This window comes from Convolutriloba macropyga, chromosome 15 (assembly GCF_964194025.1).
Source record: "Convolutriloba macropyga chromosome 15, txConMacr16.3, whole genome shotgun sequence".
NCBI classification, from domain to species: domain Eukaryota; kingdom Metazoa; phylum Xenacoelomorpha; order Acoela; family Convolutidae; genus Convolutriloba; species Convolutriloba macropyga.
The window spans coordinates 12,452,868-12,512,344 of NC_134482.1; the positions used below are offsets into that span (position 1 = coordinate 12,452,868).

Here is a 59,477-nt window from a genome sequence, read left to right on the forward strand (position 1 = left end):
ATTACCCCCTCACTCTTACACCATTTTACTCCTCTTGGCAGTCCAACTCTTAACTCATTTTACCCCCTCTGGACAAATTACCTCCTCACTCTTACACCATTTTACCCCCCTTGGCTGCCCAACTCTTACGTCATTTTGCACCCCCCTGAACAAATCATCCCCTCGCTCTTAAACCGTTTTACCCAACTTGGCAGCCCAGCTCTTTTATCAATTTACCGCCTCTGAGCAATTTACCCCCTCACTCTTACACCATTTCACACATTGCAGCCTACTCTTACATGGCAATTTCAGTCGGGGGGAGGAGGGAATTCCTGAAAAGTCCTCCCATTGCAGCCCACTTTTACATGGCAATTGCAACTTTAGTCGGGGGGTAATTTCTCAACAGTCCTCCATTTGCAGCCCATTGCAGCCCACTCTTACATGGCAATTTCAGTCAGGGGGTAATTCCTGAAAAGTCCTCCCATTGCAGCCCATTGCAGCCCACTCTTACATGGCAATTTCAGTCAGGGGGGTAATTCCTTAAAAGTCCTCCCATTGCAGCCCAACTCTTACATCATTTTACCCCCTCTGAACAAATTACCCCCACACTCTTACATCAATTTACCCCCATAGACGAATTACCCCCCCCCCCACTCTTACAACAAAATGGGAGGATTTTAGGGAGGAAGTTTGACCCGGGAACACACACGCACAGACACACACACGCACAAACACGCACACACACATACACACACATGCACACACACACACACGCGCGCACGCACACACAGGCGCAGACACGCAAACTCACACACACCAACACAGACACCAACACGCGCACACACACAGTCGCACAAATACACCTACACACTCACACACACCCTAAACACACAAACGCAAATACACACACGCACATGCACACATACACGCTCACGCATACACAAGAACACACACGCATGCACCCCCATGCACACACAAGCACACGAAGAGACAAACGCGCACACGCACTCAGGCACACATAGTGAAACAAACGCACTTAAACACAGAGACGCATACATAAACAAACACGCTTACACCAAAACACATTGATACACATAAACACACAAGCACAAACAAATACGAACACACACATGCACCACACGAACACTCTCACCCACACACACACGCACACACACAGAGACAGAGACAAACGTACACACAGCCAGACACGCATACAAACACGTACACCTTTAGAAGCACATACAAAAAAGACACAAACACACACATATATATATATATATATATACATAAATTTTTATAGAAAAAGTTGCCCCTATAGAGTTTGATGGGATGAGCAATTCTCTATGCCATATCGTTTAGATTATCCATATGTCTAGACCAGTGAATTAATGTTTAAGAAGATTCTAGTCTGAGAGATAATTTTGTTTAGTAAAACATTTCTTTGAAATTTGCGGTAAGAAATTGATCAAAAACCGTGAAGCAGAGTATTTTCAACTTTTTGTTTATTTTTTTATGCTTAAAAATCTGTTGGAAATTGCTCATGATTATTGTTTTGAATGACTTCCACGAAAAATTTTGGCTGACATTTATCCTGAATTGTAACTACTTTCTTTTCTCTGAGTATAAAAATTTTTGCTTTTGGTGGAAAAAATATATACTTGACATCGTTTACGTCTAAGTGCTTTGCTTTTTGGGCACCTGTTTAGTCAGATTGCAACCATTTTCTGGTTCTCAAAACTGAGCACAGCTTCAAAAAACTGACGCCCTACAAAATGGTAATGTCAATCCTTTCATCAAGTCTGTCATAATTTACCAACAACGCAAATGAGTTACGTTGAATGTTCCCTTCATCGTTGTAAATGTAAAACCGTTTTTTCATCTTTTCAGGCTATTTACTTGAACTGATTTGAAATATGTTAAACCACTGATTAAAACCAAAAATATAGGCTAGGTTCGAGTAGATTGTGATCATAGAATATGCTTTTCATTTTGTATTATAAATTGGAAAAAACCGCAATTATCCTTAAATGATGTTATTTTTGTTAAATTTTGCTAAAACATAGTGAAATAAAGTTTTACGTTTTTGCAAAAATTTTGAAAATAGCATAAAATTTTTTCAAGTCGTTAATTGATGTTACAAAAAAGGGAATTTGAAACATTTTTGGGTCACGTCGATTTTTTTTCATCAGTTAACCTTCTGATAGAGTTTTTAAAAAAACTGAAGCCTTGCAAGGTTCTTGAAAGATTTTCTTAATAGTCTCGCAATCTTACAAACCAATCATCCCTTTTGAGAGTTGTCTGAACGATATCTGGTTCTGCAGACGCCTTAGCCTCTGTTTCAATTCTTTTCCATGCTAGAAAGACTGCTTCCCAGAGTTTAGGAATTCAATAACTTTTCAGGATTTTAAGATTCCACTAGGAGATGTCTGAGCAAGGACACCTGTATTAAAGTCACAACCTGGGTGAATTGAATCAAAGATAAGAACAATAAACTGTTTTTTAACGTTTTAGCCAAATTCCATTTCTTACAAGTTGTTCACAAAAATCTTGCAAGTTTTGAATCATTTTGCTATATTCTCGCAGATTTTAAATTCAATCAGCACTAGAGTTTTTTATTTGGTTTTAATGTGAAGAAGTGTATTTGAGAAAATTGTTTAAGCTGTTTCAGATTATTTTTGGCAACAATGACCGCAATTTATGTTCCTATAGAAAACTAGGGAAGAAATATACACTATACATTGTTTCCAGATGAGCATTAAAAAATATGAAATTAATCTTTTTGCATTTTTCTAAGGAATAAAACATCAGTTGTCATCTCTTGAAAATATTGCTTGATGATGTTGCAAACTTAATTTGCATAGGTGAAAATTGGAGAAAAGTTTTGAGGCGTTACCATAGACGAAACAAGATTTGTTACGAAATGCTGTGGATTCCAAATACTGTAAGACATCAGCCAGAACGTTTTTCTCGACTTCTGTCCTGCCTTTTCCATAAGTAGCAGTTGGATGGTCCTCGTAGCCTTTTTAACAAGCACACATACACACACAAGCACAGAAATACAGACAGAGAAACAAATACACACAGACAAACAAAAAACATAACACACAGAGAAGCACAGAGACAGATACATACACAAACAGACAAACATACAAACACAAACAAATACGCATATACAGGCGCACATAAAAAATATATTTCGGAAAAGATGCCCCTGTAGAGTTCGATGGGATTGGCAACTCTGTATTCCACATTGTTAAGATTATCCACATGATTAATTCAGGTATTATGTTTTAGGAGAAGCTAGCCGCAGAGATGTTTTGGTTTAGTTGAAGCATGTCTTTAAAATTTGGGGTAGGAAAATGATCGAAAACACTAACGCAAAATATTTTCAATTTTGTTAATTAATATGCTTTAAACTGTGCTTTAAAATGCTTTCAAATCTTGTTCTGAATGACTTCAAAAAAAAAACTTTTGGCTGACATTCATCCTGCATTGTAACTACTTCTTCTTTCTCCGTTTAAAAAAACACTTTGTTTTTTTTCGAACAAATATTTACTTGACATCGTTTACGTTTAAATGCTTTGTTTTTTTGGGCACCTGTTTAGTCAGATTGCAAAGATAAACCATTTTCTGGTTCTCAAAACTGAGCACAGTTTCAAGAAATTGACGTTCTGCAAACTGGCAATGTGAATCTTTTCATCAAGATTTTTAGCACAGTAAATTACGATAAAATTACGGTGGTAAAAGTCCTTTCATCGTAATTTACCACCAACCGCAATTAAGTTACAGTGAATGTTCCTTTCATCGTAATAAATCTCGAACCGTTTTTTCATCTTTTCAGGCTATTTACTTGAACTGATTTGAAATATGTTAAACCACTGACTAAAACCAAAAATATAGGCTAGGTTCGAGTAGATTGTGATCATAGAATATGCTTTTCATTTTGTATTATAAATTGGAAAAAGCCGCTATTATCCTTAAATGATGTTATTTTTGTTAAATTTTGCTAAAACATAGTGAAATAAAGTTTTACGTTTTTGCAAAAATTTTGAAAATAGCATAAAATTTTTTCAAGTCGTTAATTGATGTTACAAAAAAGGGAATTTGAAACATTTTTGGGTCACGTTGATTTTTTTTCATCAGTTAACCTTCTGATAGAGTTTTTTAAAAAAACGGAAGCCTTGCAAGTTTCTTGAAAGATTTTCTTAATAGTCTCGCAAACTTACAAACCAATCAACCCTTTTGAGAGTCGTCTGAACGATATCTGGTTCTGCAGACGCCTTAGCCTCTGTTTCAATTCTTTTCATTATCTTTCATGCTGGAAAATACTGCTTTCCCGATTTTAGGAACCCAAAAATTTTTCAGGATTTAAAAACTCCACTAGGAAATCTCTGAGCAATGAAACCTGTATTAAAGTCATAACCTGGATCATTACGACGCAGAGGTATGCCCAAATCGTCACAGGCAGATATGACCGATGCGTGTATCTCTTGTTTGTTTTTACTATGTTACGACATTGAAAGTGGAAAAATATTGCGGAAAATAGCTACTTTAGCAGAAGCCGGCAAAAAGGAAGGGAAATTATTATCCCGTGTTCGCAAAAGTTTCCTAGTCCTAGCCGCGAAATACAAGTACAAATTTTATAACCTATTTTTCGCACGGCTTGTAGCACGCATCTGCTCCATTTATATATCGATTTTTTGCACGCAATGCAGCTCGATTTCGCATATAATCCGCAATTAAGCCTAACTTAATTACTACTTATTTAATTAAGCTAACTTATTACTACTAGTAGTACTTTATTACTACTTTATTACTACTTATAGTACTTTATTACTACTTATTACTACTTATTAGTACTATTTATTAATACTTATTTAAATCGGCCAGTCCCACATTTACATACAAAGCTTTTGATGTGCGAGGGATTTTTCGGAAAAAAAATCAGTTTTTGTGGTTGCATGTATTTAAAGCAATTTAAAGCTTTGAAGCTTTGAAGCATTTTTAAGCTTCAATTAATTCTTTATTAATGTGCTCTTTGCATGCTCAAAATTCGCGCGAATAATAGATAACTAAATTGAGCAGAAACGTGCTACAAGACTTGTAACCTAATTTTCGTTCCGATTGTTCTTCTATTTCGCAAAATTGGCGGAACCCCTTTTGCGAAAAGTAAGATATAAAGGATGTCTCCTAATTTCGTTCATTGTATGCATCTAATTTTTGAGCCAATTTTACTAAGGCGGAAATTTTGGGGTATAACTCTGCGTCGTAATCATTAATTGATTCAAATGTCAGAGCAATAAACTGTTTTTTAACGTTTTAGCCGAAATCCATTTCTTACAAGTTCTTCACGAAAACCGTTTAAGTTTTGAGTCATCTTGTAATCTGCTTGCAAATCTTGAATTCACTCATCAGTAGGGTTATTTTTTGATTTTTTTGATCACTTTGACTTTTTTAATGAGAAAAACTGTTTTTGAGAAAATTGTTTGAACAGTTTCAAACAATTTTTGGCAACAGTTTCCGCCATTTATGTTGCTGTAGAAAACTCGGGAAGAAGTTATATACTATATATTGTTTCCAATTGAGCATTAAAAAAGTATGAATTTAATCTTTTTTGCATTTTCCTAAGGACTATAAAAATCAGTTGTCATCTCGTGAAAATATTCAACAATTATGTTGCAAACTTAAGCTGCATAGCTGAAAATTGGAGAAAAATTTTGACGCGTTACCATAGACGAAGCAAGACTTGTTACGAAATTCTGTGGACTGCAATTCCTGTAAGACATCAGCCAGAACGTTTTCCTCTTTTTATATCCTTCCTGTTCCACAAGTACCAATTGTATGGTCCTCGTAGCCTTTTTCACAAAGAGGAAGATAGGATTTGCGTTCCACCGGTTGCTTCAACTTGATAAGGACAATGTCATTTTCCACCTAAAAAGGTACAGCTTTCTATAATTTTGAATAATAATTTAGAAAAATTCTGACTAAGCACTGGTTACATTTTTGTAAAACGAACTTAAATTCCATGCAAAATGTTGCCTTTTCAGCAATATCGTTGGATAGACTCGAATAAAAGTTCCACCTATAATGAAAAAAATGCTTGAAAATTGAAAAATGAAAAGAAAAATCTACCAATGTTAAGGAAAAACTGTTTATAAGACAAAATTTTAATCCAGTGGTTAAAGATAATTGGTAAGGATTTGCAAAAACAAATTTCACAAAGTAGCATCTATCAAACTACGCAAGAAGGCCAAGAAACCTAAAATGCCTAAAGATAGTTTTTTCAAGATCTGGAGCAACTTGGATTCTGGCTGGTTCCGACAAAATTGGCGGGAATTGGCGGGAATTTAATAAGACATATAATTTCTTCAAGTTCTTTTTTCCTTATTATATGTTTTTGTAAATCACAGGAGAATTTTGCGGATCATATAAAAAATATATTGTTTATTTTAGTTTCGATTTCTTCGTCTTCTCATTTTTTGACAACTTATTACGTTATGCACCCCCAAATACGACAATTAGTTTATAACATATCAAACAAATATGTACTAATGTGTATTGCGTTTGGGTTTGAGGGGGCTTGCAGAAAAAAATACAACCCCTAACCATGGGGCCAACAAGGTAGAAGATTCACATCCATAAGAAAATGTTAGTGAATCTTCTTATTTGTTGTCAAAGCTTTTTTGTTGATGGGTACATAAAATTATCAAAAACTAAAGAATTTTTGTATAGGTAGCATAAATGGTGCAAATTTCTACGAAAAATTTTAATGGCGCAGATGAAATGTCCTGAGAAACCAGTTTCTACAAAGAATTTTTTTCAGAGACTCAAAATTTACTGAAGTTTTATTAAAAAGCCAATGTCACTAGCTCATGTTAATAATGCGCTGAGACATTGTATAATTACTAATTAGTATAATCGATATTTTGTTCATAAGTTATATCTTGATTTAACATTTAATAGCATCGTGGTTTCAATTCTTTACGCAAACAGTAAAAACATCAGGACATTAGCAAAGAAGCTTTTTCTGTTCAATTTTTCCCAGGATAATTTTTATATTATTTAGAGACGAAACAATCTGCTAACGCTGGAATCTGAAAGCAGAGACTAGAAAATGAAGACTTGATTCTTTTGGAATTACAGTGTCAAATTGCGATGCTGAAAGTAAGCAGATTTTTGCAATCTAATTAGAAACACAGAATCCTGCACAGAAATTATAATTGCAGCTCCAGTTGATCAATGCAGCTCCAGTTGATCAAATCAATGCAGCGCAGAGGACTAACCCCTATTAAGGTAGGAGTTGTGTTTCATTATTATTGATATGTTGATAAGCTGTAAAAAATTTTTAGATTTTTTAGATTTTCAATTTGTCAAAACTCTGCCACCACCAATTATATCTTTTTTTTTCAATTCTGCTAATGACATTCTTACAGCATTAGCAATCCATGTTTTACATGATGCAGGCAGTGGAAAATTTCAGTCATCACTGAAAATATTAAATCCATTTTTAAACAAAGAGTTTCGATTTGCCTGTCTGTGTCTTGCAAAATAGCTTTCAATGATTCGTTGTTACTGAAAATTATTTTGCTTGTGCTCACAGATCCTTATGTGCGTTTTTCTATGCTTCCAAGAAAAATGTTTCAATAGAGAGAACACGTTTTGGAAGCCAAAATTTTTTCCAGCGAAACAATTTAAGTTAGGGCTGAATCATAGTATGTCTAAGTCGCTTTCTGTTTTTCACTATAGTCAAATTATGATCATGTTTCTTTTCACCCTGTTCAGTTTTAAAATTGCTATGATACAAACTTTGTAGAAGATAGCTTTATGACTTGTTCCCCAAAATTGCGAACAAATTTTCGGTTCTCACACCTATGCACTTCTGCTTTAATACATCGTTAGGATCATTTCGGCTGGCTGGTGTCCCGGCCAGTACAATGTGCTCCCTTGAAGTACCCTGCTTGAAGTCCCTGAGAACTTCTGGTGTTTATCGAGAACTGCGATGTGTTTCGAGATATTAAGTCAGCAATTCGGACCCGCTACCGAACTCCAACTATAAATCAGTACTAGGCAAGTCTGGATGCAAGTCTTTCACCTTTTTTCAGTAATGGACAAGTCTTGATACAAGTCTTGAAAGTCTGACAATTCTTGTCCCAGATTTGGGTAACACATGCAAATAGTTTCCCAAGTCAAGATCATCTTTCCAGAAATGTTGATTGAAAGTTTCCATTTTCTAAAATTTTCGAAACGTGCCACGCTTTCGAGGTTCATTTCCACCCATTTTCCCTGGGTCTTAAAAATTGATGCCAATTTGGTACCAAATGATAAGAAACAGGAGAGTAGGACCCCGAAAGTTCACACGTGGTCGTTCCAAGTAGTTATGGACCAAAACCGATTTCAGACGTTTTAGCCGCCCGTTTTTCTTACATAATTTCAGCAATTTTCAACACATTAAGCGGATAAATAAGTAAAATTTTTTCCGCAAAAAAATACTTTTTTGTCAGTGACTGTCATCGCATTTTCTACATAATTTTCGCAAAACTCAGCACATTCTTTACATAATTTCAGCACTCTTAAGCCCGTTCTGGCACATTTTCCGCACCATTCAATACTTTTCTTACACACTTGCCGCACTTTTCCACGTTTCTTGCACAATTTTCGTACCAAATAGCACCTTTCTCAAATAATGTCCTCATACTCTACCTTTTTATTTCATAGTTTCAGCACTTTTGGAACATTTTGCGCAGTTCTCACAATTTCCGCACATCGCAGCAAATTTCTTGCATAATTTTATCACTTTCAGAAAATTTTGAGCCCGAAAAAGCATTCAAGTTTTAGTCTTGCATTATAACACTCTGACGTTGGCTTTCGTTTCAGTTGAACAAGTCCTTGAGAATGTTGATAAACACTTATTCATTTCAGAAATTGAAAAACTCCTGAGCGCAAAAATTGACAACAGGTTAAATTCACGCTTCGGTTAATAGCCAAAAAACGCACTCCAGATCTAGAAACCACTTGCATGATGACTTTCCTGTGTTGGCCCTTGTATCAATTGAACAAGTCCTTGAGAAGGTTAGTAACCACGTTTTTTAATTTCGAAATAGAGACAAGGATTTCGATAAGGTCTGTCATGCGAAAATTTCAAAGAACCTGGATATCACTTGCCAAGTCTTTGCAATTATTGAGAGCCTACTGCTGTTCATTATTTCACAATAATTCGGTATTTGTAAACATTTCACAAAGATGCCGAGAAGCTGGTGAAATTTTGTAAGAAAAGCGTTGAAATTTTGTACGAAAGACGCTAAGTCCACTGATTTTGAAAATTGCACTAGTGCTGAGACTACGTAAGAAAACTGCTGAATCAATTGCTGATTTTATGTAAGAATTTTGCTGAATTGAGATGAATTTTTTTCAGCAGATTCGGCATCTATTTTTCAATTTTCAGCGCAATCAGCACAAATCTTACGTAATTTCCGCAGATTCAGCGGATTTCTTACAAAATATCCGCTTACAGCTGCTGACCCCTCGACCCGGGAATGCAACAACGCAGTTTTAGTTCGCTGCTTTGATAAATTTCTAAAGAACCCTAGATACTATGCGGTACATATCTAGTAAGTATAGTTATTGTGAACCGAACAATGGGGGGGGGGGGTCATATAGACTAACCGATGTTGCATTGTAGTCCGCGTGTTTGTTGAATTCACCTTCAATTTTTTCCAAATCTTCGTCTTTTTTTGTAAAGTCACCAACCATTACGTAGACAGTCGTGCAGCATTTTGAGGCTGAATAATAAATAATCGGATCTTTTCTGTAGGTGACCCCCAGTACGTTATGCTTACCCCAGTTACAGAGCACGTGTCATTACATGGTAAATCATTATGTAAAAATATGGCACGTGCGTCTGTGGGTTGCAATTAATATATGCTGGGTAGGGGGGGGGCATAAACGGAAAAGATCTAGAGAATCATTATCAAAAGTCGTTCAAATCAGAAATAATGGGACAACCCGGCTCAAGATATCAGCGGTAAACATATCAACCGGGGTTACCTTAATTCGAGGAACGTCATTTACGTGGTCTGGGCCTTAAGTTTTGTGTCTGAATTCGAACCATAGTCACGCACGCTTTTTCGAAAAATGATTTCTGAGCCAAAGTTTCGCGCTATCGAACCTTGGCCAACTTTTTGTTTCAGTTGTCTGACCATGGTAAATTTAAGTCTGGACATCATGGTAAATATCGTTAACATTTCATTCCACTAAAAACAAATCGAATCTTGGGAGTGTAATAAAAATTGCGATTGTTACTGATGAATGAGCCAAACAAATTTACAACTAAAGGCAGCAATACTTGCAAAAAAATTTCGTGGGCAGAATGTAAAGATTTTTCGTTGGTTATAAGGTTCATTCCATCAGCACTATTTTGATCCCAAACAACGTTTTACTTAAACTTCAAAGCTTCTGTCGTTTCCAGTTCAAAAAACAAACAGTTGTTGTCGCATTTGCACAAAAAATCAGGACCCCAATCATCCACATTTCGACTTAATTATTTTCTTATTGCACTATTTTTTTGCAATTCATTGATACCACGCATAAGCCGACAGATGAATTAGGGAATAAAAATATTCTACTTTAGAAAAAAAAAAATTGAATGGTTAAGACAGTTCATCTTTTAATGAAATAAGTATTTCAAATTTAAGAAGAGGCCTTATTTCAGAAACTGAATTTCGTAGGCAAATTTTTTTCCAAGGGTTAATATTCTGCAGAGCAGAACAACTAATCATATTAAAAGCAAGCAACCAATCTCTACAACAAAAAATGCATTTTGAAATGGAATAAATTTCTTCTTCAAATATGGAAAATTGAATCTCAAAACAAATTATAAAGAATGCAAAAACAACGTCTGATCCATCAATTTATTTTTGCACCATTCGAAAGAAACATCAGCTACTTGAGAGAATATTTCAATGTTTAGCAGAATACGCAACCCTTAAAATTGATTTAAATCATCGCATTGGAGGAATAGCATGTCTGTATTGTACCTGCCTTGTAAACTTTAACTGAATGGTTATAGAAAATAGTTTGCTTGACAATTTGGAGAACAAAACATTTGAGTTTAATAAGCAATATATGGAGAACTTACAGAATTCATATTTTTGGAAAATAACTGATATACGAAAAAATTCAAACTCAAATTAAACGATTTAAATAATATTTAACAATAATTGTTTACTAATTCGTTTACTAATTAGCAAACATTGCTCACTGGTGCGCTCGATATGGTCTGGTCAGAGGTCACTTCGGTCTGGACACCTCAACATGATTAATGTAGAAAAGCTTTCAATTTATTCAGTCCATTAAAACGCGACGATTTTCCCAAATCTAGTCACCTTAATAGTCAGTGTCCTCACTTTAAAATTGAATTGATGTAAATGATAATATTAGCAGCTTGATCTTGATTGTTAAGGCCTAGCTACTTAATTTAACCGAAATTACTTGAAAACTACCCTAGTCTATTACTGACTGCTATTTTGCAATATCTTGCAAGAATCTTGCAAGATGGCCTCAGGATATGTAAGAATCTTGCAAGGTGAGCGTCGATCTGGTAAGATTCTTGCAAGATAAGCGTAGAACTCTAGCAAGATTCTGAAATTTTTTTCTGGAAATAGTTTTTCAAATACGTTATTGAAGGCAGAAATTATATAAAAATTTCTGTTTTAAACCGAGAGCTCCCTTCGATGGACTGAACTCATAAGAGAACATGATCTGGTTAATCATGATCATAAGAGAACATGATGAGTTAATAGTTCTTTAAAATTGCACTTTTTTCTTTAAGATTTTTTTACGCCTATCTTGCAAAATGTTGTAAGCTTATTGCAAGGTATGCGTCCAAATCTTGCATCCAGCAAGATGAGCCTCATTTGCAGGAATCTTTCAAGATCTTGCAAGATAAGCGTCGGAGTTCGTCTAGGGTAACTCGTCTAGGGTAACGTTTGATGGAAACGTTAGGGTAAATATTCTTTATCCGAAATAATTTTATTTTAACTTCTGCCTTTTTTATTACTTTTCTAATCGATTTGATTTTCAAAAATTACCGGGCAGTTATTTATGAAGTTAAAACTTACCGAATTCAAAAATATGGGCAGCTGTAATTACAAAATCCTTGTTGATTAATGCACCACCAAAATTTTCCACTGCAGGGGTTCTGCTTGTGTCCTCGATTGTGATACGGACATAGAATGGCCTCGTAGGCGAATCAGTACCATTGATAATTCTCCTATCAACTTCTGTCTCAACCGAGCATCGTCCAATTTCTTGGAAGGTCAGAAAAGAGCAGCTCAGCAAAAGAAACACCCTCATGACGTGTTTTCTGAAGATTCCGTTAGAAGAAATTTCATTTATATTTAATACCGGATTTGTTGACTTGTTTACTCCAAACTTTTAGCCACCCGGGTTGAGGTGCCAACTCTAAAAATTGCTTAAGTTTTGTAAAAGTTGTTATTTATGCCGTAAATGATTGTACGAATATGTATTTTGTTTACTGCTCGAGCGTTGGAAACAAAGTTTTCAACAATTGCGTTGAACTACAATAATTCAGCGCATGCAGTTCACCGTCTGATTGGAATCTGATTGGAATCTGAAAAATGGTGGATCAGTGGAAGAATATGTCACTGGGTTGATCATTGGGTTGGTCTGGAGTGACTAGGCTGCATAACAAAACTAAAACCACATCGTACTGAGTATATATACTAAGCATGCTTGCTGGTTTCCCGCACACGTTTATTAAGATCAGGAAAATAAGCGAGTATGAAAAACGGTGACACGCTTAAACGCTGATATTTCTGTCGGCTGTTTTCGCATTTTAAGTGTGCACAAAATAGTGAAAATTTGTCGATTCTAATCCTTTGATCTCATCGCCGACTCTAATCTTAGTCCTTTGATTTGGCGGGGATTAGTCGCCAATTTATGCATTTATTATGTCACCACAATTCGCATTGAGGATATAGCCAATTTTGTTTCGATTTATTTACGTTTTGTTTACAAGGTTCGCTTTGTCAGAGATTTCAGCAACTGTGGTTTTCAAAACGTAAGGTTTTTTTTTCTGTGAATCAAAATCACAGCACAACAGAGACAGAGCACCTGATTGCTTTCTTTAACAAGATAAAATTAATGAATTTTCGACGAACTTTTTTCATGTTACAACATTACATAAAAAAGGAAAGTTTAACTTTATCTTGTCCGAAAAAACACATTCTTACAATTCAAGTAAAATAAACAAAAAAGGTCGAATAAAGGTTCGCCTAACAGTTTAAGAAGTTATGAACTATTGCATTCAGTTAAGAGATTGGATGCATTCCACAAAAATGGTCAAGGAGAGTTATCCAAAATTTTAGAAATTTTTGAATTAACGTGATAATCAATTAACTACTTAGGCTCTAACGCTACACAAAATGACAAGATAGTAGCCAAAGTTTTAAGGTATACATTTTTGAAGAATCAATCACCCGCTTTATAGTATTTCTAATTAAATTTGCCGGGAATAATTTTAGTCTATAAATTTGCAACATTTCTTTTAGTGGTTCTGTAGTGTCAAAATAAGAAATATGCATTGGAATTCGACATGGAATTTAAATGAAAGATAAAAAAGTTGAGTTCAAATACAACAAAGAACTCCCATTAAAAAGTATTTTTTGAAATTCTGAGTAAGTTTATTGAATCTGAACTAATCTAATCTTAGAAAGTGGCCTCATATCATCTACAATTTAAAAAATTATTAGATGAAAAAAAAATTCCCCAGCAGTGATCACTGGTTTGTGAAATGTCAAGGCCAAATTTTTAATGCAATGGCGCTGAGGAACTTTTATTTTGCAAATTTGTTTGAGTATATTTATAATGCTTGAAATGCAAACGAATATAAAATAATTCGAATACCTGAAACAGCGTCTGTAGACCAATCAAAAAACAAACGTGTCAATTATTTTTCCAAGTTCGAAAACATCGTAAAAAAGGCATAGTACGTCTTCTAAGCTGATTTAAATTCTTGCAAGTATTCAGGGATTTTTAATCTTTGAATTTAATAGTTGGCATTGTTCGATCAGACTTAGAAATCTTAAAGTTTTCCGAGGTTTCATCATTGCTCAAAATTTTCAAACAGTTTTCTTGATTTTCCTTCAATGTGGCTTAATGGAGCTTGGAATATGGAAAAATTATCACAAAGACACAACAAGAAACTTCTTTTTGATTAATTCCTTACTAGTGTTGAAATTGATGATTGTTGTTTTAGTTTCATATGAATCGTCAGCTTGTCAAAAACCAGCTGGATTAAAGTTCAGGATAGGTTCTAAATCTTTTGGGAACAATTCTTATTATGTAGATTAACGTCAATTATGTTCTGGTTTTCATTTTACATGAGAAGTTATTGAACCAACGCAATACTAACTAACTGGGCTATATTCATTCAACTCGTCTGTATTTCAGTTTTTAAAATATTTTTCTTTGATTCAGTCTTAACAGAAACACAAGAAAATAATCGATATCAATGAAAATTGTCGGACAATTAACGAGCGATTGCTCTGAATTCCATCTCGGAATAAAAGATTTTCAAGGCCAATTTGAGTCATGCTGACCAGACTGTCACATAGACCTCAGACCATCTATGATCAGACTGTGGCCCTTTGGAGTTCAGTAATAATTAGAATTTGACTCGCTCAAGCTGTTTCAGGTCATATTTTGGCTGACTAAAGTGGATGACTTGGTGTAGCAGATGAAATGTTGAATGTCCACCTCCCGCCAAACGGAGACTGAGAAGACTCTAATCTCTTTTATAGAGCGCTTGTACGACTGACTTCAGTTATAGTTGACTTCAGTTCTAGTTGATTTCAGTTATTGTTGACTTTAGTTATAGTTGAGCACGCCTTGTGTATTCTTAATACCTTGGCTCCGGTGTTAACTATTGTATACGCCGCTATAATTGAAGTATTCCTTCAATGTTATACTGAGTGTAACAGTATGAGAGAACTAGTTAGTCTGAGAGTGGGTTAGTCTGAGAGAACTAGTTAAGTCTACTTCGTGCGTAGAAATAAGTAGCCCTAACTCTTCTTTATCCCTAACTCTTAAGGCTGTAAAAGGAGCCCTCATAAGATCTGTTTTATGGTAAGCGTTTTATTCTTCCAATTTGGTCAATATAAGACATAAGGCAGAATTTAACTAGTTCCACCATGAAATTTGTTTTAACGAACATAAGAAGAGATTGTATTTGATTGGTATTTTTAGGAACAATCGGTCAAAGCTTTTATGTTTTTTTAACAAGGCCTGAGCGTTTTTCATTGTTTTTCGACATTGGAAGTGATTGTTTTTGAGCGTTTTTAATGGGAGATGGCCGTTTTGGAGCGTTTTTGAACTAAGAAATTGTCGTTTCTGACTTTACTTTCAGAAAACCCGTTTTTTAGCGTTTTTAAACCGAAGAATTGAAAGTTTTTAATTACTTTTTGAGAGAACGAAGTCCTTAACCGTTATTTTTTAAAGAGATAACTGTTTTTAACCTTTATTTTTTGAGCGCTATTTTTAGGAGAAAACTGTTTTTAACTGTTATTTTTAAGTGGTTGCCGTTTTTATTCAGCGGGGTCAAAAGGGGTTTACTCAACCATGTTTTCCAAAACGCACACGCCCCGCATCTTTTGTGCTTTCTTGGCCTTCTGTCTGCTTGAAAGCAATTTTGACGACAGAATTCAATATCATGGTTCAAAAAACCGCAGTAAAAAAATTGGTACGATTTTAGAAATTGCTAATTCTCATTGATATAGCTTTACTGAGCAAAAAACGGCAATATATTTATTTGTGCCCAAGATAATAAAGAATAGAAAAATTTTCGTTCAAGATATTAAGCAGTTCAAAAAAATTAATCAAACAATTCAGCAAAGCAAAAAAAATCAACTGGTCAACTGGTCTAACCAAACTGTGATGTGAATAAAAGACCAAACAAAAGTGAAAACAAGGATCTGGTTTGTCCTAAATAGACAGATGAAAAATTGAAAACTGGCAGTTTTTTTCACTGGGAACTGGATGCTTTGAAGCAGCCAAGAAACAGAGTCCTGCAAAATTTTGTCCCTACATTGACCTCTTTCACCGTGAGGCAAATTTCAGTAATTCGGTTTATGTAAAACTGATTTTGAGTTTGCGGCAGTGAAAGATCAAAATGTGAAGATCAAAGTGCTCATTGAACAATATTTGAGTTGGTTACCTTTTTTATCAGAAAACTGAATAATTTGAACTTTCAGGAGCTGATGTTGATGATTAGAAGTAGCGAATCTTGATATCCACAGTTCAGTTCAATCAACTACGTGCATGCGCGAATTTGTTACCTAAAAAGTATTGACTCTGATCTTTTTAAGCTGGGCGAAAGGACTACAGCAGGAAAATGTTTTTTTAGATCAGCATAAATAAACGGGAAAACAATTACCTTTGATGAGAATTTGGCAGATTTGTCTATAGGTTAAAAAAAATTGCGGAAAAACAATTTGATTTTATAAACTGAAAATTTTGACAAAGAATTTTTGTGACAAGATCTTGAAAGAGCGAGTTATCCTGCAGACTTTTCCGAAAACGTTTTTATGCGTTACCCATAGTTTGATGTTGTTATTTCATTAATTATATTTTTGGATATTAAATTTTATAATAGATTTTATTATGGTTTCTGTCGTAAATAATATTTGTTGCTTGATTTTTATTTTTGTCCTTTCTAGTAGTCCTATTGTCAGCAACTTTCATCGGCCCTCTAGCGTGGCATTATCGTATTTCATTAGTTGCTTTTTGAACGATGTGTATGCTTTTGAATGTGTTTGATCTCTTCACCATTTGGTAGCCAATTCGGTCACGAGTGTGGCTGAGCGGGTGCGGAACATTATGTGCGTCCGCAAATTACCGAGCCTCCTTGTTGTTGCTTTATTTTCATAAAAATAATCAGCTTTTCAAAATTCAGCTTTAAAATGCTGGATAGGTTCTAATCTTCTGAGAACAATTTGTATTATTTCGATTAACGTCAATTATCTTCTGGTTTCCATTTTTCGTAAGAACTTAATGAATCAATGCAATGCTGCGAAAAGTATGTTTTTGACAGTATCATTACGCTCGGCTATTTTTCAGGTTATCTAAACAAGTTATTTGAATTAATTCACAACATTAAAATGATAGGTCATACTGATAATGCCTCGAGAAATGTGAAAAAAAACCGGAGTCCTCTTTCTTTAATTTAGTCTCGGCAAGAACATAAAAAAGAATCGATATCAATTGTAAATTGGCGGAAAATTGACGTGCCATTGCTTCGAATTCTATCTCGGAATATAAGATTTTCAAGGCCAACTGGAGTCATGCTGATCAGACTGTCGCATAAAACGCAGAGGATCTATAATCAAACTGTGGCCTTTTGGAGTTCAGTAAAAATTAGACTACCACTCGCTCAAGCTGTTTAGGATCATATTTTGGCTGACTAAATTGGCTTACTTGGTGTAACAGATGAAATGTTGAAAGTCCACCTCTCGCCCAATGGAGACTGAGAAGACTCTATTCTCTTTTATAGAGCGCTGGTACGACTGTCCTCAGTTGTAGTTGACTTCAGTTCTAGTTGATTTCAGTTATTGTTGACTTTAGTTATAGTTGAGCACGCCTTGTGTATTCTTAATACCTTGACTCCGGTGTTAACTATTGTATACGCCGCTATATTTGTAGTATTCCTTCAATGTTATACTAAGTGGGTTAGTCTGAGAGAACTAGGTAAGTCTACTTCGCGCGAAGAAATAAGTAGCCCTAACTCTTCATTCTCCCTAACTCTTAGGGCTGTAAAAGGTGGCCTCATAGGGTCTGCTATATTGGTATTTGTTTATTTTTTTCCAACTTGGTTATTATAAGACATAAAGCAGAATTTAATTAATTCCCCGATGAAACTTTATTTAACGAACAGAAGAAATGTTTGTCTTTGATTGTTTTTGTTGGGAAGAATCGGTCAAAGCCTTTATGTTTTTTAAACAAAGCTTGAGCGTTTTGCATCGTTTTTCTGACATTGGAAGTGATTGTTTTTGAGCGTTTTTAATGGGAGATGGCCATTTTGAAAACTTTGAGCTAAAAAATTGCCGTTTTTGACCTTTACTCTGAGGAAAAAGCCTTTTTTAGCGTTTTTAAACTGAAGAATTGAACGTTTTTAACGAGAGATCGAAGTCCTTAACCGATTTTTTAATAGATAAATATTTTTAACCGTTACTTATTTTAAATAGCTGTTTTTAACCGTTTTTTAATGAGCCGACATATTTTAGGAGATAATTGTTTTTAGTCTTTATTTTTCTAAGGAGATAACTGTTTTTAACCGTTATTATTCAAGAAATAACTGTTTTTAACCCTTATTTTTTCGGGGATAACTGTTTTTAACCCTTTTTTTAAATGCTTGCCGCTTTCGTTCAACAGAGTCAACAGGGGTATACTCAACCGTGTTTCTCAAAACGCACACACCCCGCATCATTTGTGCTTTCTTGGTATTCTGTCTGATTGCAAGCAATTTTGACGACAGAAATCAATATCGTGGTTCAAAGAACTGCAGTCGAAAACTTAGCATGGCATTACAAGTTGCTAATTTTTCTTTGATAGGGCTGGACTGTGAAAAAGACAACAATTATTGATTCGACCCCACTTGTGGGGGGAGGAACTAGGTACCCAAATGGTTGTTTTTTGTTCAGACAATTTTGGCCGATCGATATATTGATCGTTGAGAAATGTGAGTGCTATCATTAAAAAGTTCGCCCACCGTAGAATTTGAAAATTAAAAAAAAATTCAAATTGCGTTTTTTTCGAGGAGTTATCGAGAATTGTGAATTTACGAAATTTTGTGTGAACACGGGATATTTGGCATAATTTGTTCACTTTTGTAAATTTTCTTCAAAATAAGATTTTTTTAAAAGAAAATAGTTATTCAAAATTTCATTTCACGCCACAAAAAAAACAATTTTGTGTTCATAATAGACGAAAGGCGATAGATAGACTAGTTCTGGTCTCATAGGAAAGCTTACTATAAAAAAAATTGAATTCCATTTGAGAGCTCTTTTTTTTAGAAATTTTTTCAATATTTTTTGTTTTTATAAGTTATCTAGGGACTAGTCACTTTTCATATTGAGCTTCCGTTAATGACAAGCCTCATTTACTGTCAAATGAAGCCCTATGAACAAAAAAATCCTTTTCATGGAATCGCTCTAGATTTTTTTTTTCGACTTTCAGGTTTTCGTAATTTTTACTGCAATTTTGACTCACTTTTTAAAATTTTGCTGATTTTTGTAGTCCTATTGCATAGACTCGTTGACTAAAAATGCAAGGGTTTCCTAATGAGCATTAAGTGAAACTATCTAGTGCTTTGAGGGGAGAGCTAATGGCTGTTCAGACTTTAAAAACAATTTTTCGGAAAGTTCTTTGAACGTTAAGATCTAAGACCTAATTTTGTGAACTGTAAGTCAGATTCAGTAATGACAGGATCCCCTTCCCTTCTACTGCAGCCAAAAATATTCTGGTTGTTGGTTTTATCTTCTAACTATTATATATATCACTTGAATGCCACAAATTTTTATGTATTTTTTTTAATTTTGGTTATTTTTTCCGTAACTCTGGATCCTTTTGAAATCTTATCACATTATCCTAATATTGCCAGTCCAACTGGCAAAAAGAAGATGTTCAATAGATCATAGATAAAGTTTTCAAAGAAAAACTTATGGTTTAAATGGCTTCGACATTTTCTTCTCCCACTTTTCTACAGAATTACTGGTTTTTGCCTGTGTTTGTTGTTGTTTTCATAGTGACATAATGTGACGTCCTATTGATTAGCTGTGCATAGCAAACATTTTTTTTCTCCTATTGCGACATAACTAGGCGTATTTATTGAACTTTGTCAGAAGCTATTGAATATAATGCCTGTTAAGATTTTAAAAATAATATTTGAATTTTTTTTGAACATTAATCAATCTTTAACTTATTTCCGTGAATAATATGTCAGTGTCAGTAGTGACAGGATTTCCTTCCTCTCTAATTCAGTAAAAATTGATCTGGTTTGTGGTTTTTTCTTCTTACTATTTGTTATACGACTTCGATGCACGAATTTTCATACTTTTTGGACATTTTTTTTTCGACAATTTGGTTCCTTTTGAATTCTTATCACAATATCCTCATATTGATAGTTCGCATTGGCTTAGAGAAGATTTTCAATGGCTCATAGATAAAATTTTCAGAGAAAAGCTCTTGGTTTTATGACTTCGAAACTTTTCTACTGATTTTTTTATTTTGCCTGTATTTGTTGTTGTTTTCATAGTCAATGACTTGTCGTAATATGTGATTGATAACTTATGAATGACAAACATCCTTGTCGTTTTATCGAGACGATTTCGCGTATTTATTGGCTGCTGTTGAAAGCTGTTTAATCTGATGGCGTTTGTTTTACGGGTTTTCTAAAAAATTCGTGATTTTAATGTATTTGTTCATATTTGTTGATTTTTTGAGATCATATTATTAAAAAATTAAAAAAGATAAAAAACCCATTGCTGTTAAAAAAACAGTTGAAAATAAAAAAAGTTTTTACCAAAAGGCTCACTTTCTAATGGCTTCGACGCTCCTCGCTCATTTGTTTTTTTTGAATTTGCTGTTTTTGCCTCTTTTTTATTCTTTATGTAGCCTTAAAATGCTGACCGGTCTCACGAGCAAGCTTGTAGTCGAGGATGGATTGAACGAATGATGTTACTCGAAGCACAACTTTAGCTGAATTAGCATAAATAAAAACTGAAAAAAACAATAGTCAGATAATAGCTAATTATTTTAATGCCTTCAATAACTTGTGATTTCGCAAATTGTTTTTAAATTTTTGAGTTTTTCTGCATCTTTAGTCCGTTCCAATGGCTTATTCTGACCATTCTGACCCATTAGTTTCATAATGACATTTTAGTAAAGTTATTGAGATTAATTTCGTTATAAGCTCTTGATTTTTAAGACTTCTGAAATTGTTTAGCTTAAAAATTTTTGATTGATTTTTGAATTTCGTTCAATTTTTTTTCCCTTTGTCGACTTGTTACCTAGTCTCATTAAGGAAAAATTTCCATCAAATAAGTAAATTTGTGTAATTAAGATTTTTATCCGATTGCATTTTGAAGTTGTTACTATGTGCTTAAAAATTTGGATATTGAGTTTTTGCCGCGAAATTTTTGTTTTGCTTATTTTTTGTTTGTTTTTTCTTGTAGTCTTTTTAATGGCAGATCTGGTGAGCGCTGTAATGAGGCATGGCATTGTGTAATTCAATTAGTAGTTAGGTTTTGTAACAATTTTTTGAAACTCAAGCATCTATTTTTGTTCTCTTCATTTGGTTGACATTTATGTCAAAATGTAGATGAGCGCGGGTCGGAACATCATGTGCGAACACACATTAACGGGCCTTCTTGTTTTATTTGTTCTCAAGATAATACAAAATAGAAAAAGTTGCGTTCAAGATACTGAGCAGTTTCAAAATATGCAATTAAACAAGTCAACAAAGGGTAAAATCCACTGGAATGTCCAAACTGTGATGTGAATAAAAGCCCAACGAAAAGTAGAAGCAATGATCTGTTTTGTCCTAATTTGACAGATGAAAAATTGAAACGCAGCCGCTTTTCACCCGAAACCGGATGCTTTGAAGAAGCTAAGAAACAAAGTACCGCAAAATTTTGTCGCTACATTGACCCCTTCATCGTGAGGCGAATTTCAGTAATTCGGTTTATGTAAACCTGATTTTGAGTTTGCGGCACTTTTTTGCAGCCGTGAAAGATGAAAATGTGAAGATCAAAGTGCTCATTGAATGATATTTGAATCGGTTACCTTTTTAAAATCAGAATACCGAATCTTTTGAACTTTCAGGAGCTGATGTTGATGATATGAAATAACGAATCTTGATATCCACAGTTCAGTTCAATCAACTATGTGCATGCGCGAACTTGTTACCTAAAAAGTATTGACTCTGATCTTTTTAAGCTGGGCGAAAAAACTACAGCAGGAAAATATTTTTTTTTAGATCAGCATAAATAAACGGGAAAACAATTACTTTTGATGAGAATATGGCAGATTTGTCTATAGGTTAAAAAAAAATTGCGGAAAAACAATTTGATTTTATAAAGTAAAAATTTTGACAAAGAATTTCTGTGACAACATCTTGAATGAACGAGTTTTCCGACAACCTTTTCTGAAAACGTTTTTATGCGTACATAGTTTGAGATCTTAAAGTACAAATAATTTGTATACTTACGAAAGCATAAGTTGTTATCTGCTTGGCCACAATACGTACGCTAGACTTAACTTTTGTTCCCTTCCCGATCATCATTAATCTTGATTACCGACATCAGTTCTATCCTTATTCTCCGTAATGGCCTAATTGGATTCACTGAAAATTGTTTAACACTTTACATCACAAAAGTACAGTTTTTTGGTGAAAGAAACGAGTCAATTTTTAGATACACGGGTTTTTTGCTGTCAATTAAATACCCTTACCATCAAAATACACACAAAACCAAATTATTTAATTGAACCAACTATCGATTATAAAATGAAGAGCAAAATGCAAAAAAATTAAAATCTCATTTTAAATTTGTATTATCGAAAATTAAAATAATTCAAATTTGAAACAAATTTTAATTAGGTAATTAAAATTAGGAAATTAGGGAAAGTTTGGAAGTGTACATTTTAAACAAATTTCTCATAAAAAGATGAAAGATGCAAAGTTCTAAGAGTTCTCCTTCTGGAACATACAGAACTTTACCAAAATTGTTGTAATTAAAATCAAAGTTGATTTGAGCTGAACTTTACAACCAAATGCGTTTTTCAAAAAGCAAAGAACTACTTGATTACTACTCCAAACAACAAATCAAGTACAAGAAACTACCCTGGGCGAAAAAGAGTGGCTATCTTATAAGATCTTGTAAGATTTTTATAAAAGATGATTATCTTATAAGTTCTGACAAAACTGATGGTTCTGAAAGTTTTGAAGGTTATCTTGTAAGATCTTACAAGATGAATGGCTATCTTTCAAGATTCTTGCATGTTCGTTCCGGTTGAGCTGCACTCTCATTGGTTTTTTTTGCGCCAACTTTTTTTCATTTAATGCATTGGAAACTTGTCGTCTATTAAGAGCACAGGTGTATTAAGTGCAGGAAAGTAAGCCAGCGCGAATAAATCCGACACACTCACATTTTGGCATATCGATCGGTAGATTTCACATTTTACAGTGTGCGCAATGTAGCAACAAGTGTTATTGACTCTAATCCTTTTAGCAGGGGTATTAATCCTTCTATCATCCTTTAAATCGGGGGGATTAGCCGCCATTTTATTTTTCGGTGACATTCGCATTGTCGTTGATCTATGCAAATTTTGCTAAAAAGCGGAATTATGATTTTTTTGGTGGGAGAAAATTACTAATAAAAATGTTTTTGCGTAGGTTGTTCCACATTTAGTATATTTTATTACAGAACGACATTGTGTTGTAAAATTGGTTTCACGTCTTGAGTTAACAAAAAACATGCAAATATTGTACACGAGGAGCAGGAAATCAGAGATTAAAGTTTCAAAAGTTCTTAGCTTTTTTTCAAAGATTTAGGCACATTTAGAAAATACTATTGTAAATTGATTCATTATTCATGCCCTTTTAAAAGTCTGCTAAAAAATTCATCGATTGGACCAATATTTCAAATTTTATAACGTAGAAGTCTTGATTTAAGCTGCTCTATTTTACCTTAATCGGAATTTGAAGTTGGTACAATTGAATTAGCTAAACTACTAGGCGATTAATTAAAAACTGCTCCCTAAATGTGTCTAAGGATAACATGAAAAAATTACCATTATACTCCTCAAACCAAGTTTTGAAACTCAGCTATCAATTGTATTATATCCTCAAATGGGTCAAACTGTATCCTTTTAAGATTGAAAATAAGATTGTAAATAAGACTTACTAATAAGATTGTAACTTTAGATAGAAGCATAATAAACATTTTCTTAAGACTCAATTTTGCAACTGCCAAATCGTTCTTACAAAATTTTCGGGACAATTACATATGCGGTACCGAAGATCTTTTTTGCTCCTTTTGGTGAAAAATAGGTTGATCAATATTCGATTAAGATAGCAGAAGTGATTAAAATTTAAATCTGCTCAGTTGAGGCGTCTTTATATAGGCTTCTCAGGCCTTTGATGTCCTTGCAAGTGCATTGTTTTATGTTCTTGAAAATAATTTATTATTATTATTTTTTTAGTGAGAAGTTCTAAGAAATAAAGAGCTTAGTATTGGAATCAAACCGGCAACGCGATGCCTATTTCACCTCCATTTTTTTTCGAAAAGTGTTCCTTTCTTTTACTCTTATTATAGTATCATTTAATGCTGTCTCAACCAAGTTTACATAAATCCCGGTACCCAATTGTTTCAGAAGTTTACCCAAGCCCTAAACAGAGATATTTTTGTTCCCAGTTTTTGTTCACAGAGATATTTTTGTTCCCAGTTTTTGTTCACAGAGATATTTTTGTTCTTTCTACGCTGAAAATTTGCCCAAAGTTTTTACATTTTGCCCATAGTACTGAAGATCCAATCTCGGAATGCAGAGACGCGTGTGTACGTACTGAAATTGCCACAGTAATTGCCCCAACCGGTCAGGCCGTATATACAAATAGGCTCTGAATCGTCATTAAATGGGTAGAGAGGCGATCCTGAAAGTTCAATTCAAATCCATTTTTTTCTTGAAATTTAAATAAAATGAATTGCTTTTATCGAAGATCTTAGTACTCTGTGAGGTTTTCAACGTAGAACCTGAATCTCAGCGTAATCAAACTTCAAGTGAAAGAAAGAGAAATGGGGAAAAATGGAAGCCTACAGTTGACCAAAGGTGAAGCATTTACCTTTGGAACAAAACCAAAATTTACTGTCCAGATTGAAGCTGCAATCCAACAAGGATGCTCGGTAATGTGCTTTGGCACATAATGTTCCGACCCCGCTCATCCACACTCTTGGCTACCAAATGAAAACGAAAACTTTCAAAATCATACATATCGTTCAATAAACCACAAATGGAATACCATAAAGCTACGCTAGAGGGCCGATGGAACCTGTTGTTAATAGGACTACTAGAAAATACAATAACAAAAATCAAATAACAATAATTAATTACGAACAAAACTCGATGTCTATATTAAATGAATAACAACAAACTCAAACTCACATCAGATAAAACCTAAACAAAACAAAATAAGCTGTTCCTCATTAGAAAAGATTGCGGACCTATCCTCAATGCGACTGGGTAACAGGTCGATAAAGAGAGCGATAAGGTGAGAAATTCAAAAATGCATTCCCATTTTTAAAAACAAATTATTTCAAAGTGATAAATATCTTTAAATAACACCTGAAAACGCTAAAATGTTCATTTATATCTTCATAGAAAGCAATTGAGACCGTTCAATATCCAGTATAGGTCTTATCACTACAGAAAAAAACAAAATCTGGCAAAATAAAAAAGTAAACTTTGCGCGAAAATTGCAGTGAAGCAGTTAAGACCATAAATCGGTCACCAATAGCATCAAAATCTTCCAGTTGCCAAATATTTCGAAGCCAATGGGAACTACCATTAATGTTGTAATTTAAAAAGAAAACAAAAGACCTTTAAAATGTACAAATATATAATCTCAAAGATTTTATGAAATCTCTTAGTAAGAGTATTAACAAAGCCAAGAAACAAACCATTGAAACTTAAACCGTTATAAAGATTAATATAGAGCTCGCAGGGAACGCGTTCTTACCTGCTTTCACAGAGACTAAGCAAACAATAAAACATTTCCACGAAAAAACTTTTTAAGAAATGGCGAAGCACAAAAATCTAAATATGTTTTTGAAAACAAATATTTTCAAAAGCCGTAACAGACATAGGACTTCAATAAATAATCAATTAAGTTGCAACAACCCAGGAAAAGAATTTCGCTGGTTATTAATAAGACTAAGCCACAAGACTACAAAATAAGTTCAATGCAGGCAGAAGCCCAAATTTCACATAAAATTTTTTCGACATCACAGTGTTCAAGGCACTATAATTTTAGCTTGTTATTTGCAAGAACTGTAAATTATACGTCCTGGGAATTCAATTGAGACCTATAATTATCAGGTATATGTCATAAAACATCAAGAAGAAAAACAGACGTAGGCAGAGATTTAAAAAAATCCGCTATCTTGTGCAAGAGAACTGTGTCTCAGTCAAAAAGCATGAAATATTCAACAAAAACATTAATATTTTCAGATACGCCTTTTCATTGTTCCCCAATATGCTGTTTTTCAACTTGACCTGTCAAAAATTCCTTGTCAATGTGATAATTTGACAAGGAAAGAAAATGGACTTATAAAATATTCGATTCTGCTCAAAATACAAAAAAGGTGGAAAAGTGCTCAAAACAGAAAAAAAGAAGATAGTATCAAAACCAAGTAAACTTCAGTTAGTTATAAAAACGTTGAAAACAAAAATTCATAACTCAGAAAAAATGGCTTTCTCTTTTTTTACAGAGGCTACGCTTGAACTTGAGAAAAGTAAGAGGAATTATGCGAAAAGTTCAAAAATTCACGGACATTTTCTTAATCAAATGAATTCACAGTCAAAAGAGAGATTAGATAACAACTGAAAACATTTTTTATGTTCACCTGCACATCTTAAAAAACTAATTGTATCTTTGATGGGGGAGACTAAGTTATTGGAATACAAAAAGCATAAAAAATGAAAGCAAAACATAAAAAATCCATAAAATTTTACGAATACATTTGGTCAGCCATAAAAACCATGAGCTTAACTCTGAAATCATAGGGCCTCTATCATTGACTCTCTCTTTTCGTAAATAGGATCTGTCGATAATTGAGTCCTGGTTTGATTTTCTTGTCAGTATTTTACGTAAAAATCTATAAATGCGAAAATAGTTTTTTTTAAAAAAGGCAGCGCCCCATTAAAATCTAAACATTTTTTTAACCGTAAGGATACATATGAGATAAGATCAGCCCCGATATTGCTGCGTGGCTAAAAAGACACTCATTTGTTGAATTGATTGCGAATTAGATCGATTTTTTGACTCAATTTTTCAGTATGTCAGAAAAAATCACGAATTTTGTGTATTTATCGAGTTTAAAATAGCCGAAAATTGCAATATTATAAATTCAGAAGACTCATAAGGCCGGTTAGAGTAACACTAGTGGTTTATGAGCTTACAAAGAATATGAGTGCAATTTCAAGGTGTCCACTTTCAGCGAATTTGAAGAAAGTAGGCTAAAGAAGCGTATTTGCTCCCATTTTTGAAGAAAAAAAGTCAGAATTATGAAAAAATTTAGCATTATTTCTAGTCAAAAACACATCACAGTGTTCAAGGCACTATAATTTTAGCTTTTTATTTACAAGAACTGTAAATTATTAGTTGCTTCTCATCGTATCGTCAACGGTTTTTCCTTATGAAAGGACTACGTACACATCACAACAAAAACAGACCCAAAATTTGAACACTATAAAATTAGCGAAAGTTCTTTATGAAACTAAATGTTAGAAGCCATCAGTCAAAACGTATAATTAACCAAGAAAATATTTTAAATATTTTTGAATAAACAAAAGTAGTTGAGACTTCTTATTAGTGACGTTGATTACTCGATGACAGAAATAAAAGAAAAAAATGGACAGTCGAAATTTTTTTTTAAAGTTTGTTTGAAAGTCATTAAAACAAATAGCTACAAGCCGATGTTTCTGAGAGGTTTCAATTATGCGTCCTGGGAATGCAATTGAGAACTATAATTATCGGCTATATGTCGTAAAACATCAAGAAGAAAAACAGACATAGGCAAAAATTTTAAAAAATCCACTAACTTGTGCTAGAGAACTGTGTCTCAGCCAAAAAGCATAAAATATTCAAGAAAAACATTAACATTTTCAGATACGCCTATTCTTAACGCTTGTGCTTTGTTCCCAATTATCCTGTCTTTCAACTTGACCTGTCAAGAACTCCTTGTCAATGTGATAATTTGACAAGGAAAGAAAATGGACATAAAAAATATTCGATTCTGCTCAAAATACAGAAAAGATGATAGTATCAAAACCAACAAAAGTTCAGTTAGTTATAAAAACGTTGAAAACAATAATTCATAACTCAGAGAAATTGGTTTTCTCCTTTTTTTACAGAGCCTACGCTTGAACTTGAGAAAAGTAAGAGGAATTATGCGAAAAGTTCAAAAATTCACGTACATTTTCTTAACCAAATATATTCACAGTCATAAGAGAGATTAGATAACAACTGAAAACATTGTCTATGTTCACCTGTGTATCTTAAAAAACTAATTGTATATTTGGTGGGGGAGACTAAGTTATTGCAATACAAAAAGCATAACAAATGAAAGCAAAACATAAAAATCCATAAAATTTTACGAATACATTTGGTCAGCCATAAAAACCATGAGCTTAACTCTGAAATCATAGGGCCTCTATCGTTGACTCTCTTTTTTTTGTAAAATAGGATCTGTCGATAATTGAGTCCTGGTTTGATATTCTTTTCAGTAATTTACATAAAAATGCGGAAATAGTTTTTTTTAAAAAGGCAGCGCCCCATTAAAATCTAAACAATTTTTAACCGTACGGATACATATGAGATAAGAGCAGCCCGGATATTGCTAGGTGGCTAAAAATACACTCATTTGTTTAAGTGATTGCGAAATAGATCGATTTTTAAACTCCGAATGCCGAAAGCTTGCAATATTATAAATCCAGTAGACTCATAAGGCCGGTTAGAGTACCACTTGTGGTTTTTGAGCTTACAAAGAATATGAGTGCAATTTCAAGGTGTCCACTTTCAGCAATTTTGAAGAAAGTAGGCTAAAAAAGCGTATTTGCTCCCATTTTTGACAAACAAAGTCAGAATTATGAAAAAATTTAGCATTATTTCTAGTCAAAAACACAAATCTAACAATTCGGCAACCTTTCCATATCTTTAGAGATAAAATAAATTACACTATCGTTAACAATTTTAACTTATTGTACCACAAATGAACAAAAATTTGGAAAAGAAATACGGAAAATTTGAATTAGAACATTTATTCATATAAATTTAAACTTCGGTAACTCCCTTTGAAAATTGAAAATCAAAAAATCTTTTTAATGCCATTTTCTACGCTGGACGGGCTTTCTAATGATACCACTCAAAACTCTCTACGATAATTATATCGATCGGCCAAAATTGTCTGAACAAAAAAAACCAATTTGTGTATATAGTTCCTCCCCCACTAAAGTGGGTCGGAACAAAATAAAATATCATGCAACAACCGTTCTGTGCCATACAATTTTGGGAAACTAATTTTCTTGGAAATTTTGTACCCCTAATTTGAAGTCACAAGTTTGTTGGTTTTATTTAACATACGCTAGAACTTCTGACGCTCCCCTTGTCGGGTTAGGAAGCTAATCTTTCAGGGATCCTGCAAGATATAAGCATAATCTTGCACGATTTTTTTGCAAGATCTTCCAAGATTTACATCAGGATTGCAAAAATTTTGCAGGGTTAACACCTAATCTTTGTAATATTTTTGCTTGATTAACAGGTGAATAGCACCCGGTGCAACATCGATTATACTTAAAAAAAAATAAATGACTCCAAAGATATTTTCCATTTTCCTTTAATAAGACCATCTGCTTTTTTTTCAAAAATGATAGTACATGAATGTAAGAAAACGGAAATAGAGAGTAAAATATTTGAGAGACAAAAATTTTTGAGATCAAATTGTAGAACTATTTACAGAACAAAATAATTGAAAAGTGTAATTAAGTGAATCTCGAGCTAACAAAAAAGGATTGATAATTTTTTATTGGTTCTTAAGCTGCGTCAGTATTGTTTAATATAACAGTAAAATTTTGAGCTTGGCTAACTGTAAACCGGTAGTTTTCAGTTTTTTGTATTTTGTTTCAATTTACCTCATAAAACAGACGCAACAATAAAGCGGAAAATTTCTACGCAGACTGAAATGCAATGCGCCATTAAGAACCAATAAGATCAGAGCTCGAATGGAACGAACTTTCAAGAATCTTGCAATAGAAATATCGTTTTGCAAGATATGAACTATCAACATCTTTTTTGCAGAAATTTTACCATATCCTGCAAGATTAACATCAGTTTTTGGTCAGGATTGACTTGTAACCCTATTAGTCGGTATTGATGCCCAGCGCCGAAACTTTGCTCTATTTGAAGTTCAAATATAGTTGAAACTATTTTTGAGTATCTTGAGCAGCTCATTAATCTCTAATTTTGAAAAAAAAAGTAGATCAGTATGCAGTTTCTCTGCTCAAAGAATTTCTGGAGAACAAATTTTCATAAAAAGCTTATTCTTTACACCAGAATGATAAAAAATAGATAGGTATTCCATAGTTTATTCAGGTCTGGGATCAGTCTTTAATGTCAGCAGAATGACCTGAGCATAGCTTTCATCGATGTCTAATATCATAGACGCCACCTGAAAAATATCAAAACATTTACTGTTTTGCGGATTAACCATAGGATTTTTCCATAGGATTAGGATAAGTTACCGGAAAAACACTTGATTTTTCAGTTTTTCCCGGCAAGAATAGCGAAATTGACTTGCAGCGGTTTTATCAAATCAGCGCTAAATGAACAATTTTGAATTTTTCTCACCAGAGTCGTTTACGCATGGTCCTGAATATTCCTTGGAAACCAAACAGACACGGTCATCAAACGACCAATCATAATATATTTCCAAATACCAGTTGTCTGGTTCATCAACTGAAACAATTATATCTATTTGAATCTGGTCTCTTAGATTTATATTTTTGAAAATAGTTTTTGATTGTGGTGTACGTGTTACCCGAGCAAATTTTGAATTGAATATAGGCAAAAGCTCTATTGACGCCTCTTGAGTGACTAAAAAAATTTCGATTAAAGGCAGTACCATTTGTAGTTAATTGAGGACAGGCTGCGTGTTGCTAGATCGTTTTCTGCGATAAAGTATTCCGATGAGACAATTTTTTTTTAACACAAAAATCTTGAGTCTTTCCCATTATTCAAATTCTTGTCTACGGTCTTATTATATTTCTCATTAAAGCCTCCTACAAAATTATAGCCCCCATTATAATATAATTACAATGATTGGGGGTATAGGATATATGACCACGAATCTGGGGTGGGGAGGGGGGGGGGGTTTGTTGTAGCGCTGTAATGGGAAAAGACTTCAATTTTCTTTATAAGAAATAAATTTTTTGAAAAGAAATGTTGCGCGCAAAAAAGCCGGAGATTGAAGCTGTTGTTTTATCCCTAATGAGGTTTTTATCCTCCGCATTTGATGTGATTTTAGTTACAAACAACAATAGTATCTATTTATAAAACCGCCTTTCAAATGTAATTCACTTTTTTCTATATTTTTCTTGGAAAAATATCATCTCAGCATTTCTAAAGCATTTTGTTTTGTTGTTTAGATTTGTGATTGTTGCATTGATTCGCGAAACAAAGTACTCACAATTGATTGGACAAGAAGCATTAGAGTATTCAACGAATGTCAATTCTTGCAGAACATCAGCTAATTTGTCGCTCTTGCGGTCGGTGCGGCCAGTTCCACAAAGTGCAATTTGATGACCCTCGTAGCTTTTATCACACAAAGGCAGAAACGAATCCATATCAACAGTTTCCTTTAGTTTAATCAACACAATGTCGTTTTTCAACTGAAAAGAATTAAGTTACACAAAATTGATATTGGTCTACAGGTGACCCAGGTTGAGGTGCCATCCGGACGTGACATCTGATCAGACCGAGTCCAACGCACACGGTGTGTTCCCAGACCAAAATTACAGGGTCTGGGATTTGGTTCGAGCGCACAATACTATGATCAGAGTTCACCTCGGTCTGGGAATGGTATGATCAGAGGTCACTTCGGTCTGAGAATGGTATGATCAGAGTTCACCTCGGTCTGGGGGCGTTATGATCAGAGGTCACTTCAGGATGGGGATCAGAGGTTAATTTCGTCTGGCGCGGTCTGATCAGAGTTCACTTCCGGATGGCACCTCAACCTGGGGAGTACTATTAGCCGTTTCTTTCTACGTGTGACGCCCTCTCCTGACCAGGCAAGTTTTTCAAAGATTGAAAGGAAAATAGACTGAAAACAACAAAGATCGCTCGGGGTGAGGTAGTCAAATTATGGTTCGATAATTACAACCTGGGAGGGTGAAGGGGTAGAGGAGGGCGCTATCCTAGACGTTAAATAAATGAATTCTGATTTTCGAATTTGATCATAAGCCCACCCACTATTTGTTCCGACCCCTCTTGAGGGGGGGGGGGGGGAGGAACTATATACTCAAATGGGTTTTTTTGTTCAGTCAATTTTGGCCGATCGACATACTCATCGTAGAGAATTGTGAGTGATATCATTAGAAAGCCCGTCCAGCGTAGAATATGGAATTAAAAAGATTTTTTCATTTTTAGCTTTTTATAGGGAGTTATCGAGGTTTAAACTTAGACGTATTTCATCTGTTTTTGTTCACATTTTGACCAATTTTTCGTCAATTTTGCTGAATTATGTAAAAATTGTTAACTGTAGTGTTATAGATTTTATCAGTAAAGATAGAGGAGGGTTGTTGAATTGTTCGATACGAATTTTTTGGCTAGAATTTATGCTAAATTTTTCAAAATTCAGACTTTTTTTTGTCAAAAATGGGACCAAATTTGCTTTTTTAGCCCACTCGCTTTAAATTTACTGGACGTAGACACCTTAAAACTGCGGCCAGATTCCTCTTTAGCTCAAAAAAGAGCTCGTTATGCTCTTGCTGGCTTTAAGGGCCTTCCAGAATTATAATTTTGCCAATTTTTTTTGCAAATTCAATTTCGGTAATTATACATAATGCTTTATATATTTTGATAAACCGTAAAATTTTGTATGGAAATGATCTATTTCGCAACCATTTCAACAATTGAGCGTTCTGTTAGACGCGCAGCATCATGTGGGCTGATCTTGATCTAACTATGGATCTTTATGATGAAAATTTTTTAGATTTTAACCTTTTTTTTTCAAAATATTTCTGCCATGTAATTGTTTTTTATGTAAATTGCAGACAGGAATTTCAAATCAGGGCTGAATTATTGACAGATACTATTAACAATAAACGAGACCCAACGAGATTGTATCCTGGCTTCAAAGTTAAGCTCATGGTTTTTCTGGCTCTGACAAATTGTTTTTGTAAAAATTGTATGGACTTCTTTCGTTTTGCTTTCATTTCTTATAATTTTTGTAGCCCAAGGACTTAGTGTCCCCAATCAAAGACCCATCCAGCTTTTAGAAAGTATAAATGAACCTAGACATTTTTTTCTGTTGTTATCTAATGTCGGTTATGACTTTGAATATATTTGTTTTGAGAAAATATCGGTGGACTTTTGAAATTTGCCAATATTTGATCTTATTTCTCTCAACTTGGGGCGTACACTCAGTAAAAGCAGGCGGAAATCAACTTCTTGTGAGTTAAAAAGGAATGCCGGTAACGGTTTTATACTCAACTATTGTTTCTTTATTTTGGTACTACGCGTTTTCAGTTTTTCTTTTTTTAACCACAATTTGCATTTTTTATGTTCATGTTGTTTCCTTGTCAAATTATGATACTATTGATAAATCAATTAAAGGAAGGCTTCTTAGGGAATATAAGCAACGTTGGAAAAGGCGTTTTTTAATCTGTTAGTTGTTTTTGTTGATTAATTTTTTCTTCTTGGGCGGAGACAATTATCTCGCAAAACTGTTTTTTTTTTGGTTTTGCCTATGTTTCTCTTTCTTTTCGTTGTTGTGCGCCATATGCCCGATAGCCATAGATATTAATTGCTTCCCCAAAACGAATAAAACAACCTATTTAATGATTTCAGTTTATAGCTATTTGCCTTAATGACTTTCAATTTAAATTAAAAAAAGATTTTTTTTTTTCATCTGTCTCTTTTTTGCTTTTATTTTTGTCACCACGTAACTCAATCTCACTCATTAGAATTCTCAATACTTTTGTTGATGCGATCATTTCTTTGCGCTTGGTTATAAGTTGTGGCAGATTGCTTTCACCGTTTAGTTTCATATAATGTTTTCGAGATTTCTAAACTGCTCAAATTTTTTGGGTTTATTTTTGTTGTCATGTCTATGTGTCCTTTTATAAGTATTTGATTTTTTGGGCTTATGACTTAGTCTCATTATTAATAGTCCCAATTGGCTGCCTGGGGTGTTGAAACGTAATCCATGACTTTTTGCTGTAATCCTAAGTCTGTTATGAGTTTTGAAAATATTTATTTTTAAAAATCAATTTGAGTTTTTGAGCTTCTTCTTTTATAATTAGTTTTTCGGTGAATTTGTAGATCAGTCCCTGTAAACAGATCACAATCCGTTTTGTGTGGGCTATAATTTGATCTTTATAGCGGATTTAGTTTCAGCCATTTGTTTTTCGGCTTTTTATTACTGTTGCTACGAGATTTCATAAAATGTCAGATTTTGATATATTTGTACAATTCAGAGGATTTTTGGTTTATTTTTAAATTATAACACTAATTGTCGATCCTGTTGGCTCTGAAATTTTGCTTAATCGGAGATTGGCTAATGACAAGTCTCAATTGCTTGCAATGTAGATGTAAATGAACGTTTTATTGATGTCAGTTGATATCTAATTACATTAATAACCGTGAAATTAATTGTTTTCAAAATTGGAGAAGTATTTTTGAACTTCGCACCTATTTGCTCTTTTTTCGACCTGTTAACCAGTTGCATTGGGGACAGGTCTCATATCTTTTCTAATGAAGTATAGGTTAAATTTGTTTTGGTTTTTATCTGATGCAAATTCTATTTTATGTTTTTTTTATTATAGATATCGTGTTTTGGTCGTAAATAATGTTTCTTGTTTGGTTTTTATTGTTGTCCTTTCTAGTAGTCCTATTATCACCAATTTTCATCGGCCCTCTAGCGTGGTATTATTGTATTTCATTGGATGTTTATTGAACGATGCGTATGTTTTTTGAAAGTTTTCTATCTCTTCATCATTTGGTAGCCAATTAAGTCAAGAATGTGGATGAGCGGGGTCGGAACATTATGTGCATACGCACATTACCGCTCCTCCTTGTTTGAATTAAAAGATTGCTAGTTCGAGTTGTAATTCTTGCGCCCGCTCTGTCACGTCAAGTCCACAAAACCGCAAAAATTCTATTCATAGTCTAACTAAATCTGCCTCACAGTCCCGCTGTGCATCGCAGCCTCTTTTTTCAACGCTTAAATTGTTTTACTGTATTTTTGAACTTTAGCTCTGTGAAAAAGGAGCTTCTAAAGCTTATCAAGCTTGTGACAAGTTAGATTCAAGCTTCGGGCGATTAATCGATCCAAGGATTTTGCCATGTGTTTTTGTCTTGTCATTTTGTATTAATTTTTTAAGGATTTTGCTAAACTAACACGATGCACAAAAACAGTTTTGCTCCTTTGTTTGACGACTCATCATTTTTCAGGAGTACATTTTGCAATTTCCTCAAATACTAAATTACTATTTTTAATAGATTTTGCTGAAGATTTGATGTGACAAGACAAAATTTAAATTAGAACAAACAAATTTCAAGATGCATTAAAATTTTGTCTGATCATAGTCGCGCAATTTGGTTTGCTAATTCATAGTCGCGGATTTTGTTTTGTTTTCTGTTCCATCAGATCATATTTGCCTAACTTTGCATAATTTTGAAGAAATGCACATGTTTCACACAAATGAGCACAATTTTGAATCTTGTCAATTTATCGTATCAGCATCTGATAAAGTACAGATCACACAGTCCGATTATAGTCACGCAGTTTCGAATAGTCACAGTTTTGTCTCATAGTAGCCAAACTTTGAATATACCAGCAGGGTCTATTCATAAACTTGCACTGTCTGATAGTTTCAGTTAATTTATGTTAGACCCAGCTATTTCGAGTCTTGGTCATTTTTCTTTATGATAGTAAAATCTTGTCTGGATTAACTAGTTCTTATTTCCACCACCTCACTCCGTTTGAGAGCACACTTATTTTTATCATTGGCTGTAAACAAGAGCTGTTTGTAAGTCAAACCTCAAGATTCGCGCAATTGGCCAGTCCCTCATGGCTTGGGGTCCCACAGTATCGTAACGATGCATCTTAATATTTTCATGAAAATCAGAAGTCCCTTTATAGTACAGTCAGAAAAACTGGAAGCCCACAAAGCTATTAGAGTAAATTTTTCGGTGGAATTTATCATTAAAGGCATTTTTACTACTTACTCACAAGAGTTTTTGGGTTAAAATGAATTTCTAGGTTGCACAAGGGGGGTAAAACACAAACTCCGCAAATGTTACAAATGAAAATGAATCAGAAATTATCAATTAAACAAAACGAATAAGGAAATCAAGTTAAATTAAGATTGTGCTTGAGCACTCAGGGCCGCGTGCGTGAGAGTAAAACTGCGTAGTCTTGTTAAAGTTTACAATGTAAGATATGGAAAATCTGTTTTACATTAATCTTCTATTGCCGATCCGTAATTCCAAGAAAGTGTTATGTTGTCGAAGCTGTAGAGGTTATCCATTTGTTGTCATAATTGAGGATATGTTGCCTTTTTTTTGTGTCTGTATAACCTTGTTGTATACTCTCCCGAGGCGACACATAGACCAGTACGACAGGTGAAAAACGGGGTTCATGCAAAAGTTTGACGCGGAATTTTAATTTTGATCCTTTTAGTTTAAAGTCTGTGTAGTTGAATGACAAGGATATATCTAAGTATTTGTTAGGCTTCATTGGGTCTGCGAAAGTTTAGGTTTTTTGAAGGCTTTGCAATCAAAAACTGCTTCAAGTCTTGTGGAAATTTTACCTTATTTGCCTGCTGGTCTCTTTAATACTCCAATCGGTGTCTTTCGTGCTCGTCCGTCTTTTTCCATTTTGGTTTTTTACAATTCGACCACTGGCCCAATATCTCTTGAAGTGAAATCGTGTAAAAACCAGATCAAATGTCCTTCTTCCAATCCCCCTGAATCTGTTATCCAATTTGAGTGGCTGAAAAGATCTGGGGTGTACTTCTTTTGCAAGCGTTTCCAAAAATGATCTCGTGATGTTTGTGTGTAAGAGGATTCTTTTTCCTGAAAGTTTGGTTTGTTGATGTCCGCAGTGCTAGAGAGGCTGGCATTTCGTCGGGATCATCAATGTTTACTATTTATTAACAGGAGATATCCCAATTCTAATGGATTGCTAGGCTGCACAAGTGGGTGAAACACCAAACTTGCAAATTTCACAAATGAAAATGAAACGAAGGTCCTCAATCAAACAAAGGAAGAAGGGAAATCAAGCTCAATCAAGGTTGTACTCCAGCAGGCATTAAAAATAATGATGAACTTTTATCTGAAGCCTTAGCTAATATTTTAACACAAAATTAGTGTTTTGCCTCGTTTTATGAACCCGGGGCAACTGAATAACATATTTGAATTTTTACTAAAAATTCGCTGCGAAACATTGTGAAATGCATTTTTTTTAAATTTATTAAAGCCCATACCGGTTTCCAATTAGAATCTTTTTCCGAATTTTGTCAACGTCTGTGCCGAGAGTTTTTTCTTGATGAAAATTTTGTCTCTGCATAAATATTTCCGAGTTAGATTGGAAACCGGCCAGAGATACCTCGGATATTTGGAACTTTCTCTCTGATTTCTTCTCTTAGCAGTGTTAATGTTGCTGAATGACAGGGACTGTTGGTAATTGTTGGGCTTCGTCGGGGTTGTTTCAAGTTTTGTGGAAAAGTTTTCTCTAATTCGCCTGCTGATCTCTCTAATACTCCAGTTGGTGTCTGTCGTGCTCGTCCGTCTTTTCAACTTTGGTATTTTACAACTCGATGTATTGGCCAAAAACCTCTTGAAGTGAGTTCTTGTGATAAATAGACCCAATGTCCTTCTATCAGTTCGTCTTACCCTGTTTTCCTCTTCGGGCGTCTAATAAGATCTGATGTGTACTCCTTTTGCAAGCATTCCCAAAAATGATCTGGTAATATTTTAGGGTAAGAGAATTTTTTAACTGAATGTTTGGTTTGTTGATATCAGCGGTGATAAATGGCTGTACGGGAGTCATAATGAAAGTTGATTAGGGGTTATTTCTTCTTCATCGTTCCTGTCCGAGGAAACTTATGTGTTTGGCCTTGAGTTCAGAAGTTCTTCACTCTCGGCTACAATGCATGGAATGAGTTTGTCGGGGTCACTATTACTTCCTACTTATTCATAGAAGATTTCCGTATTACAATAGATTGATAGGTTGCACAAGTGGTTAAAACAAGAAACCCGCAAATGTTACAAATAAAACTGAAACAAATATCATCAATCAATCAAACCAAATAGGGAAATTAGGCTAACTCAAGCTTGTGCTTCAACACACGTTGCTAGTAATTGTGAAACTTCAATTCAAATCTTAACTTGTTTTTTAGAGAATATGTGTGTTTTGTCCGGCTTTAAGAACAAAGCAACTGAATTAACATCGAATTAACGCTTGAATTAAGTAACAAGTTTGAATTATTAACAATTATTCGCTGAGAAGGACTTGTAAATGCATTTTTCAAAATTTATTATCGCCGATACCTGTTTTCAAGAAGAATTTTTCCTAAATTCTGTCTTAGACTCTGCCGAGATTATTTTCTTGATAAAAATTTTGACTCGGCACAAAATTTCCAGAGTTATTTTGGAAATTGGCCAGAAATAAATCAGATATCTGATTATTTTCTCTAATTTTTTCTCTTCACAGTGTTAAAATTGACATGATTAGACTATGGCCATAGTAAAAACGCAGAATTATACATTCATGATTGAGTGCTTAGTTGCTCGGGAACATGCTCCGAGTGGATAATGATTGTCCCCAATAGAACACATATCCCAGAATGCCATTTGAATAACGTCAAAGCGTGTACGCCACCTGAACTCTATTTCAGGTTAATTATTTGGTTATCATTGCAATGAAGAAAATCAGGGACAAATCGTACTTTTATTTTCAATCGTAGTACAAATCGGACAAATCGTAGTTATAATTTCACATCATGGGACTTCTATCAGAGTTTGGTATATGGTTGTTAGTCATACTAATTCGTAGACTTTCAAATACCTTACGATAATTTTTGAAAGTTCAAAACTTGAACAGATATAATTGTCATTTGAAGATATATTGATATTGCAACCCACGCTTTTCGATTGTGCAGCATAGTCGTCATGACACGACTGATCTTGTAGTTTGATAGTTAGTTGTGGTGAACCCACTAGGTAAAGAACCTACCTGTTTTTTTTGTGTTTGCTTGTTGATGAAAGTTGGACCCAATATTCACCTCTTTTTGTGTAAATCCTATCAAGCCAATTAGGGATGTTGTCGGGCTGTATACTAAGTTTCATTGGTGCAGTTACTCGAATACAATTACAGCAACTGACTGGGTTAATATGTTGGGGCAACTAATATATTGATATTGCAACCCATGCTTTTCGATTGTGCAGCATAGTCGTCATGACACGACTGATCTTGTAGTTTGATAGTTAGTTGTGGTGAACCCACGAGGTAAAAAAATTACTGTTTTTTTGTGTTTGCTTGTTGATGAAAGTTGGACCCAATATTCTCCTCATTTTGTGTAAATCCTATCAAGCCAATTAGGGATGTTGTCGGGCTGTATACTAAGTTTCATTGGTGCAGTTACTCGAATACAATTACAGCAACTGACTGGGTTAATATGTTGGGGCAACTAATATATTCATATTGCGACCCACGCTTTTCGATTGTGCAGCATAGTCGTCATGACACGACTGATCTTGTAGTTTGATAGTTAGTTGTGGTGAACCCACGAGGTAAAAAAATTACTGTTATTTTGTGTTTGCTTGTTGATGAATGTTGGACCCAATATTCCCCTCTTTTTGTTCAAATCCTATCAAGTCAATTAGGGATGTTGTCGGGCTGTACTAAATTTCATTGGTTCAGTTACTCGAATACAATTACAGCAACTGTCTGGGTTAATATGTTGGGGGCAACTAACAGAATCTCAGATTAAGATTTTATTGTTTGCAATAACAGCAATTCTTTTCAGTGTTTTTATGAATGTCTGGGAGAAAAGCGAAACTCATCTTTAGAAACGGTAGCAAATGAATGCTTTCTTTAGAACAATTGTTTTTTTGTGTCATCCCTGCCGGTGCTTCAAGAGCACAACTAGCTTTCAAAGACGCACTTGAAATTAGGCTGGGTTGCAACAAGGTAATTACACTCACGACAAAGGCAGCCGGCATGCCTGCTAGCAATTATGGAGAAAAGATGTCTCCTGGCCATTGAGAAAAGATGTCTCCTGGCGGATCGAAATCTAGTTAAGAGAGAAAGTCAACTATTTTTAATTACGAAATTGAGTAGAATGAAATTAGGCAAGATTAACAAACTGCTTCACAAATTGTTCACAAGATAACATTACTAAATGGCGGCAACTGACAATCACAAGACAAGGTGAACAGACAAAAAAAACACGCTAAGATATAAACAAATTAACAAGTATGAAATCATCGGATTTGATCTTCAAAATTAAACTGAATAAATGAACAAATTAAAATAAGGAAATTGAACTAAATTAAGTTAAACAGAAATTGAACTAAATTGGTTGCACCGAATTAAGGAACTCAAACTAAAAATGTACTATTGTACCACACAGCATCTGATAAAGGACAGATCACACAGTCCGATTACAGTCACGCAGTTTCGAATAGTCACAGTTTTGTCTCATAGTAGCCAAACTTTGAACATACCAGCAGGGTCTATTCATAAACTTGCACTGTCTGATAGTTTCAGTTAATTTATGTTAGACCCAGCTATTTCGAGTCTTGGTCATTTTTCTTTATGATAGTAAAATCTTGTCTGGATTAACTAGTTCTTATTTCCACCACCTCACTCCGTTTGAGAGCACACTTATTTTATCATTGGCTGTAAACAAGAGCTGTTTGTAAGTCAAACCTCAAGATTCGCGCAATTGGCCAGTCCCTCATGGCTTGGGGTCCCACAGAATTGTAACGATGCATCATAATATTTTTATGAAAATCAGAAGTCCCTTTATAGTACAGCCAGAAAAAGTGGAAGCCTACAAAGCTATTAGAATAAATTTTTTGGTGGAATTTATCCTTAAAGGCATTTTTTTCTATTTACTCACAAGAGTTTTTGGGTTAAAATGAACTTCTAGGTTGCACAAGGGGGGTAAAACACAAACTCCGCAAAAGTTAAAAATGAAATTGAATCAGAAGTTATCAACTAAACAAAACAAATAAGGAAATCAAGTTTAATTAAGATTGTGCTTGAACACTCAGGGCCGCGTGCGTGAGAGTAAAACTGCGTAGTCTTGTTAAAGTTTACAATGAAAGATATGGAAAATCTGTTTTACATTTATCTTCTATTGCCAATCCGTAATTCCAAGAAAGTTTTATATTGTCGAAGCTGTAGAGGTTATCCATTTGTTGTCATAATTGAGGATATGTTGGCTTCTTTTTTGTGTCTGTATAGCCTTGTTGTATACTCTCCCGAGGCGACACATAGACCAGTACGACAGGTGAAAAACGGGGTTCATGCAAAAGTTTGACTCGGAATTTTTATTTTAACACAATATTAGTGTTTTGCCTGGTTTTATTAACCCGTGGCAACTGAATAACATTTTTGAATTTTTACTAAAAGTTCGCTATGAAACATTTCGAAATGCATTTTTAAAATTTTGTTTAATCAGATACCGGTTTCCAATTATAATCTTTTTCCGAATTTCGGTTAACGTCTCTGCCAAGAGTTTTTTCTTGATGAAAATTTTGTCTCTGCATATAATTTTCCGAGTTAGATTGGAAACCGGCCAGAGATGCCTCGGATATTTGGAACTTTCTCTCTGATTTCTTCTCTTAGCAGTGTTTATGTTGCTGAATGACAGGGACTGTAAGTAATTGTTGGGCTTCATCGGGGTTGTTTCAAATTTTGTGGAAAAATTTTTATTTAATTCGCCTGCTGATCTCTCTAACACTCCAGTCGGTGTCTGTCATGCTCGTCCATTTTTTCCACTTTGGTATTTTACAATTCGATGTATTGGCCAAATACCTCTTGAAGTGAGTTCTTGTGATAAATAGACCCAATATCCTTCTATCAATTCTTCTTATCCTGTTTTCCTCTTCGGGCGGCTAAGAAGATCTGAGATGTACTCCTTTTGCAAGCATTCCCAAAAAAGATCTGTTAATATTTGGGTGTAAGAGAATTTTTAACTGAATGTTAGGTTCGTTGATGTCGGCGGTGCTAAATGGCTGTACGGGCGTCATAATGAAAGTGTATTAGGGGTCATTTCTCCTTCATCGTTTCTGTCCGAGGAGACTTATGTGATTGGCCTTGAGTTCAGAAGTTCCTCACTCTCGGCTACAATGCATGGAATGATATTGTCGGGGTAACTACTACTTCCTACTTATTCATAGAATATTTCCGTATTACAATAGATTGATAGGTTGCACAAGTGGTTAAAACAAAAAAACCCGCATATGTTACAAATTAAACTGAAACAAATATCATCAATCAATCAAACCAAACAGGGAAATTAGGCTAACTCAAGCTTTTGCTTCAACACACGTTGCTATTAATTGTGAAACTTCAATTCAAATCTTAACTTGTTTTTTAAAAAATATGTGTGTTTTGTCCGGCTTTAAGAACAAAGCAACTGAATTAACATCGAATTAACGCTTGAATTAGGTAACAAATTGAATTATTAACAATTACTCATTGAGAAGGACAAAAAATTATTATCGCCGATACCGGTTTTCATGAAGAATTTTTCCTAAATTCTGTCTTAGACTCTGCCGAGATTATTTTCTTGATAAAAGTTTTGACTCGGCACAAAATTTCCAGAGTTATTTTGGAAATTGGCCAGAGATAAATCAGATATCTGATTATTTTCTCTAATTTTTTCTCTTCACAGTGTTAAAATTGACATGATTAGACTATGGCCATAGTAAAAACGCAGAATTATACATTGTAGTTTGATTCATACATCTTGTAGTTTGATAGTTAGTTGTGGTGAAACCACGAGGTAAAGAAATTACCTGTTTTGTGTTTGCTTGTTGATGAAAGTTGGACCCAATATTCCCCTCTTTTTGTTCAAATCCTATCAAGTCAATTAGGGATGTTGTCGGCTGTACTAAGTTTCATTGGTGCAGTTACTCGAATACAATTACAGCAACTGACTGGGTTAATATGTTGGGGCAACTAACAGAACCTCAGATTAAGATATTATTGTTTGCAATAACTGCATTTCCTTTCAGTATATTTATGAATGTCTGGGAGAAAACCGAAACTCATCTATAGAAACGGTAGCAAATGAATGCTTTCTCTAGAACAATTGTTTTTTATGTCATCCCTGCCGGTGCTTCAAGAGCACAACTAGCCTTCAAAGCCGCACTTGAAATTAAGCTGGGTTGCAACAAGGTATTTACACTCACGACAAAGGCAGCCGGCATGCCTGCTAGCAATTATGGAGAAAAGATGTCTCCTGGCCATTGTTTTCTCCCTGGTATAAAGTATCCCCCTAGTATCTTTTCCGCTATTGGAGTATATTTGCTGCCAAGCAAGCTGATACGTCATTTTGGGCAGGTCGAAAAACCCATCATCGCTACGCCTGTTACATGAAACAGTGTGATCACTATAATTGTTCAGTGAACCAATTTTTCAGTACGTATCCTCTCTTAAATGTAAACGGACGAAAAAAGAAAGTTTTTTTTGGTGCTGATAAACATTCTCTCGAAGAGCACCGAGACACATAATTTTCCGCTTTTTCTCGTAGAGATATGCTTGTTGTGATCCCTTGTACTCGGACCTTGTCAATGTATAGGAAAAGGGTTGCCTGGAGTCTTGAGTCTTTACTGTGAACCCTGAATTTGTTCAAGAAATTTACGATGCTACTGATCAAATGATGATCTGGTATTCGTCAGGAACTTGTGGGTCATTGAGGTAGTCAACGGAGTTCAAAGACAACGGAAGTTTGGTCTTTTCAATTCATGACATTACTTGCAACATATTCTGAGCTCTCAATTGTTGCTCCGAGCAAGTTAATCTTGTGACGGTTTGTCCTTTCGTTGACGCTCTTAAACTTTACTGATGACGAGAGTTGAAATTTGACGGATCCAAGAGAAAGCACACGTTCTGGTGCAGAGTCGCATTTCAAATTTCGACCAGTTGTTCTCCCGAACCTGCGATGAGCCCATTATAAAGTTGTCATTTATGCTGTTTGGTGATGCTGTTTGGGCACGGAATGATTAATCATTTTCACTACTGCCTCTAGCGTAAAAGAAAACAGCACTTGTTCTCATGGGTCGCCTTGCGAAACACCTGACGCGCTGGACACAATAAATTTTTCATAGAACAGTGGAATGTGAAGTGAGTAGTAAAATTTGGTAAACGCTGCTATACCTGGTAAATGATCCCTTGCCGCTTTCAAAATAAGAAATGAATAAATAGTCGGGGGGGGGGGGGATATATATGAGAAAGCTGAAGTATTTTATAAGTAAGACGCAAAGCGTTGCAAATATGTCTGCAGCTGTCTAGGTTGTTGTTGACAAAAACCAGCTCGGGACTGGTTCAGTTGATGTAAAAAACGGACGTTGCTGTGAATTTTTGTACGATCAGCGTTGATTTTTTCACCGCATTCTGTTGGTAGCGCTGAAAACTTTTTTTCACCGCCTTCTGCTGGCAGCGGTGATAATTTTTTTTCAGAGCTTAAGCGGTGAAAGAAAATTTTTCACAGACAGAATGCGGTGAAAAAATTTTTTCAGTGCTACCAGGATGCGGTGGAAAAAAATTTCACCGCTAAAATCGCAAATCTTACAAATATGCACCGGTAAATTCAATGCTAATCTTACAAAAGTTCACCGCAATCAATGCATTCAGCGCTAAAAGATGAGGGCGTTTTGCGGTGAAAAAAGTTTTTTTCACCGCTATTCAACGCTAATCTTAGATTATTTTTTGACCAAATCTCGACCCGGGATATTGTTCCATTTTTCCTCACCGTGTCATTGTTATATCCCTCGTGGACTTTAAAATCTCCATCAATTGCTCTGAGTTGTGGGTTTTTGACTGTGAAGTCTCCTACCATCACCTTCACTGTTGTACAGCAGTTAGAAGCTGTAACAAACCTCAAAGGTACAAACAATTTAAAATTTACAGTATCATAGTCGAGGAAAAGACCGTCCGCGACGGATGTTCTGTATATAAAGCAAAATTACTTTTCTAGTCAGAAGGTTTTGTATTCTCCGGCAATTGTTTTGGTTACAGTATTTTTGATGGTTACCTACTTGCGCGTAACCGATTTCCAAATTCCTGAGGCCGTAAGTCAAGTTTTTCCTGCATTGACATCTGATGTTTCGTGAGGTTGCGATTTTCAACCGCAACCAGGGATAAAAGATGCGAAAAATAGCCCAATTTTGTCTCTGCAAAAATCACGCCGTTATACAATTCATAAACTTTTAGCAACAAAAGTTACCAACAAGTGATTCTATTGCACGATAAATTTGACAAAAGGAAGAAAACCAAAACAATAAATTAACTATCTGATTAAAATTAAAATCTTGATTCCTATGGAAAAAACTAGAGGCCGCAAGCTGCGGTCAGAATGCAAATAAGATGTAACTCATATTTACAAATATTTCCCACATCCTGGGTTGTGTGCACGATTTTAACATAAATGTAGATCTGATCAAGAAACGGCCTGAAAAGTTTGATAGTTCCTAATAATTTGTTGCTGTATCAATATTAAATGATTTTATTTGTTATGAAGATTTTGTTCCAATGTTCAAACGTTTGCACACTTTTTTGATAACGTGGGTCCAAGACTGTCTCAAATTTTAGATTTGTCTATTTTTTGCTCGAAATGTCTTGTTTTTCAGATACTCCCAGATAGCATTTCTGCTAGTCGTTGTTTAATATAGCACATTTCAGCGCACTTCTTACATAAAATCAGCATTTGATTCATCACCTTTCATACATATGTTCAGCACTTGCAATCTCAGCGCCTTTGTAACACAACTGTAGCATTTCTATTGCAGAGCTTCAGTAGCATCTCAGCACCATTCTTGCTTAATTTCAGCACTCGTTTGAAAATTTCAAATTCAGCCAATTCCGCGCCTTTCTTACATAATTTTAGTTGCAATTTTATTTCTCACTGTTGTTTATAACGTAGTCAGCATGTACGGTCCTTCATCGTTTACATTTCTGTAGAGCCATTAATCAATTAATAATCTGCATTGTTTTTTATATGAAAATTCATAACTTTGAAAAACAGAACAACTGAAAAGTGTCACACTCTTATTTATCTAACGGATTGAAGACAATTACACTTAAGCTACCTGGTTTCATTCAGTCAAGTGTTTTGGCTATATACTCCGGCTGCGATAACTTCTTTATCTTAAGAGTTGACAATAGTCTTGCACTGGTGCTGCTTCTGTATGTACAGAAGCAGAAAAAAATCAAAAGAATTCCAAATTGTTTAAGGAAAGCGTTTAAATTGCGTCAAATGAGTGCTGAAGATTTGTAAGATAAATGCTGAAATTACTGAAAGTTATATAAGATGTAAGAAATGCGCTGACAGCCTCTGAAAAAGTATTTTTCACTGGATAAATTTTACTTAATTATCCGCTTAAAAGGCTGAAAAGTGCTCAATTTATCTAACAAAAATGCCGAAAATTCAGCGCATTGAGAAGAATCTTGTTTATGATGTAGGATTATTCCGATGAAAACTACTTTTTTCAGGGGCTGTTAGCGCACTTCTTTCATAAATGTTGACAAAATCCTTGACCCGGGCAGTAGCAAATTGTAGCTTACTGGTTAAAAGAATTACTAATTAAACGCGAATTCATGAATATACGACGGGAAACGTGCACAATGACGTATTGCAGAAGAAATTTTCCAACTTTGAGCTGAAAAGCAGTTATAGTAGTTATAATTGATTTTTTAACAGCAAAATATGGGCCTAAAGTTTTTTGTAGCTGACTTTTGTTGAGTTTGCAGCAGTTATAGTGCCCACCATAACCCGTATTTCTTTCTTAGACTAGATTACGGAGTTATTTCACTTGTTTGTTTCTTTGAAATCCCAATGCAGTTTGACGCCATTATTTCAAATTGCCATTATTTTAACTTTTTGTAATATTTATCGAGCGTCAGCAGTTTAGATAATGGGTTGCTTATGAAACTGTCGCTATTGCACAGACAGAGAGAGAGAGGTTATTGAATTAAAACATGCCCTTTATCGAATCCAATTGGTCCGTTTAAAACCAACTGTTTGCAAAACGAAAGTATCCGGTCTGATAACAAAATGGGTTGAGGTGTCAAGTCCAAACCCCCAAAAATGTATAAGGTGCAGTGAATGTGGTCAATAATTGTAAGGTTTTAGCGTTGAATGAGATAAGTGGTGAAAAAATTACTGCAGAAAACCGTGAACTTGAAATCTTACAAGCAGTTAGCACACTTTTTTAAGATCAAACATGACAAAATTTTGAGTTTCCAACGACTCGCGGTTTTTAGCAGTGAAATTTGTCTTAAAAATGATAAAATAAAAAAAATAAATTGTTTTCAAGCACATTAGCATTTTGGCTATACAAACCTTGCCGCACAGAACCACCAATTACTTGATAGGCCATCAAAGGTCGGATGGTTTTGGTAAAGTGATGCCAGTAGTATTTCCGAGAAACTTTTATAAAAGACAGATAGCAGGCTTAATGTATTAGTGAAACTAATTCTACGTTATTGCTAATGTAATAGTATCTAAAGCTATACTGATAACGTTTCAATTGGTTTTTACACGATTTTTGTACTTCTGAAAAAATGGGGTTTAAATTTCAAGACAAATTTCAGCAATTTTCCTCTACTTATTCCTAGTGGCTTAGGGCTACTTCCACCAACCACGTTTGTGCTTTTTAAATTCCGGGAGTTTTTTTTTGACACAATTGGCTGAATTTCATTTTTTGTTATAATTTTATTTTTTTTATAATATATTGTGTGTTATGGCATTATTTTTTCGACTTAATTAGAAATGTGCAAATCGTTGATCGAGCAGAGTTTATAATTTTCTCATTTTTTCAGTATTCTTTCCGTTTTTTCTTTTATAGAAGATGATTCTACCAATTAAAGATGATGATTCTAGCTGTTTTTTTTCCTTCTAGCGGGTGAAGTGTTGTCTTGCTACTAGTTCCATAGACTAAAACGCCAATCATGGTGGTTTTACCATCATGGGAGCTATAAATTCTTGGGGGCTATAATGGGAAAGACCCCTTTTTTGTAGCGTGATTTTTTTCACTGCTGAAGTTATTGAAAGTTTTACCTCTAAAAAACAATACCATTGAAAAGAGAAATTTAGTCGCAAATTTAGTCGTTACGATATAATGAAGTGAAACTGATATAAATAGGAAAAATTTTGAAAATCAAGTAATCGGTGAGGCGGTGGTGGAAAAAATGAAGTGCCTGCTAAAAAAGAAAGGATACTCATTAGAACCCGCTGGACACCATGATTATTTCTGGTTTGCGTCGAATGCGGTGGAGAAAAAAATTCACCACAAATAATCAAATTCATTGATTAAAGTTGCGGGCGCTCAGCGGTTAATCTCTGCACATCAAACCCCTCACTTTATTTTTATGAAAAAATCCTCGACCCGGCTCTACATCTCTCTTTATGAAAGGGTTTTAAAAGTCTATTGGGAGGTGCCAAAACTGACTATAATTATATAATGTCACGGTCCAGCGTCTAATTATTGAGAGTTTTGGTTGAACTGATGTAAACATATTTATAAGAATTATGTTTTTAAAAATCTCAAAGCTGCCTTGAAGTTTCTTTTTTGGTATGTTTTTTTGCCTATTTAAAAAAAATGTTAAACCAACTGCTTTTTTTGTTTTTTGTTATGTCAATCGAATTGGTTCGAACTAAAGTTGAATGTCAAATTTGGGTCACTTTAAAGCCGAGCTTTGAATTAGGGTCGAGCTGAGGCACCGCAATAAATACTTGGGTCGAAATAAAGTTGAGCTGACCACTAAAAACCAGCTCCAATCATTTCGTGTCACATTTGAATCATTTTTCTGGTTTTTTATTAGTAAAGGCATTGATATGTTCAGCTGGGCTGTAATACTTACTATGGGCGAAAATATGAGCAGCAGTAATGACAAAACTCTCGTTGAATATCGCTCCGCCGAAGTTTTCCGTTGCGGGCTTCCTCTCTGTGTCGGTTATAACAATGCGAACATAGAAGGGTCTATGTGGCGAATCAGTTCCATTGATGATTCGGCGATGGACGTCCGTTCCCAGAGTTTGTTCTCCACTTTCTTGGAGTGCCAAAACAGCACAAAATATCAGAAACACTCTCATTGTTGGTTTTTTTATCGATAAATTTTCGACTGTCTGTCGCGTTCCAGTGGATTGCTTTAAGGGGGAATGCTGATATTTTCTTTCAGAAACTTCATGTCGTTTCAGGGGCAGATATCATATTACAGAAAAGAAAAAAAATCAATTGAGCAGTTTTTACTCCCAAAAGCATGTGTTATAAGCAATTAAAATATGAGTTCATTCAGTGCCGGGTCACTCTTACTAATCTTAGCAGGTGACATAATTGACATCTGCTTTGTATGCTTTCATTGTAGTCATACAAAGATCAAATATGATTTCCTGGCAATGATGCAGGAGTCATACAACAATTTTGAAAGCCGTCAAATTTTATAATCTTTGTTTCCGGTAGAAGTTGGAAAATTTTCATGGAAATAATTTAATGACATATTTGATAAACAATATATCGACTTGTGCCACAAATTCCAGTTTTTTGTAGCCACAGGGCATTCAAATTGAATATATTGCATGTGCAGTCTATATTTGACTATACCCAAGCTGACCGCCTTAGTCAAAACTTAGAAAACTTACTAAGACTTATACGGCGCCATAGAAAACTTGGTATGGCACGGTAAAAGGCCTTATTAAGTTTTCCACGGTGCCGTATTTCACAGAAAAATTTGTCGTTGACAAATATTTGCGGTCTCAAAAACACATTAAAATTACTCTTTTTCATTTAGTTACAAAAGTTAGTTATAAAGGGTGCACTACAGCAGTAACACTGGACTTAGAAGTTATTTGTTAAGTGAATTTGAAATTATTAGCGTTTTTTTGCATATTTTTTATAAGTGAGCATAGGTACAAACTTCCTTCAGAGAAAAATAAAATTTTACTCATACAGATAAACTTTATGTCTCTTTTGCGAGAAATTTTGCGCTAGGTCCTTTTGGCATATCGTATAGTGATGGCGTGCAATTACACAAGTGTCTCTATCTATAAAAAGTAGTTGAAAAGTAAAAAAGATGTGTGACTCTTAGAACTGATGCTGGTATAATATATGATTTCTTGGTAGCCATACAAGGAATAAATAAGATTTCATCGCTTTCATACTAGAATCCTTTTACGAAATAAAGTATGAACAGTGTGAAATCATACATGACGGTTAAGATACAAAATAACTAAAAGGTTTTGTCAATTTTAGTAGTATCGACCGCTAATATGATTGCCAGTACTATTATAGAATTTTTAAGAACAATTTTTCTACTACATATGTTTTTTTCAGAGTTTATTGGGCATTAGAACAGATAATTTGACAGTTTTTTTTTTATCGCAATACAGATTGAGAATTGCAGAATTCAAATGAATAAAAGGAGCACAAACGTGTATAGGTAACAATTTTTTATTCAATCAAAAAGGGGACGGATTATTTAGGACTTACAATAAATAAAAATTAGAAAACTATACCAGCAATTTTTTATAACATTTGCTCACAATTGCGTTTTGAAATTGTTTTACCTTAGCAAAAGTAGTCAATCAGATTTCAGAATTTACTCGTGCGATTTATTCGTTTTCGCACCGAGGAAAAATTTTATCCACTCTTAACTTTGATTGAATTTGTAATTCTCAGGGGGTAAATAAGAACGCATTTGTAGATATGGTTGATGATCATTAGTTACGATAGAGGGCCCACGTTCACAATACGATGCCCAAAATTCACAATTATCACAGTTTTTTTCCTACTCCAACAAGAAAACATTGATCTAATACCTTTCAAAGACGTTGAGTAGAGGCTGCAGTTTTTTTATTTGTTTCAAAGTTAATCCGAAATGTCAACGCTACTGTCGTATAGTTATAAATTTAAAAATCTTGTAATTTTTATTGACGTTGTACATTGTAATGTCAAAAAAAGTAATTTTTTGAACGATTTGATGATTTCACCACGGAGAGAGGGACGCAAAAATAGGCTTCGTCAAAACTAATCATTAGGACAAAAATAGAAAAAGAACATTTGCACAAATTCAATAATGGTTAAGTGACTCTGCTTGAAGTCACTGAGAACTTCTGGCGTTTATTGAGAACCGCAAAGTTGTTCTAGATATTAAGTCAGAATTTAAAAGAGTCTTCAGAGTCACATAAGCAGAGTCACATAAGCATGCTTAAAACACGCAATGCGCGCGTTTTAAAATGACGAAAGTCAACGGAAGACAACTTCTGGCTAAGTAGCAACTTCTGGCATTTTAACTTCTGGCATTGCAGACTTTCGGCATTTTAAAATGTGCATGTGAGTGTTTTAGCAAACTTGCTAAAATTCTGATACTTAACAAGAGTTTAATAGCCTAGTTCATTTTTAATCTAAAATTGTATTTTTCTATGGAGAGGTACGATGATTAGTAAAATTGAAACAGAGTATTTGTGTTTATTTTTATCAGCAGACCAACAAAAGCGATGGGACCCGCTGATTTGCTCAGAAGTTGATAAGAAATTTAAATGAACGAGAAATCAACTCTAGGAAATAATGCGCTCTAATTATCCAGATGACAAATTCAAGTAGTATCATTCCTACCCGGAACCGGACGCTTTGATGATGACAAAAACCAGATCGCTGGTAAGTTTTGTCGCGACATCGGCCCAATTGAAAAGGTGTGGAAATCTCATCATTTTAGTGTAGACTAAAAAACCGCTTTTTCACTTGTGGTACAGAAGAAATATTTAAGATCAAAGGAGTGAAACAATATTTTTTCAATCCGTTTGCAATTTTCTTTTTAATTTTTGCCTATCAACAGTTTATAATCATTATTACACGCAGAGCTTATGCATGTAACCAAAAGTTTTTTTCGAGTATAGATCATTTCTGTATGTTATCGGGTTCTAAAATTGTTGATGAAAAAGAGGAGAATTTTTTCTTCTCTTGTTACCATTTTGTTCACTATTTTGCTCGAATTTTTTTGGTGAAATAAGAATAAAACTATCAACAGTTTATAATCTCAAATACATGCAGAGCTTAATCGCATGTGTAAAAATTTTATATGTTCCAAGAGCAGTTCCAGAATGAATTTGTTTTGGATTTTATAAAAAATTTATTAAGATTAAACATGTACAATTGTTTTTGTTTTGAAAATAGTAATTAGGATATGATATGGCCTGTTGATAAGATTTTATGAAATATTTGAAAACAATGCAGACAGTAGAGCTTCAGGAAAAAAAAACTGGATCTTTTTTGCGGGTGAACATTCGTGCGTTTGATAGAAAGGGGTAAAAGAAAATTGTTGCACAGTTCAATTCGATGCTTAAAAATGAGTATGATAATAAAGAAGGTTTACCTTAATACTCAAAAATGACAAAACACTTTCGATGCTCTCCATTGTCCATTAAACTTGAACAATATTTGAAGTTCAATATATTTTTCTGTGAACTTTAGAAATCCATGATTACTGTTGCCCAAAACTAATGGAGAAAAGATTTCATATTGGGCAAATGTTTGTGAGATCGACTGCAATGCAAATGTTTGCTGACTGATTTCATTGCAAGCAGCGACAGAAAATTTTTCTTTTTGCCTATCTGAAAACGCCGCTATTGGTATATTGATCGACCATGATGACTTAAAAAAAGTTTGTGTTGTATATTTCGTAGCCTGCGCTATTCGTTTTTTTTCTTAAAAAAAGAAATGAAAAGATTAGGCCGTCTTTCTAGAAGGAAAGACCTCTCTTAAATACTAAAAACTGATCAAAGCAAACAACTAATGTAAATGATGGAAACTTTTAAGAAGCTACAAAACAGCACCGCTTCCTAAGATTGAAAATTATGCGGATAGTGATTGATTTAAAGCACAGCTAAATTTTTCCTTGTTACTAAGCTATTTAGCTTAAAAATAGCTAAAAAGCTAAAGATCTGTAGTGAAACACTATATTTTTGCATGCATTTCTAAAAGAAGAGGTATCTGATTGGGAAACGACCTGCTCCAATTTGCAAAGGCAGTTGAGTCGATTAGTTTGTGTGAAAAATCACTAAAATTCAACGATATGGTCAAAACCGTAAATATATTAATGCAAATTTATCTCATGATTCAAAGAATATCATCGTTTAAACACGACTTGGCGAGGAGAAGAATTTGTGCTCAGCTGGAGTTGTTTTTTTTTGTTCAGCCAATTTTCAGCCAGCAATATCATCGCCCCAGAGGTGAACTGTGAGTAGAATTGTCGAAAAACACGTAAATCGTAGCATATGTAACTAAAAGTTTTTTTCGAGTATAGTTCGTTTCTGGATGTTATTGGGTTCTAAAATTGTTGATGAAAAGGAGGAGAATTTTTTCTTTTCTTGTTACCATTTTGTTCACTATTTTGCTCGAATTTTTTTGTTGAAATGAGAATAAAACTATCAACAGTTTATAATCTCAATTACATGCAGAGCTTAATCGCATGTATAAAAATTTTTCATATTCCACGAGCAGTTCAGAAAGAATTTGTTTTGAAATCTATAAAAATTTAATAGTGTTAAACAAGTAGAATTGTTTTTTTGAAAATAAAACTGATTATGGTATTTGGTTACGCCATGGATCTTTTTGCGGGAGAAAATTCGTGCATTTGATAGAAAGGGGTAAAAGAAAATTGTTGCACAGTTCAATTCGATGCTTAGAAATGAGTATGATAAAAAGAAGGTTTACTTTAATACCCAAAAATGACAAAGCACTTTCGATTTTCACCATTGTCTATTAAAAATTGAACAATATTTGAAGTTCAATGAATTTTTTTGTGAACTTTAGAAACCCATGATTACTGTTGCCCAAAACTAATGTCGTCAAGATTTCATATTGGGCAAATTTTTGTAAGAATGACAGCAATGCAAATGTTTGCTGACTGTTTTCTTTGCAAGCTGCTACAGAAAATTTTTCTTTTTGCATGTATGACAACGCTGCTATTGTATATTGATCGACCACAAAGATTTAAAATTAATTGTGTTGTATATATATCTTAGCCTGTTATATTTGTTTTTATAAAAAAAATTAAAATTGAAAAGATTAGGCGGTCTTTTTGTAGGAAACACCTGTTTTAAATACTAAAAGACTGATCAAAACCAACAACTAATGTAATTTTTGGAACTTTCTAAGAAGCTACAGAACAGCACCGGCTATAAAATTTGCAATTTATGCGCTTAATTGATTGATTTAAAAAATAGCTAACTTTTTTCGCTATTTGGTTATTTAGCTTAAAAAATGATAAATAGCGAAAGATCTGCAGTGAATCACTATGATTTTTCATGTATCTCTACATGAAGAGGTATCTGATTGAGAAAAGAACTGTTCCAACTAGCAAAGACAGTTTTGTTGATTTTTTATGTGAATAATCATTAAAATTCAACGATATGATTGAAACCGTAAAAATTTTAGGTCAAATTTATCTCATAATTCAATGAATGTCATTGTTTGAACACGACTTGGCGAGGAGAAGAATTTGTGCTCAGCTGGAATTGTTTTTTGTTTTGCCAATTTTAAGTGAGCGATATGATCTTCGTAGAGAATTGTGGGTGCAATAATCGAAAAACACGTAAAACGTAGCATATGTAACTTAATGTTTTTTTCGAGTGTTTGCTTTTCTGGATGTTATCGAGGTCTTAACTTGTTGATGTAAAAAAAGAGAATTTTTCCTTTTTTCGTTACTCTTTTTTTCACTATTTTGTTCTCATTTTTTTGCTGAAATAAGAAAAAAACTTGCTCAATGACAACAGTATTATCATTTTTATGCTGGGGTTATCTGATAAAACAATTTTTGCTCAGAAAAACCAGCTTCAGTTCAGTTAAACAAATTTAAAATAATTTAAATAATTTAGCTCAAATAATTTAAATAAATGAAAAAGACGATTTGAACCAATGCTATCTAGCAGAGTTAGTTGAAACGGCAGTGATGAAAAGTTTTTGCTAAAATAAGTCGATTTAGCGCAATTTGGTTCCCTTTAGGTCTTATTTTCTGTATATCTCAAAATATTTCGGAAAAGTTACGCATTAGTAACATCCGCAAAACGATAAGGAATGTATTTTTGATTTTATACCTGGCTGTTTACAATCTGAAAACTTCAGATTAGTGTCGGTGCTGTCCTTTTTTTAAGATGCGCAGCATTTTTTTTGTTATTTCATTGAGATCAACTTTTCTTTTAAAATAAACTTCGATTACGGGTTTTAATCAGGTTGCAACAGTACTTTTATTGACCAATTATGTAGTTCTAAAAGCTAAAGTTCTATCTATATTGGAGCAAAAAATTGTTTAGAGAAATTTATTTTCACGTACGCAATTTACGTCTCCCTTTTCTGTTTTTCCTGTTCATCTGGCTAAAGTTAAACTAAAATTTTCTCTTAATGTTCACATGTCGTCGTCAGAATCAATCAAGAGGCAACTATAGATTTATATCACTTTGACACCCTAGTTTTCAAAGTTTTTTCGCGCGAATTTTGCTTTCGCCCTAATTTCTGGTAGTTTATGTTGCTCTATGAACTAGTTACATACTTGGTTGTCCCTTAGTTTAAAAGAAAGTGCTTTTGTCCCTGAAAATATATTTATTATTTTAGTGCAATTTAGTGTCTCATTACTGTCGGGTCACACCTCTTCGTAGCAAGCTAAAATAAAATAGCATCTTTGGTTTTATTTCTGATTTCACGATTTTTTATCTTCATTCTTTTTGTTTTATCAATCATTGTTTTCATAATAAGGCCATTAAATTAAAAGTGAGATCAGTTGTTTTCTATTTTTTTTTAAAATTTTTTGAACGTGCCTTTATCTGTTTTTTCTCGATTGCTTCGATCTTTATTTTGTCAAATTGTCTGTTAGTCTAAATAGGGAAAATTCTTCAGTGTTCTCTATAATTAATTATTTTAAATTGTTTAACAGCTTTGACTTAGGTTTACGTGTTCTTTCTCTAAATAAAAACATTTTAATTTTGAAAAAAAAACAAGCCATAATCGGGGCTTTTTATCGTAGCGTTTTTCAATTTGTATAGTTTTCTCAGTTATAGCAAATACTGCTCACCAAATTTAATTGCGTTAATTTGAGAATCGTGCTTTTACTAGTTTCCATATGCTTTGGGGTAGCATGTGGTCACTTAGTGGAAGGTAAAAACAAAGTTAGCTGCTTTTTAACAATAAAAGATTTGAAGTTTGATATATAAGAGGTATAAAGCTAATGCTGATAAAAATACTGTCTCTATTGCCATATTGTGCATTTAAACTTCCATATAGAACGCAGCATGACTACTAAGTTGAAAGCATAGCAGGACCAGTTCTAACAAAGTTCAAAGAAATTTAAATGATTAAACAGAACACAAGACCTAGATTGTGGACTATGAAAGGATTGGGAAATCCGTTAAGAAAAATAATCCGTTTTGATAAAAATTTAAAAAAGTAAAAATCATTGTCACATGTGAACAAAAACCCACTATCGAGAAAACGAAATTCGGTTCAAACACAAATTTCTCACTCTACATTAGAATTGAAGCACAAAATTTCTACGACGCGAAATTGTTTAATTTTTCACTCCACTCCCTGTTTTGGCGTCAATATCATCATTTCAATTTAACTTCAAAAATTGAAAAAAATGTGTGAAAAGATCTCAAAAAAAAAATCAACGGAAGACACGCAAAGTCATAACAATTTTCGTATTTTTCAAGTTTTTTTTGAAAATTTTTGTCCTTTTTTGGTCAGGCAACCTCCTCTGGGATTTTTCTGGAACTGACTCCAACAAGAAAATTGACCACCCTCATTGACACAATGAACTGTCGACTTAATTAGACTATTCATTTTCACAAATTTTGAAACTCTCTGATGAAAATTTCTTTACGTTTTGCGATACCAAGTTAGCTTTTGTGGAAAAACCGTACAATACTGTCAATCTTCATATATCAAGCGACTAACAATTGAGGGATGAATCAATACAAAAGATTATACAGAGAAAATTGAGGAAAACAAAAAAAAAACGAAAGACAAAGTCAAAATATAATATTATTTTAAAATTCTCGTGGAAAATTGTACAGCAACTGCAAAGACGCTACTTCCCAGCTGTCATTTTGAAAAAAAAACGATTATTACTTCTTTGGTGCAGCCAAAACTTGACAGGAAAACATTAAACAACATTTAAAATTGCAAAAAAAAACAAGAAAGACCTGGAAGTTATCTTAAATTTGTGTTATGTGTTAAAAAAATTCCTTGCCTATTCTTCAGTGGCAATTCTTAGTTTAGGACCTATAGAATAGCTCAAAATTACTGATTGAACAAGAAAAGATAAACCAAAAGCACAAAATAAGGAAAAAACACAAAAATCAGCCCAATGTTGATATAAATTACTCCATTATCTTTAAGTAAAATAACTCAAGATCAAAATCAATTACTTCGAAGACAGACAAAAAAGAACTAGAGAAACTAACTAATTTAAAGAAGTTAGCATCCCGTAAAGATTTGAAGAACAATAGAAAAATTGTTTAAAACGTCTCCAATATGGCAAAATGGTTAAAATGGCTCAAAATTGAATTGAATTGGATTGAAATCAATTTCAATTTACCAGACAAAGCGGGTACAAGTAGTCACAAAATTGAGAAGTTTCAGTCATACCAGCCGTTTTTGATCTCGAATTACTTAACCAAGAGTAGTGCTGCTCGTGCCGGGGTCCTTGCATATCGAGACCGAAATTACATTGAATTAATCTCGAGCGATCAAAAAACGTTTTATTATGGCCTTGATAATAAAAATAAAACAATCCTTAAAGCGTCTCTAGAAGTTTTTACGCTTATATTGAGTCCTAATGTGTATAATTTGCTTCAGATGGTCACAAATTAGTATAAACGCACTATTACTAAATTATCAACCTGAGACAAACAGCTTCAAATAAAAAATTGGAGTTTTAACAAAAGATCTGCTTTGAAGATGCCGCACGTGACGGAAAATATTCGCTCGTTAAGCGAAAGTTTTTTCACATCTCTTTTTTTGCTCTTTCTCTAAACTATGACATGAACCACTCGCTTTTCTCTCCACTCTGCAGCAATTTGTCCTAGAAATTTTCATTTCATTTCGTTTCTTGTTTCAAACGCATTCCAACAAAATTGCAGATCAGAAAAAAAACGCTCCACCAACACTGCTCTTCGAGTCGTAAAAAAGACAGCGCCCAATGCAATTCAAATTTTCTGAATTGTAAAAATTGTTTTATTCTCAAGAGTAAAAAAATTGTTGAAAAATTCTTTGTTTCTCATAATAAAATTCTTATTTTATATCTTATCATATAAAACCATAAATAACTTAGTTTGATTACTTAAATGATATTCGCGTTTGTAGGATTACTAGTATCCTGGATCATCTCCGTTTGTGCCCCCCCTGTTTACTACTTATTAACAAGAGATTTCCAGATTACAATGAATTGCTAGGTTGCACACGTGGGTAAAACATAAAACCCGCAAATTTTACAAATCAAAACAAATCAGAAGTCATCAATCAATCAAAACAAATTAAGGAAATCAAGCTTGTGCTTGAACACTCCGGGCCGCGTGCATGAGGGTAAAACTAAATACTCTTGTTGTATTTTACAATTTAAGATTTCGACAATCAAGTTTACATGATTCTTTTGCTGGTATGTAATTTCAACATTGTTTTGTAATGTCGAAGCTGTTAAGATGATCTGTTGTCATAATTGAGGGCATTTTTGGCTTTCTGTGTGTGTATGTGTAAATTTGTTGTACACTCTTCCGGGGCGACACATATACACCGGCTATATGTAGGTGAAAGTTGGTGATCATACGTTTGCATCGACGTTTTAATTTGATGCGTGGTGGTTGGAATATTGTGTTGTTGAATGACGAGGATATGTGAAAGTAGTTATTAGGCTTCATAGGGGCTGTGAAAGTTGAAGTTTAATCGAAGATCCTTGGCAGTATATACTGTAAACTCTGTTGATGTGAACTTGTGTACTCCGTCAATCTGAAGGCTGTTGACAAAATTATGTGGGTTGGATTCCGGAGACGTTAGCTTTTGTCGAACTGGCATATAAGGGCAAAAAAAAACAAAAACTTAATGATGACTGTTGTCGGTGAGGGCAAAGAAACACTTTAAGCTGGATTCCGCGTAGTTTTAGGAAAGTTAAGGACTTGGGGAAGTTGAAATTTTCTTTTCGTTTTGTATT

At 34.1% G+C, this 59,477-nt stretch overlaps 1 protein-coding gene across 1 annotated transcript; it reads right to left on the bottom strand.

Moving 5' to 3' along the window:
• Positions 1-24,382: 24,382 nt before the first annotated feature.
• Positions 24,383-51,796, bottom strand: LOC142354518 (trypsin-1-like). The gene is made up of 6 exons (XM_075406841.1): positions 51,771-51,796; positions 49,146-49,431; positions 45,037-45,152; positions 31,509-31,710; positions 30,671-30,778; positions 24,383-24,700 (listed from the first exon to the last, which is right to left on the bottom strand). The coding sequence occupies exons 2-6, from the start codon at positions 49,375-49,377 to the stop codon at positions 24,552-24,554; spliced, it is 807 nt and encodes a 268-aa protein (XP_075262956.1). The 5' UTR covers positions 49,378-49,431; positions 51,771-51,796; the 3' UTR covers positions 24,383-24,551.
• Positions 51,797-59,477: the final 7,681 nt, after the last annotated feature.

What these genes read in the sequence shown, in the direction of transcription:
- LOC142354518 (XM_075406841.1), bottom strand. Translation starts at nt 49,377, where the DNA reads ATGAGAGTGTTTCTGATATTTTGTGCTGTTTTGGCACTCCAAGAAAGT. An exon ending in AGGGATATAACAATGACACG is followed by an intron (nt 31,711 to 45,036) that starts GTGAGGAAAAAT and finishes AATTCTTTTCAG; the next exon opens with TTGAAAAACGACATTGTGTT. An exon ending in ACCATGCGTAAACGACTCTG is followed by an intron (nt 24,701 to 30,670) that starts GTGAGAAAAATT and finishes TTGAACTTTCAG; the next exon opens with GATCGCCTCTCTACCCATTT.